This window comes from Pelophylax lessonae (assembly GCF_965119305.1).
Source record: "Pelophylax lessonae genome assembly, chromosome: 13".
NCBI lineage: Eukaryota > Metazoa > Chordata > Amphibia > Anura > Ranidae > Pelophylax > Pelophylax lessonae.
The window spans coordinates 39842114-39914202 of NC_138780.1; the positions used below are offsets into that span (position 1 = coordinate 39842114).

Here is a 72089-nt window from a genome sequence, read left to right on the forward strand (position 1 = left end):
GATGAGAACGGACCGTCTGTCCTTTCTCATCTGATACCACGCAATTCCGATCCGACAGACGGATGAAAAAACAGAATTTTTGTAAAATCTTACCTGTAAAATTCCTTTCTCTGAGTCCTCCGACAGTCGCCGCCGCCTCTAAGTCATCACTATTGGGTATTGACTTCCGCTCCCTGCGGAGCGGAAGTCAATACCCAATAGTGATGACTTAGAGGCGGCGGCGACTGTCGGAGGACGTAAGAGAAATAGGGTTTCCATCCATCCGGATTTTACTGACAGAATCGGAGAGCAACGGGTGTCAGCGGACACATCATCACTGACATCCGCTGCCCCATAGGGATGCATGGAGCATCTGATCAGGTCCTGAGGCTCTGAGGAAGAGGCACGGCCTCGAAACGCATAAGCCCTCCGTCTACAGGAGTCATTGGACTTTTTTGAAGCCGATTCTAGGAACTGATATACTGTCCTACCACGTATGTTTGTGAGTAGCTGATTTTAACCTTTATTATTATTAAAGCCCGCTGAGGATAATGCGCTAGGCTGGTGCGCCCTTTTTTTGTGTTTGTTTTTACCGCCTGAAAAACTGACAGGCGGATTGGATCGGATCGCCCGTGTGAAAGGACCCTTAAGGAGAAATCTAGAAATCACTTAAAGCTGAAGTACAGGCACTAATATTTTAATTATATTCCTCAATAGCCACAAAGGAAACAAATTCACGTTCTGTGCACCAAAGGGCTTTGCAAACCCATGCATCACCCCAAACCCATGTATCACCTTGTAAAATTAGTGGTGACATTATTGCTGTGCTGAACATAGCCTGTGCAGAGAGGGCAGAGCTGTGAGAGGAACCAAACAGGTCCATTAGCTAAAGGCTGCCTGTAGAAAACTACAGGAGGGGCGGATAAAAGACCAGTCACTCTGCACTAGAAGAGAAAGCTGACGTGACTGGTCTGAATACAGGAAGCTCCTGCATAGTGGCAACATTTCTCAATGGATTACTGCACAGATCTGGAAGAAATAGACAAAAGTTATCAAAACTGAAGAATACGCATGCCTCTTATAGATAGAAAATACTTGACTATCCAGGACTTCAGCTTTATTATGGAATGCACCAAAAGGGAAGGACATAACGACCTTCTTAACCCTCTTCCTCATACTGTCAGCTACCTGATGGAAGCTTCACTGTAAAGTTCATTTATTAATAGAGGTGACAGCTAGAAATACAGAATTAAATTCTTTGTGCTACCAGGCGCTCATAACCTACTAGAAAGGTAGGACACCTCAAGAGCCCTCAAAACCCAGAGCCCTGTAGTATATTAACATAGCATATTTGGACTTCCCCAGCCTCTCAACAGAGGGACATCCTGGATCACACTGTGGGGTGTGTTAAGGATGGTCGTTAACACTGATTTTACCAAAACCAGAAGGTAAATACGCCAAAAGGGTATCTGAGGATCTGTGGTCTCGCCAGAATTTCTAGTAGGTCATACTAAATGGCACATGGCACTAATCTAATATACAGATGTTCTGATTTCTACCGCTCTCTTGTACGTTTGGTTTTAATGTACTGACCTATACATTTCTTTAACTCTGTGTCTTAAAGTCAATATAGCTAATTTACAATATATTGCTTTATACCATACAGTCATACGAATGTGCCAATAGATTGTACACGTGTCATTTTCACATTATGGCCTATGTACAGTAAAAGTGCGTTACTGAATCCTATTTTGTAAAGTATAATCACAAAATTTACCATTACATGAGAGTCTGAAATACAACACCACGGGATGCACTTGGCGCAGCTTATGCCCGCATTGAAATAAACCAGATGTAGATCAGAGATGCGGTCATAATATATAAATAAATAGGGGTGTGGAATAAAGCCAGATAGAAAACGGTAGGGGGGGGGGGGGGGGGTGAACAACTATGTACAACGTGGCTTCACCAGTATAGGTTTCAGTTAACAAAATGGAGAAGCTGTGGGGTCAAAGGTTTTGAAAACATCTTTCAAGGGCTTGTCATCTTCAGGCTCAGCCTCAGCCTCAGTGTTAGTATCCGATACCTGGCTGGCAGGTCCCGTTGACTTGGTTTGCCTTGGATCGTTGTACTGGGGCCTGATAAGTCCTGATAAGGCCTGGATTGGCAGGTTATGAACTGCTGGTGCAGCAGCTGACAGTACTGCTGGAGGTTGATCTGCTGTTTCGAGTTTCTCATCAGAGTTCTCAGGCTTGTTCTCGATATCCTCAGGACTCGGAGCATCTTTGTCTAATGCCAGTTCCTCAGTTGAGCTAACAGGTTGCTGCACACTGTCCATTGCTTCAGGCTCAGCAGATGGCCTGTTCGTATTGGCAGGCTTCTTCTGATGGTCTTCGTTGTCTCCTGTCTCAGTGGACAAAGGCTCTGAAGAAGTGGCTGCACTATCACGAGGACTGTACAAACTGATATTCTTCAGTATTGACCCTGGGGATCCCAGTCTACTACTTGATGGGGACAATTTAGGAGTGTATGTTGAAAGGACATCTTGAGCCGGTTTAACCAATGTTGGTGATGACCCCATAGCTGACCTGGCTGCCAAGCGGGGGTCAACTTTTTGAGGCACCAATTCTTTGACCGTCGCAGCAACAGGTTGGGTATCGGAGCTCGGAGACCGGTGAAATCTCGATTGAAGGCTTTTCTGAAGCCGAGGATCACTCGGTTTATTTGCAAGCAAGTCGGCTGACTCTGTAGAGGTACTTCTGGCTGCCATATTGGCTTGTTTTGCTTTTGATTCCAGTCTTGGATCCAACCTTTCCAACCTTGGATCAGGGCCAGAATGGAGAACTTCGCTCAGACTCCTTGACCTGTTAAGTCTCTGATCTGCTATAAGTGGCGGCAATGGCAAATTTATTGAAGATACAGGGTCAGGTTTAGGAGGGGGTACAGGAAGTAAATCTTCAGGTGCCCAGACAATTAGTTTTGCAAAGTGGGGTTTGGCTAGTAGAATGTCCATTTTAATGTGGCTGAACTGTCTCAGCTTACGTCGGGGGTCCCTCAGAGTAACACCTGGTAACATTTCTAATGGAATAACAGCTGCCTTCTCTCTCAGCTCCCTCTCAGCATCTTCATCATCTTCATCCACCACTTTCTGCTGCTGCTTGGCAATAACCCCAGGCTGAACAGGTTGACTGACCGTGGGGGTCTCATTCAGTTTCATTTTTCTTGGGTCACGAGCCACTCTTGGGTCAGCAGACACATTCTCTCCCTGATGGCCAGGACTTTGCCCCTGAGAGGGTCTTACTCGAGGGTCAAAAATCGGCCCTGACACCGCCCTGTCTTTTATCAGCCTTGGGTCATTAATTTGAGGAACCAACTTTTGCTCTGTGGAGTTAGCCCGTGCCAACTTTGCTTGGTTTCTAAGTGTTTTTAGGATTGAACTCACACCACTGCCATCCTCCTCCTCACTGCTGTACCAGTTTGCAAACTCATCTAAAAATAAAAGAAAGAATAAGAGGAAAGTATAATACGATGATCAGGAATGTAGTACTAGAATGTGTGCATCTAATACCTAAAACATTGCTCAAGAATGAAAATCTATTATCTATTTTGTCCCACTGTTAATATTAGAAAAAAAATGAAAACTCTTTTTAAAATGATTGCAAAGAAAAGAATAAAAATCAACAGGTTTATTCTTACTTGCTCTTTGCAATGAAATTGCAAATGGCAGTCCCAGACCTCTTCTCGGGTCCCCCGCTGGCGTTCTGGCTCCCTCCCTCCACCAAGTGCCCCCATAGAAAGCCATTTTGTATGGGGGTACTCGTGCAGGCTCGCTCCCGAGCCTCGCTGAGTGAATCAATTAACACAGACAGCAGGACTCCACCCCGTCCCCTACTCCTTTGTCACTGGCTTTGATTCACAGCAGCGGAAGAAATGGCTCCCACTGCCTCAGCAAAGCTTGAGATACCAGGAAGTGAGGGGGAGATGAGCTGGAGATGTGCGCAGTGCTGGATCGAATGAAGGCTCATTAAAAGGGGGGCGAAGGAATGCATCAAGGTAAAAAAATGTTTAGGCTTTATAACCACTTAAGTAAAAAAAAAAAAAAAAAAATATATATATATATTTCACGGCTATAGCTGCCAACCAGTAGTAAACTAAATACTTTTGACTAACGGAGTGCAATTCAGCAAATCAAGCAGTCTGTTGGTAATCAAGTGAGTTTAAATAAGTTTGTTTTTCTACTTCTACAAAAATGGGTTTTAATGTTAACGTTATTATGTATTGTGCCAATACTATAAACCGTGAATACTGTTAAATTTTGCAAAATCTAGCATGACCCCCTGAACCCAGGAATTATGTATGCTAATGCATACTTTTTTCTACATATAGTGCAATGTGCGCACCTCTCTTTAGGTCACAGAGACATCTGTACTGTACTTTTATTTTTTTTGGAAGAGGGGACATTAAACTGCCAACTTAGGTGGCAACTTTGGATTTTAGAGGACTCTAGGAGCAAGTTTCTGCTCCATCTTTCAAAATCGTTGGTATTTAAAGGTACATCATAATATTTCATGATCACACATTTACTTTAGAGAGAACCTGTAATGTTCTAGGTGCAGGAACACAAAGCAGCTAGTAACCTGTGTACCTAGTGAAAATGTATGGCCCTCTGCCCATCTCTGCCTGGGCAGAGGTGATCAAACACACTCTGCTTACCATAGGCAGCTAACTTCACTAAAACTTGGCTGGTTTCATCACTGAACAGGAAAAAGTTGGCAACTCTTAGCCACAAAGAAATTAAATACTATTACCAGCGCTGCAATCACATAGAAACCTTGTAGGTAGCTACTGTTGTAAAGTGATAATCACTGTCAAGTATTAAACAGTTACTCATTGAGTTGTTGTGGGAATTAGTGCCGGTTCACATTTGTGTGATCACAGAGATCGCATGTAATTATCACCGCGATCGCATGTAATTCGGAGCACACTGCTCCTAAAATTACATGCGATCTCTGTGTGTTGCAAATTCAGCCATACAGTTTGTATGGCTGAATTCGCACCGCAATCACAATGAAACACGCACAGGACCCTTTTTTTGGTCCGCAGCAGAATCGGATCGCATGGTGGTTCACCCTAGTGCGATCCGATTCTGTGTGAACTTTCAGATCGAACTCCAATATGCGATCTGATCTGGGGGTGTTGTTAACTGCTAAATGACACCCCCAGCGTATTGCATATGGCAGTGTGAACTGCCAGGGGTGCAGATGCGATGTGGGAACATGCTGTATATTCGCAGCGTTCCCGCATCGCAGAAATGTGAACCGGCACTTAGGGTTTTCATCTCAGCCTCAAAGTTAGAGAAAGTCAGGTAACAAAATAATACACTATATAATGACAAAAAAGGCTTTCTTGCTAATAAATGTATGTGTGGGCATTGTATTGTCCCTGAGGCAGGGCTTTAAACATTTAAAATGGAGTATAGATTTACTTTAAGGAATGTCTTCTTCTTATGTGACATACTTTAATTGCTGTATGTACATTTCAGGAGATTATGCTGTCTGAGCCTATACAATGAACTGTGTACATACCTTCATCTCTGCTCACAGATCTTTGCGGGGGAGGAGGCTGACTGGTTTCTGCAACATCTAGGTTTTTGCCAATTCTCGAGAACAAAACTTTACACACAGCTGAAAATAAATATGTAACAAACAATTAACAACTTAGTGGGCATTAAAGTATTCAGACAACCATGAAAGATTTCCTGTCAAACCCCTTTAGGATATAAAATGTAAAATAAACTTTCCTAATTAAGCGTTTCCCAAACCAAAGTATAGACTTGTTTCCTATACAACACATGCAAGTTCCAAAAGCCAGTGTTACCTAATAAGATGCAATTAAAAGAAAAAACTCCTTGTTTAATTTTTCAAGTAACACCCAATTTCCTTTAGGTGTCTTTACTTCATTTTCTATACACAAGCAGTGCAAGTATTCAGTCGGAGATAAGGCATACGAGTATATTTTGGCAGAAGCGTGTTTCAGGTTTCATATTAAAGCCAAACTCCAGGATTGCAGCCACTTTGTATAATGTGCTGGATTACTAGAGGTTGAGTCCAAAGAGCAATGCATTCCACCTTATGGATTTATCTATTTAATTCACAATTTGTATTTTCATCGCTTATACTTCTGGCACTCCAATGCTGCACCTGCTGGTCTTATCACTTTTATTGATATCAGACATTGTTTGGCAGTAGCTAAATCCACGAGATGGCATTCATCTTGCTGAACTTAAAAGAGAAAAATGTTTTTTTTTTTTTTTTTTTAAATCATACTTACCTAGGTGAATGCAGAATCGGTCTGATGCTGCATCTACGACCGAGCATTCAAACACAGCCAATCGCTTGCTTCTTAGAGCTCCCTGAGAAGAGAGCTGGTGACTGTCAGTCCCCGTTGTCTGCTCTGCCCACCCCCACACTCACTGGAACGCTAGTCTTTGGAGGGTGCAGGAGTGGCCAGCTTAGGCTCTTAGCAACTCACTGAAAGGCTGAGCAGGGTGCCAATCCTGGTATGTGGGCAAAATCCCAACCATATGTTCAATATATTTCCCGAGCCTGGACTGGCTCTATGACGTCAGCCAACAGCAGACTTCAGCCTGTTTGCTGAAAAGGGGTCAGAGGAGTGCAGAACAACCTGCACCGCCTGTGATCCACAGGAGAAGTACAGCCAAATGAGCTCCAGTCTCCTCCCCCCAACAAAAATACTATAGCTGCTGACTTTTAATATAAAGACACTTACCTGCCCAGGGGTCCAGCGCTGTCCTCACCTGAGCCTATTCTTCTCCGGGCTTCAGGTCCCTAGCACCGATATCTTAGCTAAGAAAATCTTGCAGCTTCACACTAACGTTGTGCAAACCACTTCGCTTTGTGAATGGTCCAGCAGTCTTCTGGGACCCGTAATGTCTCCCAGAAGGCTGTGGTTTGGGGGGGGGGTGAACCTCCACTTGGATCGCCACAGCGATCCAGGCAGAAGTAGAAGCAGATACCTGTCAAAACCAGGTGTTCACTTTTCCCCTCCAAAAAAAAAAAAAAAAAAGAAACGAATTGCAAAATGATAAAGAGGAGGGGGGAGGCAAACAAGCGAACCTTTTGGGTGAAGTTCCGCTTGAACTAATAGTATATCATCACATTTACAAAGTGGCTAAACTCCTATAGTTAAGCTTTAAGAATTGTGGATACATGTAGGCACCCATGTTGCCCCTTCAGTAAAATTTATACATCTGTAATTAGCATTTTAGGGTATTATTAGTTATTATTATTAAAGTTCTACATTTTTTAAACGCTTTATTGGAAGAGTAACATACTTTTATAATTAGAACAGAATAGCATTCTTAGATATACAGCAGACCATATTTCAAAATATTGTAAGTAGGTGGCACTTCTGGTGGAATCTGGAAATTTAGCTCCTGTTCGCGGCCAAACCATAGCTAAAAAGGAAGGGATTCTAGAGCAGAGGATACATTTAAAAATCAAAAATGCTGTTCCACATTTGGCAAAGTAGATCTGAATGTCAAAACAAGTTAGAAGAAACTTTCATATAAGACAAGGAACAACAGATGTAACTTACATTCTGATAGGTTTGTAGACTGCACATGGTGAACAGCCTGCTGGGAGTAGTAGTTATCATAGTATCCAGGAGCATTCTGGGAGTGCTGATAGCTGTTTTGCGGTTGCATGCTGTGTGTTTTCTCTTCTCCAGCTTGGAGAAAAGGGGGTCCAGGAGTACCATTGCCATCCCTCTGGTGGTTTTGGCCGTGGCCTTGTGCTGAAGACTGGTTGAATGGTATGTTCATTCCCTGGTTGCCATACATTGGCATGGACAGTGGTGGGGATATCATAGGTCCTGGTTCTGGGAGGGGCTCTGAGTTGTACATTGATGGGTGGTTTCCAACAAATGGCATGTATGGCTGGTTGTAAAACTTCCCTCTACAGTAAAAAAAAAAAAAAAACATGGCAGAGTTAGTCATGTGACTATAAATGACTAACACTACTATCATGTGACCACTGCAAACATTAGTATTCAGGAAAAATTCCTGTACAACGTGCAAAAAGTTAATGCTTCTTTACCAATGAGTGCTTGATCCTAATTTATGATTAATGCCTTATTGAACCTTCAGTTTAAATTGGCTAAATACATTCAATGTGCATTGATACATAAGGGGTTTAATGTCTTACAGTTCTTTTTTTTTTGCCTGAGAACAAAAGCCTGTCCCCTGCCAGCAGCGCAAAGTAGGACACAAGTCCTCTGTGTGAAAGCAGTGGTCTCTCTGGGAAAGTCTGATGTCCCCTGCTGAATAAGACCTATAGCTCTACAATCCGTAAAGCTCATTTTTCCTAGTGATTCCAGAACTATAGCTATAAGGGGGGGGGTGATTTATGCAAAAGGATTACTGCTTCCCCACATAATAAAGCAAGGGTCCTACTCTACACCAAGCTGGCAGGGGGAAGGCTTTTCTACTCAAGCTATGACTGATTTTTAAACAACACAAACTAGAAGACTTTGTACACCTTTTGATTTGATGCATTTGGAATGCATTTAGTTAGTTTATAGGCTAAGATCACCTTTCAAAAAATAAAAAATAAATAAATTCACACACTGTATCTTTGGAGAGAAAATAAAATGTGCGTTTTATTTTTACAGGAGCCTGCATGACACGGCTGTGAGGGTGAAGCCTTGTACAGCATATGCACCATGTTACCCTCTAAATATTAGTGTAACATGGTGCAAAAGGTGAACCTAGCCCTTAAACTGAAAGTTCAACTGGGCCTTTAGCAACAATATATTAAAATAGACCTTTGCAACCCAACATTTAAATCTGATACATACAATGGTATTAACATTTTTGTACTCCGTACAGCATGCAATGAGGGGCTAAAGAGCACAATTAATTTTCCTTAAAAAACAGACACACGCCACTGTCACTGGGACCCTTATTTATTGCTATAGTGGAGTACTATGGTGACCCTCTGTCTGTCATAAAACCATGCCCCTTATAACAGCAGCATTTTATCCATTCCACAAACTTGCATGCTTCTTTACCTCTGTTTCAGCATCTTTGCCATATATACCAAAACTATTGGGACGCCTGCCTTTACACGCACATGAACTTTAATGGCATCCCAGTCTTAGTCTGTAGCGCTCTGACCTTAACCTGATAGAACACCTTTGGGATGAATTAGAGCGGAAACTGCAAACCAGGCCTGTCCAGCATCAGGGCCTGACCTCACAAATGCGCTTCTGGAAGAACGGTCAAACGTTCCCATAGACACACTCCTAAACCTTGTGGACAGCCTTCCCAAAAGAGTTGAAGCTGTTATAGCTACACATGGAGGGCCAACTCAATATTGAACCCTACTGACTAAGACTGGGATGCCATTAAAGTTCATGTGCGTGTAAAGGCAGGTGTCCCAATACTTTTGGTAATATAGTGTGTATATATATACTGTATATATAAACATTTTGGTAATATAGTGTATATGTAGACTGCTCCTCTCCCTAAATTCAGTCTAAAGCTAGATACACACAATACAGTTTTCTTTAGATTTTTCCTTTAGATTTACCATATAATATGAGGTCAAACCCAAACACTTAATATTTATGCAATCAGGCAGGCCCTTGCACTTCATAGTTGAAGGTAAATCTAAAGGAAATTGAACAAAAGGTGTACAGTGTGAATCCAGCTTTAGACTCATCAAATATTCTATAGATGTAATGACACGGATGAGGAACCAACAAAGAATCAGATTGGCAGCTAAGGGTGGACAAATTAATTTACAGTTTACAAACCATGGTGTCCAACTCTAACGTTAGGTCTACTTTATAGCTGTATTTACATCTTTGCAAGAGTTGTATTGCGTTAAAACATACATTTTACTCTGTTTTTGCAATGTATGTTAATGTGCAATAAGTGTGCTATTCATTCTGAATGGCAACCCAATGCACACATACAATAACAATAAACGCCTCTGAGGATCGCACCCAGGGATCTGCAAAACAAACCCCTTCAGCAGACAATCCCACTATGCTAGCCCAATAGGTCCCCTTCGCTCAACCTTACGGATATCGGACATACCTTCACCCTACAGATCGGGAATATACCTTTTTCTTCCCGCCCCACAGCTCATTCTCTCATATTGACAATTTTTTTTGTTTCCTGGGCGCATTCCCTTTAGTGACTTTCTTGACCACTGACCATTGATTCCTAGTGGAGGAATAATGGAAGGAGGCACGCAAAGCGGGATGCAGTGAGTTTGGAAAGAATTTTTGATGATAAGGATGATGGGCCTGTAAGAACCTGGGAGAAGGGGATCCTTCCCGTTTTTAGCTATGAGTTTGATGGGTGCTTGAGAGCCAGAAGTCCTCGGCCCACATGGATTTTTAGACATGGCATAAGGTATCTGGGATGAACTCCAACATCAGCTTGAAGAATTCTGTGGAGAATCTGTATGGGCCAGGGGCTTTCCCTGTAGAGAGGGATTTAGAGGGGTTTTTAGAGTCTCCAATTGTTCAGGAGATAGAACAGGTAATATGATATCCCTGTGAGTAATTTGTTTGCCGCTTCCATGTCGATAGGATCTTCAGAGTAAAGGGACATGTAATAGTTATTAGGGTGCTGATCTCAGAGGGTACACCTTTACCCTCAGCTTCTTTAGCAAGGTAGTGGTTGCCCTGTGGCCCAGTCTCTGAAGGGAGGGGATCATGCTCTGCTTCAGTATGTCACAGTTTATGTTGGCATTCATGGTTCCCTCAATGAACTGTAGCTCCCCAGTGCCGACACCACTCATGCAGCTCCAGACCATGACACTCCCACCACCATGCTTAAGTGTAGGCAATATTTTATGATCCAGTCCTGTGATCCAGAGAGTGAAGATCTAATCTTACTTTATTTGTAGAAGTAGAACTTCGTGTATTTACACAGCCTCTGGGAATATTCATAACTTTTACTGCACTCGATTCTGAAATTCGTGAGGAATCATTGTGTTTGTATTTGATTTCTGTACGACCTAAGCGTCTTCCAACTAAATATGTAGGAATACCTAATAACTGAAGTTCCTGCTAACAAACGCAATAACGCTTTAACATTTTCAATACCACATCTGAAAAAAAAAAATAATAATAATAATTCTACAGGAGTGCGATTTCATATTATAGGGCCTGCTGTCCTTAGGACTAATGGCTAGCTAGACAGCATACACACCAGAAGCACAAGTTCAGCCTAGTAGTTGATCGAAGCAACTCAGCTGGTGTCATCCCTGGGATCTGAGCCTATGCAGCAAGCCTAAAGCAAAATGGACAACGTACAAACAGCATAGGGTAAGCTGATGATACCAACCCATGTCGTGGCGCCTCTTCTTCTTCCTCCTCCTCAAGCTGTAGCTGTTTTTCCTCTTCTGCATTTAATACCTACAGCCAGAACAAAGATTTGTGTAATACATTTTTTTAGAAAGATGCGGTCATTAGATGGCTCCATATAGTAAACATATCACTACATATCTGAACTGTTTCTATAAAAAAGAATGTATAGCACAAAGGGGTGTCTATTGGGGGCGGCCTGCACTGTCAAAACAAGCTCTCTGTAAATCACTATTATCTGGGAATCATTTATCTCTCACTCAGTATAGTTGTCTTCACTACTGTTTTCCCTTTCATCATTGTAAATACATGATGATTATTTTATATTCTTCTGTTTTCATTTCTGTTTGTAGCAGCAGTTACTTATGTATAAATTCACACCGAATTCTTAAAAATGCCATCAGCCATGATTATTTTATGCTTCATTCTTGCCGTCATTTAAGGCTCCATTTCCACTGTTGCGACTTGCTGTGCGACTTGACACATGTCAAGTCACACAGCAAGTCAAAAGTCATTCATTTCCATTTGGCCCGTTCTCACTGCCACAACTTGAGTTGCGGCGACTTGAAAAGTAGTTTGTGCACTACTTTTGGGCCGACTTCAGTGCGACTTCCTTCTATAACGAGGGACAAGTCTCACTGAAAGCCGCGAACAAGTAACACTATAGAGTCGCGCTAGAAGTAGCACGACTCTGTAGCCGCAGCAGTGGAAACAAAGCCTAAGACACTTTAGCAAATGCATATATGAATATATACATTACACAATGATATGACAACTGAAATGTTTATCTCTGCACTCTACACCATGGCCTGATACATTTCCCTGTGATTGAAACATTAGTGTGCATAGGATGAATAAACAAACTCACTTCAAATGATTCTTTAAAGTGTATGTAAAAACAAACCTTTTTTTTTTTAGAAGGGATAGAACCCATCCAGTTTTATTTCTGTCTGTGTGATGTTCATCCTCATCCTCCTGGAGACCTTTGTCTCCATACAGAATGTGATTGAAAATGTAACATCCCATAAGAACAGGGGATGAGAGAAAATTTTCCACTGTAGACAGATGTCCAACTGACAGCCGTCTAAGAGCTGTCCACTCATTTTGAAGAAATCTTGGCTTACTTCCTTGCCTTGTGTCTGGGAAAGGAAGTGAAGGGCAATCTCTCCAAGGAACACAGACAGCAAGAAAAAGAAGAAAGTTTGACAGGTGTCTTCAGCACTCCCTATTCTCTCCACAATTATCTTTAAGCGGTGGTAAATTACGGGCTTTAACCACTTTACCACCGCCCACAGTAATATTACTGCGGCAGAGTGGCTCGTTATCGTCTGACGACGTAGTACTACGTCGTCAGACACTCCCCCTTCTGGGCGGCGTTTGCGCGCCGCCGGAGGCTCGCTCCCACTGTTTTCAGTCACAGCGGGAGTCGGGCCAGGGGAGGAGCAGCGGCGATCGCCGCCGCTCTTCCCCCGATCATCGGGGATCTAGTGTGGAGATCCGCCCGCCTGTGTAAACACAAGCGGGCGGATCTCCATAGTGACAGGGAGTGACAGATCGGACTGTTCAGCATAGCTGGACATCCGATCTGTCCATGACTCACTCAGTCACCTCCCCCCCCCACACGTCAGTAAGCACCAGGCATACATTAACCCCTCCCTCTCCAATAAAATTAACCCCTTCCCTGCCAGTGTCATTTTTACAGTAACAGTGCATATATATATAGCACTGATTACTGCAGTAATGTCACTGGTACCCCCAAAAGTGTCAAAAATGTCAGTCAAGGGTCCGATCTGTCCGGCGCAATGTCGCAGTCCCGCAAAAAAAAAAATCGCAGATCGCCGCCATTACGCGTTAAAAAAAAAACCACCAAAAATGACAGAAATCTTTCCCTTTGTTAGTAAACGCAATAACTTTTGCGCAAACCAATCAAAATACGCTTATTGTGATTTTTTTTACCAAACATAGGTAGCAGAAAACAAATTGGCCAAAATTTTTTTAAAAAATTGTTTTTTACATTTTTTTGGGGGGGAATTTCATATAAAAAACTGTTAAAAATATTGTTATTTTTTCAAAATAAACGCTCTTTTTTTGTTTATAGCGCAAAAAGTAAAAATCGCACAGGTGATCAAATACCACCAAAAGAAAGCTCTGAAAAAAAAGGACATAAATTTCGTTTGGGTACGGCTTCGCACAACCGCGCAATTGTCAGTTAAAGTCGCACAGCGCCGAATCGCAAAAAGTGGCCTGGACGGAAGACAGCAAAATCCTCCGGTGGTAAAGTGGTTAAAGCAAAAAATAAATCCCCTGCAAGGCAATGGCACAAAAGTTTAAAAGCGGAGTTTACTACCGATTTAACATAAAGTTTTGGCTTTTTATACACTTGAATTTGAGTTGTTGCTCGATACTTCCGCAAAGTAGAAATTAGTTACTTCCTGTTTGATATTTTTGTCAAACAATTCTAGGGGAAGACAATGTCCGCTGACGCCCGCTGCCGTCCGCATCCGATCCTGTCCGTGAAATCCGGACGGATTGGAAACCATATTTTCGGACAGAGCGGACATCCGACTCCCCATAGAGAGCAGCGGGGCTCTGACACCTCCATCTACGCACCCAGAGTGGAGAGGGAACTGTCACCTGCCTGCTCAGTGGATCGATCCTCCGCTGAGCAGCACAGAGTCCACCGATGGAGTGGACCGTGTGAAAGGAGCCTAAAAGTAAACATAGCCTGTGTCATGTAAAAAGTAGCTGGTTCCACCAAAAAAAAAAAAAAAAATCTAAAACAGATGAGGGCCACCAAGAAGGAGGGTGACAGAGCTGCATATAGCCCCCAGTTTGACATGCATGCTCTATAGTAGCACACAATGTGTGGGAGCTTTACAGTTTCTCAGAAATGATTATGTTGCTTACTCACCTTGTTCAGTAACTCTCTGGAGTCATCATTAAGAGGCTCATGGGAAAATTTGCAGTTGTCTCCTTGGTAGCACTTTGCTCCAGTATGGTAAAATTTGCATGGAAATTCATGTACAAGGCAGAAAAGTTAAGTAGAATAAATTTAGGAACAAATTTGTCAACTTACAGTGTAATTTTGCCAGCATACCTATCCTCTCCCAGATCATTTCCAGCCACTGCAGCATACGGATTAAATAGTATTCTCACTCTTATATTGATGAAAATTGTTTATATTAAGATATTGATTACCAAATTTTTTTGGTCATCTTCTACAATAATGACCCTTAAGCTTGGTATACATGGGCCAAAAATTGGAAGAAAACAGTCCATCAGGAATGGGCCATCTTTCAGTACATGTGTACAGCCCTCTGTCCAAAAGAAGACTAGCTTATTTCAAACTGTAAAGCCAGTGCATATCGGTGTGTTCTGGTGGGTGGGTGAAGGGAAGGTAAGGCTGTCCCTGTCACAATAGCACAGCAGGGGAGATCGCTGCACTAACATAGTTTGCTATAGTACAGTAATCTGCCAAGTGTTTTTCATTCAGCCTGCTGGGCTGAACGAAAAAAAAAAAAAAAAAAACCTCATGTGTACCCAACTTTATCCAAACACAACTTGTAATTAGGGTATGTGCACCGGTTAGTAACTCTATGGGAATTACCTGTACCTGATAATATTTCCATACACCTGCCTCTCTTCTCTGTCCCCTTGTGTATCTGGTTCCCATACAGGTGAAGGCATTGCAAAAGCACAAACAAGTACAGGTTAAAGCTTTTTGCCAACCCACCCAAAACACAAAAGCCTTTAAAGAAAAACAAACCATTGGTTACTGTGGCCCAAGAGGCAAGATGAGGTTACCATGTTTCCTACTGGAGCTACTATATAAGCTTGAATTCCCTCCAGAATGCACTCCAGCCATTACAAGGGTGCATTCCTCTCTGCACAAAAATAAGAACAAAAATAAGCAAATAAATAAAATGAAGTTGTGCCTTGAAAGGATATCATGCATATAGATGCAGTTCTCTCCTCTGGTGCAATATCCTTGTATATAAAACTTACAAATTTCTTTCTTCTTTTCTATCTCTGCATCATGATCAAACTTACACTGCTCCCCCTAAAAGAAAAAAAAAAAGCCTAAAAATATGATCAAAGTTAGGCAAACACAGTACGTCACATTTACCTGGCAGTTGTGTGTATTATCTCTTCAGACATGGAAAAAAAAAAAAAAGAAAGCTCATCCTAAAGGCCAGTCTCTGTGCACAATCAGCAGTCAGACCATCTTACATACTCTGCACATGATGAACTGCAAATTTCTAAAATGTTTTAGTCTAACAGTCCAGAAAAAAAAAAATACATGTGACTAAAATAACTGTGAAGTTTTAATAACATGGAAAGATGCGCTAACCATCATGTGCAAAATGCAGTAAGGGCTCTTTCACACGGGCGGTCCAATCAGATCCGCCTGTCAGTTTTTTAGGCGGATCTGATCGGATCCTCCATGTATCCCTATGGGGCAGCGGATGTCAGCGGAGACACCTCCGCTGACACCCGCTGCCATCCGTATCCGATCCTGTCCGTGAAATCCGGACGGATGGAAACCCTATTTTCCATCCGTCCTGGGGATCGGATGAGAGCGGACAGGCGGTCCGCTCTCATCCGATCCCCCATAGAGAGCAGCGGGGGCTGAGACACCTCCCTCTCCGCTCTGCAAGCGGAGACGGAGCTGTCATCCGCCGGCTCAGCGGGGATCGCGGATCGATCCCCGCTGAGCAACACGGATCCGCCTATGGAGGCGGACCGTGTGAAAGAGGCCTAACTCTTTAACAAGCATAATTTTTTTCTGGTCACATTCTGCATGATACATCAGCTGCTGTATTTAGCACATCATCAGTGCAGTTTGCAATATTTAGCGACTACCACTTGTCCAGCATAACGTATATGTTCACCTTTGTAAAAAAAAAAAAAAAAATGTACATCTTTTTGCAGGTTAAAAAAAAAAAAAATTGCATTTATTATTTCTTTTACTAAGAGCCTGCAAAGCACTGCACCAGCGATCAGCAGATTGTGGATGCAATGCAGCGCACACTGTGTAATCCCTCTTATGGGCAGTCAGTTACACACTAACAGGAAGAGACCATTTACTACCTAGAGAGCTCAACAGCGCTATGCTAGTTTATTGAGATCTACAAGCTGACAGCCGCAAAGGGTGTCAGTTCTTGTAGTTCTCACATTAACATGTGAATGAATGATGCAGCTGGGCGGGTGGAGCACCGCACGGCTGTGTTTTGTTTAAATTGTGACCGTGTGTGCGGGGAGAAGATCGGTGCGGGGGGTGCAGAAAATAGTAACGTTACACCCTGAATATGAGTGTAACATGTTATAAAAGGTGAACCTTGCTGCTGATTTATTGTTAAAAAAATTGCACAGAAGTTTATAAGCATTGCTCATAGAACCTGACTGGTTGCCAAGGGTCACATCAATTCCCATTTTCTTTTTAAAAATGATGCCTATTTACCTTAACACATCGCCGTTCCAGGAAATATTTGCAAATCTGTTTTCCATTTCGTTCCACTGTATGCTGATTAATGAACTCTTGACTCATGGTCACCCATTTCTTGGGTTTATGATCCTGCTAGAGAAAGAGTGATATCACAATTTTCAGTTAACTGATAAAGTACCATCAGAATGACGCATAATCAATTTGATTAAAAATCAAAATGCACATAGTCTAATTTCTCACAGAGAGTGTAATATGATTTTATTTATTTTGTGATATACAGTTTATTCAGTGTATAATATATAGAGGAAATATTTAAAGTGGTCCCCCCCCCCTTATAAGTATTATATATACAGTAGGGAGAGAGAAGCATGCACATGTATGGTAGTCCCCCTCATGATACTGTTTCATACCTTGCTTCAGGGAGGCTGTTTTATCTGCTGATGGAAATAATGCTTCCTGAAGTTGAGCTGGCAGATAAAAGCCTATGCAACCTGATAATCAGATACAAGGTGGCCTGTTCCCTCAACATTGCAGCAGGAGTTTGCACTGGCAAGAACTGTACATTGGTCTTGTTAATTGGTTGACCTGTGGTACACTCCCCTCTGCCTTAGCACAACACTAGCAAATGCATTAGTTTTGGTGGTCCAAAAATTAAACCAAAGAGTAAACTCATGCATACCTTGGTCTGTCTCTGCTAAATGGATGCTAGGCCACTGAGCAGCAGAATGCACAGTGGCCAACCTGATTTTAAGAAAAAATTGGATTTTTGACTTACCGTAAAATCCATATCTCTAATGTTCATTGACGGACACAGCTCCTGATTCTTCTTAACCGTTGGGATATACTGCCCCCTACAGGAGTTGGACACTAGGCAGAAAAAAGCTATGCCTATCTACGCCTATAGGCAGTCCCAGGGGGTATACACCCACTCTCAGCTATAGGCACTCAGGTTTGTTACAAGCAGTGTCAGAAGAAAGCCAACTCCAGGGGTGGGTGCTGTGTCCGTCAATGAAAATCCGAGAAATGGATTTTACGGTAAGTTAAAAATACCATTTTCTTTTTGTTCATTGACAAACACAGCTCCTGCTTCTTCTTAACCATTGGGATGTCCCAAAGCAGTGTTAAACATGAGGGGTGGGAAAACATCAGAAAAAAAATCCCCAAGCCAACCAGCTAAAATAGAGCTCAAACCATAAACAAGTGGAGCTCATCTAAAAAACAATACACCCTCAAAGAGGACCAGGTCCTCTAAACAGCAGCCAGCAAAACCTTACAGCCAAAAGAAGCATCCGCAGATGCCAACACAGCCACTTTACAAAAAACTTTCTAAAAGTGTGCACCGATGTCCAGTCGGCCGCCTTGCCAAACCTGCATCACCGACGCTTGAAGACGGAAAGCCCAGGAGACACTAAGCATCCTAGTAGAGTGCACCTAAACAGGGAAAGGAGGAGCCTGCCCCCTGATGCAATAGGTCTGAACCACCGTCTGTCTGATCGATCTGGAAATGGTCGCAGAAGAAGCGGACAACCCTTTGTGAGGTTCGTCCGTGAGCACAAATTGAGAATCTGACTTCCTAAAAGGCCCTGTAGCTGCCAAGTACACTCTAATTGCCCAGACCACATCCGAGATATGCAAGGCAATTTCCTTTAGATGTTTAGGCCTGGGACACAGGGAAGGCAACACAATGTCTTCATTCAAATGTCAGTGAGAGACCACCTTGGGAAGGAATGACGGACAGAGGCAAAGCACCACCTTATCCTTGTGAAGCACCATAAGGGGAAGGACAGGATAACGCCGTCAGTTCTGACAACCTGCATGCAGAGGTGATAGCCACCAAAAAAGGCCACTTTCTGGGGCAACGTAAGCAGGGAAACCTTCCAAATATTTTCAAAGAGAAGCTTCAATAGAGCTGAAAGCAACACAATAAGATTCCAGGGCGGCAACTGAGCCCGCACTGAAGGAACCAAATGTCAGAGACACCAGGGAGTGTGTGGCCAAAGGTCCTTGGAAAAAGACCGCCAAAACCAGATACCTGGCCCTTGATGGCACTCAAGGCCAATTTTTGTTTAACCCCCCTTGAAGGAAGGTTAAGATCTGATCCACTGAGAAGGAGCAAGGATGAATCCCAAGAGACTCACACCACGCAATGTACGTCTTCCACGTACGATGGTAGATCTTCCTAGAGGCAGATTTCCAAGCTTTTAACAGCGTAGGAATCACAGATTCAAACAAAACTCCCCCTTTCAGCAACTGGCGTTCAATAGCCAAGCAATTAAAGAAGGATGGAAGGTTGGTCCTTGGGACAACAGATCCTCCCTGTGAGGAAGTCCCCAAGGAGCATCAGCAACCAGTCGTACCAGATCGGCATACCAAGACTGGCGAGTCCAGTCTGGAGTCACTAAAATGACTGGAATCCCTTCTGCCTGAATCCTGCACAGGTGTCGTGGCAGAAGTTTGAGAGGGCTGGAACGAATCAGTCAGCCCACATTAGAAAGCCAGCTACTTACTGAGCCACCAGGACACTTCTTGTGCCCCCTTTGTGACTGACATAGACCACGGCCGTGGCATTGTCTGAATGAATTCATACCGGATACCCCTGAAGACGATTGTCCAATGAGCCAGACAAAGTCTGATCGCTCTGAGTTTCAGTACACTAATCGGCAATCTGGGCTCTGCCAGAGTCCAGACCCCTAAACATGTCTGTGCTCGGGAGGCCTCCTCATCCAGACAGGCTGGCATCCGTGGAGACAACCGCCCAGAACAGGAGGAGAAGACTTTTCCCTGTCAAAGTGCCAGAGAGCGAAGCCACCTCAAGTGACCGTTGGATCCTTGACCCATTTCAACAGAATCTCTTTAGCAGAGATCTTGTGTGGAACTGTGCAAACAGACCACCTCAAGGGTGGACACCACCAGGCCCAGCACGCGCATGCAAGCCTGGAGGGATGACCATCTGCTGAAACAACAGAAGCTGAATTGCCTCCTGCAATGTCTGGAGTATTTCCAGAGGAAGAAACACTCTGGCTGAGGCTAAGACCAGAGTCAGACCCAGATAGGCCATTTTATGTGGACAGAACCAAAGCAGACTCCCTCAGAGTTCCCAGAGTTTGCAGTAGTCCATCAGAGCAGCCAGAGACTCTGCTCGCAGAAAAAGATCGTCCAGGTACCCCAGTACCATGATCCCCGCTGATTCAAAAAAAGAAAAAATGCCAGCCACGGGGCAAACATTCCTTTGAAGACCCGAGGTGCGGAGGTGAGACCAAAGGTCAGCACTACAAACAGATAATGCGCCTCGTCCACGCAAAATGAAGGAACCAGCACATAGAATGTGTAGGTAGACGTCCTTGATGTCGAAAGAAGCGAGAAGAAATCCCCCTGATGTAGGGACGCCATAACCATGTGAATGGACTTCATGCGGAACTTCTGCACTCGCACAAAGCAGCTTAGCGCCTGGAGGTCCGTAAACCAGCTAAGATGTCCCCAGATACGGGTGAGGGAGCCCCTTCATGCAGAGGCAGCCTTGTCCGCAAAGCTGGAAGAGCCCGCTTGTGGCTTGCCAGACCAGGTCCTCTTGGAACCTCTAGTGTAGGCCCTGACTTTTACTCCCCATCTTGAGATCCCGAGAGAGGAAGAGGCGGCCCGGGTGTCCGACTATCCCAGGAAGGGGCCCACATCCACCCAAAAACCCTCCAGGGGTAGTGGGAGATTAGCTACTTACCACACCAGGAACCAGGTTGACACCGCCCAGGACAGGACACCGCTCGGTGCTGTCGGCCAGAAGGAAACGCTGCGACTGCGACATACAAAGCCAGTTCATATGCGTCCTAAGGAGACATTTAACTCGCAGGCCATCCCCCCTCTAGCGTGGAGCTGCGGTCTGCACACACTCCCTGACCAGAGTGGGGGGACCCTAAGGATCTATATTATCCAGTTCATCACCCAGTCCGGCACTTGATTGTAGTTCTCACAGGAACAAATTAAAAAAAGAGGAAAAATATTCCATTTAAAATGAAAAAATTGCCCGGACCAGAACTAGGTCCTTACTCCTGACTAGGCAGAAAATATAACTGAGTGCCTATAGCTGAGAGTGGGTGTACAACCAGTGGGACTGCCCATAGACGTAGTCAAGCTTTTTCCTTCCTAGTGTCCTACTCCTGTAGGGAGCAGTTAAGAAGAATCAGGAGCTGTGTCTGTCAATGAATGAAAGAGAAACCTGTGTCACCCACTTTAATGATTTAAAATGAATAGGAGCAATGAGACAGATTATACAACAGCCTTATTACAAGGCTACAGACTGATTACCTAAATTACACAATTTTAACTAGAAAATCTGTTTACCATAATGTAAAATAGCCTGCATTTGCTTTTTCTTTGAAGGCTTTTTATCTTACTTATCTACATGGATTTTGCAGAAACAGCATACTAGGCATTATCAAACAAAGCAGGGAATACAGAGATATAGGTACCTTTCAAAAAATAGTTCTCAGCAAGCAACAATATACACAATGTTTCAGTACAAGGTAGAGACATGCTACATCAGCTTTTGATTTATCTGGGCCTTACCTCTTGATAGCCATCTTGATAATAGGGTCCTTTGTGTCCTCCTCGGCCTCTACCTCTATCCTTACGTATCATCATCTTCTTATGAGGACCACCTCCTCGACTATAGTAATAACCTTTTTGTGGCTGCTCCCCTCCTGGGAGGAAACAAAATAATAAACAGCATTTGTAAATATACAATTTTGAACAAATTCTAAAAGCTTTATAAAAATTATATTGATGCGAAAAACATTTAGCATATGAGAAACTAGCTAGACGAGACGTTTAACTCGCCAGCCAGCTCCCGTCCAGTGAGGCCATGTCGCGGCCGACTTAGCGTGGAGCTGAGGTCGGGTCACGCTCGCTGCCTGGATTAGGAGACCATAAGTATCTAGGATATCCTGTCCGACGCCCAGTCCGACAGTTGATAGTAGTTCTTACAGGAACAGAAAATAAAAAAAGGAAAAGCTGGATTTTTGTCTTACTGTAAAATCCATTTCTCTGATGTTCATTGACGGACACAGCTCCATATCTCCTTTGACCCTTGGGTTATGCTGCTCTCTATAAGAGTAGGATATTAGGTGGAAAAAAATGTACTGCGCCTATAGGGCCGTCCTAGGGGTACACTCCCACTTCCTGCTATAGGACTTCAGTTTTCTAACAACCAGTGTCAGAAGAACACATAACCCAACTCAACAGAGGGGCGGGTGCAGTGTCTGTCAATGACCATCAGAGAAAAGGATGTTACGGTAAGACAAAAATCCAGTTTTCTCTTTCGTTCATTGACAGACACAGCTCCATATCTCCTTTGACCCTTAGGACATCTCAAAGCAGTGTCAACATGAGGGGTGGGAAAAAGCACAGCAATAAACATTTCCCAAAAGGGCTAAACGTAGCCAACCAGGTAAACCAGGAGCTCAACCAGGAACAACTGGAGCTCACCTACCGAAGAAAAATACACCCTCAAGAGGCAGGAGCCTCTGCAACAGCAGCCTGCAAAAGTATGCGGCCAAAAGCAGCATCCACAGATCCGAGTATATCCACCTTGTAAAACTTTGTGAGTGTGTGCACAGACGACCAGGTGGCCGCTTTGCAAACCTGGACCACTGACGTTTGATGACGGAAGGCCCAGGAGGCACTAAGCACCCTCGTAGAATGCACCATAACAGGGAAAGGAGGAACCTGACCCTTGATGGAATAGGCCTGTACCACCGTCTGCCTGATCCATCTAGAAATGGTAGCAGCAGATGCGGCCTGCCGCTTAAGAGAGCCATCCATAAGGACAAACAAGGAATCTGATTACCGAAAAAACTCAGTCGCCGCCATATACACCCCGATTGCCCAAAACACATCCAAGGAATGTAATCCAATCTCTTTAGGATGCTTAGGCCACAAAAAAGGCAACACGTCTTCATTCAAGTGGAAACCAGAAACGACCTTAGGAAGGAACTGACAGGGACGTAGCACCACTTTGTCCCTGTAAACTATCAGGTAAGGTGACCGACAGGACAACACAGCCAATTCGGACACCCTGCGTGCAGAAGTAATAGCCACCAAAAAAGCTACCTTCTGTGTCAAAGCAAGCAGAGGAAGTTCACGTATATTTTCAAAAGGCAGTCTTTGAAGAACCGACAGTACCAAATTTAGGTCCCACGGAGGCACCAGGGACCTAACTGGAGGAGCCAGGTGGCGTACCCCCTGAACGAAAGTGTGAACCAAAGAATTTGTGGCCGATGGGCGTTGGAAGAAGAGTGCCAAAGTGGAAATCTGGCCCTTGATGGTGCCCAGGGTCAAACGCTGATCTACACCTCTTTGAAGAAACTCCAGCATACGGGACACCGAAAAGTAATGGGGGGAAACCTCCCGAGACTCACACTAAGTAACGTACGCCCACCAAACTCGAAGATAAATTTTCCTAGAAGTAGATTTTCAAGCGTCTAAGTGTAGGAATCACCGAATCCGACAAACCTCTATCCCTCAGTACCTGGCTTTCAAAAGCCTGGTAGTTAAAGCCACCGACCGTAAAGCAGGATGGAAGATCAGTCCTTGAGACAAAAGATCTTCTCCGAGAGGGAGTCTTCAAGGGGCATCGGCTACCAGTCTTACTAGGCCTGCATACAAAGACCGTCTGGGACCACCAGAATGACTGGAATCCCTTTTGCCTCGATTCTGCGCAGAAGTCTCAGCAGAAGTTGTAATGGAGAAAAGGCATACATTAGACAATACGGACCCCAAGGTGCCACCAGATGATCAGAGGCATCGGTCAGAGGATCCCGAGACCTTGCCACAAACCTCTGAACCTTCCTGTTGAGACGAGAGGCCAAAAGGTCCACATCGGGAGTCCCCCCCGGAGACACAGTTGATGAAACACCTCCAGGTGAAGAGACCATTCGCCCGGATCCAGCGCCTGCCGACTGAGGAAGTCCGCCTGCCAATTTTCCACCCCTGGAATGTGCACAGCAGAAAGAGCTGGAACAAAGCGTTATGCCCACCTTAGAATGCCGGCCACTTTTCTGGACGCCAGGGCACTTTTGGTGCCCCCTTGGTGATTGACATATGCCCCAGCCATGGTGTTGTCTGATTGAATCCTTACCGCCCGCAGGGACAGGCAAAGCTGGATCGCCTGAATCTCCAGGACAGACTTGATTGTATTTCAGAAAACAAAAGAAAAAATTTCCGTTTAAAAAAGAAAAATGCTAGGACCAGAGATCCCAGCAAGGAACTAGGCCTTACTCCTGACTAGGCAGAAAAAAACTGAAGTCAAATAGCAGAAAGTGTATATCCCGTAGGACGGCCCTATGGGTGTAGTCAATTTTTTTCCGCCTAGTGTTCTACTCCTATGGAGAGCAGCATAACCCAAGGGTCAAAGAAGATATGAAGCTGTGTCCGTCAATGAACGTAAGAGAAAATCCCATTTAAAATGGAAAAATGCCAGGACCAGAGACCCCAGCAAGGAACTAGATCCTTACTCCTGACTAAGCAGAAAAAAACTGGGTGCCTATAGCAGGAAGTGGGAGTATATCCCCTGGGACTGCCCCATAGGCGTGGTAAAGTTTTTCCTACCTAGTGTCCTACTCCGGTAGGGGGCAGCATAACCAATGGTCAAGAAGATTCTGGAGCTGTGTCCGTCAATGAACGAAATAAAAAATAAAATTGTGCCAGTCTCCAATTATATATGGACCTAACTGTGTGTATATATACTCTAATTTATCCCAAAGGTGTTCTTTTGGGTTGAGATCCTCCAAGTCTTTATGGTCCTTGCGTCATGTTGGAACAGGAAGGGACCATCCCCAAACTGTTCTCACAAAGTTGGGAGCATGAAATTGTCCAAAATATCTTGGTATGCTGACGCTTTAAGAGTTCCCTTCACTGGAACTAAGGGGCAAAGCCCAACCCCTGAAAAACAACACTGCACCATAATCTCCCTTCACTAAATGATTTGGACCAGTGCACAAAGCAAAGTCCATAAAGACATGAATAAGTGAGTTTGGGGTGGAGGAACTTGACTGACCTGCACAAAGCCCTGACCTTAAACTAATAGAACACCTTTGAGATGAGTATGCGAGCAGACTGCGAGCCAGGCCTTCTCTCTAACATCAGTGACTGACCTCACAAACACTCCCATAGACACACTCCTAAAAACCTTGTGGACAGCCTTCCCAAAAGAGTTGAAGCCGTTATAGCCACAAAGGTTGGGCCAACTCACTATTGGACCCTACAGAATAAGACTGGGATGCCAATAAAGTTCGTGTGTGTGTAAAGGCAGGCGTCCCAATACTTTTGGTGTGTGTGTGTGTGTGTGTGTGTGTGTGTACACTAGGTGGTAGAGCATGTATGACACTGTATAGGGAAAATAAAGTTCATGCATAAAGTCCCAGTAACATCCAAAGATGCCAGTCCAAACAGTGTGAATCCTCAATCGTTCATCACCACAAGGAAGAAGGAACCTTCACCTCACCACTGTGCACACCCCTTTGGTTGGACAGTGGTGAGGTGGAGGTTCCTTCTTCCTTGTGGTGATGAACGATTGAGGATTCACACTGTTTGGACTGGCATCTTTGGATGTTACTGGGACTTTATGCATGAACTTTATTTTCCCTATACAGTGTCATTTATTTATTCATTTGGAGTTTTTTTGAAGTTCATTTATGTGTGGACTAAGTAGCGCTGCTAGTGTGTCATTTTACGTGTAGCTACATGCTCTACCACCTAGTGTATACACCTTGTTTACATATTGTCTATACCTTATAGCAGTAGCTGATGTTAGATTCTTTTCAGACATAGATTAGTCTTTTTTAGCGCCGGGTGAGCAAGTTGTCCCCCGTTGTTCCCTTGTTATCTTGCTCCTATTTGTGTGTATATATATATATATATATATATATACACACACACACACACACACACACACACACACACACACACACACACACACACAAAGTTTATTTATATTAACAGCTGGTCAGACACTTTGGTCAATGAAAAACTGTTTGTGCTGGTGGTATGAACACTAACAAGAATATAACATTCACATTGAGGATCATAAATTTCTACAAGGCACTCTGCGCAAGTTGTTTTTAGAGAATAGTGATATCAAGAAAGGTTGTTTTGTAAATTAGCTGAATTAAAAGATGCTCTACAACTCAGATATCCAACAGCTGTCATCTGCCACTTGACAGGCTGTACTATTCAATAAGAACACAGCATGCAAAGCACACACTACAGTGCAATGTCAGTAAGCAATCAGATGGAGTGGAATGGAAGGGCAGAATCATTCACAGCTGTAAGTGTGCAGCCTCCAAGAATTCTAATGTATCCCAGGCCATAAAAGGCCAATCCTCTTTAGATGAAGAAGACTACCACAGCAAACCAAATAACTCAGATAAAAAGACTAGAATGTGAAGTGAAAGGTAACAGATTTGTCAATGTCAATGAGCTGATAACACAGAGAAGTAACCAGTTCCGGTTTGTGATTTAATTTTGTGTAATATGAAAATGTTTACCTAGTTCTCCCCCTTTCATACCCATCTTTTTATAAGGAGGGGGTTCTCCCATGTTCGAGGTTTCCTTTGCTTGTCTGTAGTGTTTCAGCTGTTCTGCATAGTCATCCTCATCTTCTTCGTTGTAGTTGCCATCACTGTAATTACTGTAGTCATCATAACTGGAAATATTTTTCTTGTGGGATCCCATGTAACTCCCAGGTCCATGGCCGTGCTGTAAGACAGTCGACACTACCTCTGTTAATAAATCTGTGTTTCTTCCAAATAAAGTACCCAACATATTAAGGTTAGAACCCCCGTTAGGTTTTAGATTAAAAAATAAGTTGTTATTGCAGCTTGCCCCTGTGTTGGGTAGGATTTCTCCTTGCTTCCTGTTCTGAAACCCAACAAATAGACATGAAGGAGTATTTTCCAAATGAGGACACAGGCAGCAGTAAAAAGCTGGCAGAGGTTTAAACTCTTCCAAACTCTATATGGACAATAAAGGAAAACCATAATGGCGTCTTGCCAATGTTATTTTAACTGTTAGCATTGACATGATCTTGATTTTTGTTAATAAAAAAAGTTTAGGCGGATGGGGATTACCACTTATTTACCCCCCCATTCACTTCCTCTTTCCTTCTTCCCCTTATTTCCCCTCCCCCCTTTCTTTTCTTTTTTCTACTACTTCTGTTCCCTCCTCCCTTTTCCAGTATCTTAGATGCCCACATTACTCCATTGGGTGCACTCGTTGCACTTATTTTGATTTTTGTTAATAAAGTTTAGGCGGGTGGGGATTACCACTTATTCCCCCCCCCCCCCCATTCACTTCCTCTTTCCTCCCCCCCCTTATTTCATCTCCCACAACCTCCCCCCCACCCTCACCCTTTTTTTCTTTATTCTACTACTTTTCTTCCCTCCACTCTTTTCCCCCTCAATTTCCCAGTAGCTTAGATGCCCACATTACTCCATTGGGTGCACTCCTTGCACTGAGTGCCCCCACCTAAAATGCCCATATTACTCCATTGGGTGCTCTCCTTGCACTGAGTGCCCCCACCTAAATGTCCTCTTTTTTATAGGACCTAGAACCAGAGCCTCTCCCCCCAACAGAGGCACATTTAGAGGCTCCAGCTAGACTAGAAGTCTATATGTGGCTCCCTGCATACGTGCTATATACCAGGATATTATGGTACAAGTTCTGATGGACTTACCCAAAGTACTCGCTCCCTCAGAACTTGCCCGTTCTACATACCTGCTGTGAATATGCTCCCTTTTATCTATATCACACACATTGTCTGAACATGTTCGCAACTATCAATTCTATTGGACATTACTGAAGTTGTAAACAAGCTTAACATTAGTCTTAACGGTAAGAACAACAATGTAAACGTTTCTGGTATTAATATATTGTGCTCTTTGGGGTGTCAAAGTCCAAAACTATTCTGCACAGTCACTTTTAGGCTGCATTCACACTTGAGCATAGCGTTTTACAGCATTTTTTTACCGCAATTTTTACCACGATTTTCAGTAGGTTTTTTTCGGGCGTTTTTGGAGGCAGGCATTGACATCTATCAAAAACGCTGGTAATCAGCCCAAAAAGAAGCTCGTGTACTTTTTTCAGCTACAGGCGTTTTGCAAAACGCTCAGATGTGAACAGGGGCCATTTAAATGAATGGGGTTTTACTTGTTGGGCGTTTTGGAACGTTTTTTAAACAAAAACCTTACCTGCGCATAATGGGAATCATAATCTCTGTACACGGGAGGTTTGTGAGGCCTCTCTGAATGCTCATCTGAATCATAGCTGTCTGAGCTGTTGTCGCTATGCTGTAACATAAAGACATAAAAATCCGTCAAAGACCATGATGACAATAATAATAATGACAATATAAATGAGAAACGGTAAACAACATTTAATCAATACAAACTATTTTGCATCAACTTCAGTACCTCAGCTTAGATGTACCTTCTCATAAAAATTACATATAAAAAAAAAAAATGACCCTATATGAAAAAAAAAATGACCCTATATGAAATCTAAGAAGTAAATAAAAAATGCTTTCAGGTATAAAATGAAGATACCAGCATTCACTTTCCCACCATTGGGTCCCTAATATCAGGTTGTACTGATGAGCAAAGCTCGGCCACTTCATGGTAATGTCAAAGCTTGCCCGCCTTTTCCTGACTTCTGTATCTTCCTGTTGGCTGTTGAGGTAGCCAATGATGGTGATGAGCCAGCAGAAATATGTGGGGGTTGAGGGCTGGAAAACTTTATCACAACCAGGAAGTGTCAGAAATTGTTCTTATTCAGAAGGGTGCTGGCACCCAACCTGTGTGCACATGGTCTGCGTTCAGGTTCATACATCCACTCTGGTACACCTATTCGTGCAGCCACACTTAACCCCTCCCTCTCCAATAAAGTTAACCCCTTCCCTGCCAGTGTCATTTTTACAGTAACAGTGCATATGTATAGCACTGATTACTGCAGTAATGTCACTGGTAACCCCAAAAGTGTCAAAAATGTCAGTCGAGGGTCCGATCTGTCCGCCGCAATGTCGCAGTCCCGCAAAAAAAAAAAAAATCGCAGATCGCCGCCATTACTCGTTAAAAAAAAAAAAAAATCTTTCCCTTAGTTAGTAAATGCAATAACTTTTGCGCAAACCAATCAAAATACGCTTACTGTGATTTTTTTTACCAAACATAGGTAGCAGAAAACAAATTGGCCAAAAATTTAAAAAAATTTTGATTTTTACATTTTTTGGGGGGGAATTTCATATAAAAAAAAAATGTTAAAAATATTGTTGTTTTTTCAAAATAAACGCTCTTTTTTTGTTTATAGCGCAAAAAGTAAAAATTGCACAGGTGATCAAATACCACCAAAAGAAAGCTCTGTTTATGGGAAAAAAAGGACGTCAATTTTGTTTGGGTACGGCGTCGCACGACCGCGCAATTGTCAGTAAAATTCGCACAGCGCCGAATCGCAAAAAGTGGCCTGGACGTAAGACAGCAAAATCCTCCGGTGGTAAAGTGGTTAATTAGTACATAATAAACCCCAGGGCATGGTCACCTTGTGCTTCTCTCTACGCCTGCGTTTCTTCTTCTCTCTCTTGCGTTTTTTTGACTTCTTGTGTGACTTCTCACTAGTGGGCTTCTCCTCTTCTTCCTTGGGTTCTTCCTTTACTTCTTCTGGCTCAGGCTCCTCTTCAAATCCGCCATCCTCTATTTCACCGTCCTCCAACTCTCCCTCCTTTCTGTAGGAAGAAAAATAATTTCACATTAGGAGAAAGCCTATCAAGACATTTTTTTTTTTGTGATGACAAGATTCATTTTTTTTTTTTTTCGTGATGAGATATTTCAAACATCACAAACCCCCAAAATAAGGGATGTATTCCTCATTTTAGGATAGTAAGGCCCTTGCAAATGTTTTGTGCTGGTTTAGTGGAGGGTTTTTTGGTTCCATTTAGGCCATCTGTAAATACAATGCTCAAAAAACCTAAAGGAACACTTTTTAATCAGCGTATAGCATCAAGTCCATTAAACTCCTGGGATATTGATCTGGTCAGTTAAGTAGCAGAGGGGGTTGTTAATCAGTTTCAGCTGTTTTGGTGTTAATGAAATTAACAACAGGGGCACTAGATGGGCAACAATGAGACGACCTCCAAAACATCTCATCTTTTCTGACTTTTTTTCACTAGTTTTGCATTTGGCCAGGGTCAGTGTCACTACCGGTAGCATGAGGCGATACCTGGACCCTATAGAATTTGCACAGGCAGTCTAACTCCTCCAGGATGGCAAATCAATACGTGCCATTGCCTGGTTTGCTGTGTCTCCAAGCACAATTTCAAGAGCATGACACAGGCAGTTACTCTGGGAGAGCTGGACAGGGCCAAAAAAGGGTCAGCAGGACCGGTATCTGCTCCTTGCATGAGCACTGCTAGAGCCCTACAAAATTACCAACAGCAGGCCACTGGTGTGAATGTCTCTGACCAAACAATCAGAAACAGACTTCATGAGGGGATGCCTGAGGGCCCAACGTTCTCTAGTGGGCCCTGTGCTCACTGCCTGGCACCGTGGCGCTCATTTGGCATTTGCCACTGAACACCAGAATTGGCAAGTTAGCCACTGACGCCCTGTGCTTTTCACAGATGATAGCAGGTTCACCCTGAGCACAGTGACATACATGAAAGGGTCTGGAGAAGCCATAGAGAACATAATGCTGCCTGTAACATTGTTCCGCATGACCAGTTTGGTGGTGGGTCAGTGATGGTCCGGGGGGGCATATCCATTGAGGGATGAACAGACCTCTACAGGCTGGTCAATTGCACCCTGACTGCCATTAGGTATCGGGATGAAATCCTTGGACCCATTGTCAGACCCTACGCTGGTGCAGGGGGTCCTGGGTTCCTCCTGGTGCACGACAATGCCTGGCCCCATGTGGTTAGAGTATGCAGACAGTCTGTTCCTGAGGGATGAAGAAATTGATACCATTGAATAGCCCCCACACTCGCCTGACCAAAATCCAATAGAACATATCTGGGACATTATCTTTTGGTCCATCTGACTCCTCCAGGTTGCACCTCAGTCTGTTCAGGAGCTCAGTGATGCCCTAATCCAGATCTGTGAGGAAATACCCCAGGACACCATCTGTCGTCTCAAAAGGAGCATGCCCCAACGTTGTCAGGCATGCATACAAGCAGGTGGGGGCCATACAAACTACTGAGTATCATCATTTTGAGCCGCTGCAATGAAATTTCAACAAAATGGACTAGCCTGCTGCATAATTTTTTCACTTGATTTTTATTTTGGGGGGGGGTCTTTGAATTCAGCCCTCTGTAGGTCGATAATTTAAATTTCCATTAATTTATGTGGCATCCTTTCCTTCCTAACACATTACTTAATCCATATCAGTATAGATATACAGCACAATATTTTCCCCATTGAGATCTAATGTGTTTTCAAAGTGTTCCTTTCATTTGAGCAGTGTATTTTGTCTTGTTATAACCAAAGGCTCCAACTGCTGCCTCTCTGTCCAAGAGAGAGAGAGAGAGAGAGGAGAGAGAGAGGAGACAGAGCCGCTGCATCCAGGCACATCACTGGATCAGGCCCAGGCAAGTATAGGGGGTCGCTTGTTTATAAAAATGTAGCTGTCAGTAAACGAGAAGGAAGAACATAAGAGCCCATTCAGACTGGCGCGATCCGACTTCCAGGGGCGACCTGTGAATCTTCGGCGCGACTTGCACGGACTTCATATAATTGAAGTCAATGCAAGTCGCCTCCAGGTCGCCCCAAAGTAGTACAGGACCTTTTTTCTAAGTCGGAGCGACTTGTGTCGCTCCTATTAGAACGGGTCCTGTGCTAATCAATGGCGAGCGACCGACCGCGACTTGTCAGGTGACTTGGTCGCCTGACAAGTCGCGCTAGTGTGAATGGACCCTAAAACATGACAGGGAAAAGCCACATTGTTCTGTGAAGTGATAGTTTCTGCAAATATAGGAGAATAATGATCTCCAATGAAGGAGACGTGGAAAATCTAGGACCTCTGGGCTATGCAGCCAGAAGAGCTGAAACCAAGAGGTCATAGAAAACCTCCCATCCTGAGCAAGCACTATTTTTACCTTAAACATAAAATGCTGGCGCACAGGTAAAACCAAATAGAAGACTGTATGAAAGAGTACATTCAAATGTAAATAAAGTCGGTAAATAGTCAAATGGGTAGCCTCTGGATAGTCAAATAATCCGCACTAGGGCTAAGCTTCTCCTCTGGAGTGAAGCCAACTCAAGGATCCATATAAGAAAAAAGAAACAGGAGAGAGCCTAGGAGTGCAATATTTAATAAGTATGGGGCAATTAGCACATTAAAAAAGACTTGCATAAAAGTAGAATGAGAAAGGTGAGGCTCATGTGGGGTGAGACTGCTTCAGCGGCGGGGAGAACCAGGCGTCCGAGCTGTGAGATGGAGAGCCTTCCTCCGGTGTGCTGTCTCTGGTAGGAGATGAACGAGTTCCAGATCTCAGCTGTGCGGGCTGCTGGCTGGAACGCAGCGCCGGCTGACCTGTGACGTCACCGCGGAGCAGGGAAACACTTTTTAACGCGTTTCCGAGCATGCGCGAAGCTCACACAGAGCATGCGTGCTCCTTTATCAAGTGTCTTGAACTCATTCATCTCCTACCAGAGACAGCACGCCGGAGGAAGGCTCTCCATCTCACAGCTCGGACGCCTGAAGCAGTCTCACCCCAGATGAGCCTTATCTTTCTCATTCTACTTCTATATGAGTTTTTTAATGTGCTACTTGCTCCATACTTATTAAATATTGCACTCAGATGCGCTCTCCTGTTTCTTTTACTATTTTTTACTTGCACCTTAAGTGTGCAATAAAACAAAACATAAAAGGTTCTGTTCTGAACAGTTCTGGTGTAAATTAAAGATATTAAAAGGGGGCTGTCGCAATACCACCAACCACTATTAACCGGTTGCCGACCGCCGCAAGTACATATACTGCGGCGGTCAGCCCCGGCCAGGCAAAGTGACGTACCGGTACGTCACTAGCCTGTCACTGGCTTGTGAGCCAATAGCGGGCGAGCGCGCGCCTGCCCCGGCTCGTTCCCTAACAAGTCAGTGCGTGTGACCGGCGGACCCGATGTCTGCCGGTCACTCGCGATCGTTCGCCGAGAAGGGAGAAAGGCAGGCGGCTGATGTAAACAAGCCGCCTGTCAGTCTCCACTGTGTAAAAATGGAGATCAGACGGTTCTACTATGTAGGACCGTTGATCTCTGTTTTTACACTAGTAGCCATGTCCAATCACAGTTAGAATCACGCCCCTAGGACACACTTAACCCCTCCCTCTCCAATACAGTTAACCCCTTCCCTGCCAGTGTTATTATTACAGTAACAGTGCATATTTATAGCACTGATTACTGCAGTAATGTCACAGGTAACCCCAAAAGTGTCCAAAATGTCAGTCAAGGGTCTGATCTGTCCGCCGCAATGTCGCAGTCCCGCAAAAAAAAAAAAAAAAAAAAAATCACAGATCGCTGCCATTACTCATTTAAAAAAAAAAAACACCAAAAATGACAAAAATCTTTCCCTTTGTTAGTAAACGTGATAATTTTTGCGCAAACCAATCAAAATACGCTTTTTGCGATTTTTTTTTACCAAACATATGTAGCATAAAACAAATTGGCCGAAAATGTTAAAAAATTTTGATTTTTACATTTTTTGTGGGAATTTCATATAAAAAAATGTGAAAATATTGTTATTTTTGCAAAATTGACGCTTTTTTTTGTTTATAGCGCATGATCAAAAAATTGCACAGGTGATCAAATACCACCAAAAGAAAGCTCTGTTTGTGGGAAAAAAAGGACATGAAATTCGTTTAGGTACAGCGTCGCACGACCGCGCAATTGTCCGTTAAAGTCACGCAGTGCCAAATCGCAAAATACCCCCTGGTCGTTTAGCAGCCAAATCCTCCGGGGCTTAAGTGGTTAAACCGTTACCCTCAACCATTTTCTAACTCTAATCATTAAACCTCAATTTCACCACTATACATAACATACGTAAACCAAATACTTAAAGCGATAGTAAAGTTTGGGGGGAAAAAATAAAAAAATTACCCCTGCAAGGCAATGTTCTAATGTGCTAGTTAGTATACATTGCATACATGGTAAGCTTTAATACAAGTTGTCAGACACAAGTTTACTACTGCTTTAAAGCGGAACTAAACCCTCCAATCCTTTTCAGCCAAGGAAGCTGCCATCTTTGCCTCTGTTTGATCTGCAACTGCCATGTGATCAAGTATGACACCAGTCAATGGATGATTTGGCAGTTCGAGCAGTTCAAGCAAATGTGACAGTTAAAGTGATGGATTAGTTCCACTTTAGGCCTTGTTCACACCAACTGCAGAGACGTCAGTTTTTCTGCTCACGTCTGCAAGGGCTCAAAGAAAGCTACTGTACTCTATGTACCCTGTTCACAACACAACACTGGTATCACATGCAGATTATTTCTGCACAGGAATCTGCAAGGTGTATGCAGTTTTCAGCACGGGAACAAAAATGGGAATTTTGACTTACCGTAAAATCCATTTCTCTGATGTTCATTGACGGACATAGTTCCTGATTCTTAACCATTGGGTTATACTGCCCCCATACAGGAGGTGGACACTGGGCAGGAAAAAGCTTGACTATGCCTATGGGCAGTCCCAGGCACACCTAATCTCAGCTATAGGCACTCAAGTTTTGTTACAAGCAATGTCAGAAGAAAGCCAACTCCACAGAGGGGTGGGTGCTGTGTCCGTCAGTGAACATAGAGAAATGGATTTTACGGTAAGTCAAAAATCCAATTTTCTCTTTCGTTTCATTGACGGACGACACAGCTCCTGATTATTCTTAACCACTGGGACTTTAACCACTTAAGCCCTGGAAAATTTTACCCCCTTCCTGACCAGGCCCTATTTTGCGATTCGGCACTGCATGACTTTAACGGACATGCGACGCTGTACCCAAATGAAATGGACATCCATTTTTTCCCACAAACAGAGCTTTCTTTTGGTGGTATTTGATCACCTGTGCGATTTTTACTTTTTGCGCTATAAACAAAAAAAAGAGTGACAATTTTGAACAAATAACAATATTTTTCAAATTTTTTTGTATGAAATTCCCCCCAAAAAAATGTACAAATCACATTTCTTTAACATTTTAGGCCAATTTGTTTTCTGCTACATATGTTTGGCAAAAAAATCGCAATAAGCGTATTTTGATTGGTTTGCACAAAAGTTATTGCGTTTACTAACTAAGGGAAAGATTTCTGTCATTTTTGGTATTTTTTTGTTTAACGAGTAATGGCGGCGATCTGCGATTTTTTTTTGCGGGACTGCGACATTGCGGCGGACAGATCGGACCCTCTGACACTTTTGTGGGTACCAGTGACATTACTACAGTAATCAGTGCTATACATATGCACTGTTACTGTAAAAATGACACTGGCAGGGAAGGGGTTAACTTTATTGGTGATCAAGGGGTTAAGTGTGTCCCTAGGGGCGTGCTTCTAACTGCAAAGGGGTGTGGCTAGTGGTGTAACAACAGAGACATACGATCCTACATAGCAGGACCGTATGATCTCTGTTCTTACACAGGGGAGAATGACAGGCAGCTTTGTTTACATTAGCCGCCTGCCTTTCTCCATCTCCACGGGGAGATCACGAGTGACCAGTGGACATCGGGTCTGCTAGTCACACGCGCGGACTGCTTAGGGAACTAGCGGGGTGCGCCTCCGGCGGCGCCCGCTCGCCCCCTAGAGGCTCACAGGCTAGTGACGTAGTCCTACGTCACTTTGCCTGTGAGGGGCTGACCGCCGCCGTAAATAGTCTTGCGGCGGTCGGCAAGCGGTTAAACATGAGGGGTGGGCAAACATCAGAAAAAAATTCCCAAGGCTAACCATAGCCAACCAGGTAACATAGAGCTCAACCATAAACAAGTGGAGCTCACCTGAAAAACAATACACCCTCAAAGAGGACCATGTCCTCTAAACAGCAGCAGCCAACCTCCACCCTTCAAGCACCTGGCGTTCAACAGCCAAGCTGTTAAAGCCAGCGACTGTAAAACAGGATGGAAGATTGGTCCAGCTCGGAGGGATGACCGTCTGCTGAACAGCAGAAACTGAATTGCCTCCTGCAATGTCTGGAGTTTTTCCAGAGGAAGAAACACTCTGGCTGAGGCCGAGTCAAGAGTCAGACCCAGATAGGCCATTTTTTGTGAACAGAACCAAAGCAGACTCCTGAATGTTCAGGATCCCACTGAACTCCCTCAGAGTTGGGAGAGCATATCTCCTGTAGTCCATCAGAGCAGTCGGAGACTCCGCTCACAAAAGAAGATCATCCATGTACCCCAGTACCGTGATCCCCCAATGACTCAAAAAGAAAAAAAAAATGCCAGCACCAGGGGCAACACTCCTGTGAAGACCCAAGGTGCGGAGGTGAGACCAAAGGTCAGTACCACAAACTGATAATGCGCCTTGTCCATGCAAAATGGAGGAAGCGTTAGCGACCACATATTAGAATGTGCAGGTAGGCATTCCTGATGTTGATAGATGCGACAAGAAATCCCCCTGATGTAGGGATGCCATTACCATGTGAATGGACTCCATGCAGAACTTCTGTACTCGCACAAAGTAGCTTAGCGCCTCGAGGTCTAGAATTGGATGTACCTTGCCTTCCTTCCTGGGGACTGTAAAGAGGTTTGAGTAAAAAAAACCCTTGAAAATGTTCCTTAGTCGGATCCGAAAAAATCACCCCTTGAAATACCAAGTCTTGCACTGCCCCAAAGAGACCTTGTAAGTGATCTGGGGACAAGTGCAGTTTGGAAGGGAAAAAAACCTTTACAGAGGACAAGACCGAACTCAATCTCGTAGCCTGACCAAATAATTTTGTGGACTCCTTGTCCTGTACCAGGGAGGTCCATGGATCCAAAAAACCAGCAAAGACATCTCCCCACCCCAGATACAGGTGAGGGCGCCCCTTCGTACAGAGGCAGCCTTGTCCGCAGGTCTGGAAGAGCCGGCTCGTGGCTTACCAGACCAGGTCCTCTTGGAATCTCTAGTGGAGGCCCTGACTTTTGATCCTTTCTTGAGATCTTAAGAGATGAAGAGGCCGCTTGGGAGCCGAGGAGAATGGCTTAGATCTACGACGGGGGCTCCTTGCCCTTGGTAGCCCGCTGAAGAAGAGAACTCTTCCCCCCATGAGGCCCCTAACGATGCCATCCAAGGAAGCTCCAAACAGGCAATCCCCTTCAAGAAGGAGATCAGATAAGGCCTTCTTAGAAATCTAGCCCACAGACCAGCATTTCAGCGAGACAATACGCTAAAGGACCACTACAAATACAGACAGCCTAGAAATCAAAGGAGCCGGATCCAAAGAGGCATCACAGACAAACTGTAGCCCCTGGACCAATTGGTCCCCCAGCTCCGCAAAGACAGGGGAAAGCTATTCTCCTTCCAGGTCCCGGCGTAAAAGTTTAGCCCACTTGGTCAGAGTTTGCGACACCAGGGCAATAGTAATTAGCGGCCTAATTGTCGAACCAGCCACAGCGTACATATGGCGGGCCTCAATCACAATGAAGGTAACTCAATTTGACCTGGAAACCAGTGAGTTCACTACAGGCGGGACTGCCCACCTTGTATGCAGGAAATCCTCATAAAAGTTACCGCAAGCAAAAAAATGCCTAGCAACCACTGCGTTTTGGACAACCCCACCGTTTTGTAACAACGTTGTCAAGATAAGCGGAAAGAGGAACACCCTCGCCACTTTGGAGGGCCTGTGGGTGCCAAAGAGAACCAGGGCCTCCGATGCGGCAACAGCTGCAACCTCCTAAAGTTTCACGCACTGACACAAACAGTGCCTATTTAAGTGCAGCTAGAGGAGCAGAGGAATCATCCTCACTATCTGAGCACTCAGGGTGCGGACTCCAAATATGTCAAGTCATAAAATTGTGTGCCTCTGCAAAGTGGCAAAGAGCTGCAAGACTCAAAAAGGGGACACTTTGGAAACCTTAAGGGCCGGTTCACACTATTCCGACTTGTAGCTCCCAATGCTGTGCAATGGAACCGTTCTAATCAGAGCGACTCAAGTCGCTCCGACTTAGAAAAAGGTTCATGCACTACTTTTGGGCGAAGTCAGAGCGACTTGCATTGACTTCTATTATGAGAAGTCGTTTGCAAACCACGATGAAGTCGCGCTGCACCGGCGCTTAAAGTGTAACTCCACCTTTGTTGATGAAAAAAACATTCCCCTCTGGGTGACCCCACCCCTGTATATTGCAGGCATTGTAACAAACTTTGTTGCAGATTCCTTCCTTTTGTTATAATGAAGAAGTCATTGTTTGCTCCTCTGTGATAAGTGGGTCTAATGGGAGTGGTTTCATAATTATCAATCAGCTGTGGCAGCTGCAGAGCACTGAGGAAATCTGCTGGGTCTGCATGCCTTTCCTATGGGAAGTATCTAACCAAAAAAAATTCATTTTTGTTGCGGGGGATGCCAGAAATCTGACTTGTATCTTAGGCAGACTTCTGGGAAAATTGGTGAGCCAATCACACAAGCAGGAAATGTTTCTGGGGTGTGGTCAGTACACATTCTGTGTACAGAACAGCTCCAGGACGCCATATTGCATTGCATTTTCAGAAAATTACAACAGCTGCAGTTTGAAAAGGAAAGGTAATTTTTAATAACATTCAATTAGAATGTGATTTGTGTCGCAATTATATACGCTATATTATTTTTTTTTATTTATTTGCTATTTTTTTCCCCACGAAAGTGGAGTTAACCTTAAAAGCTCATCAATTGGCAGTTAAACATATATAACGGCCCAAGAATTATTCATCTCACTTCCCAAAATAAACTTTCAGTTAGCTAAATACTTTTCAACTGCATCAAACCAAAAGCATTCAATGTCTTACAGTTTATTTTCTTTAGAAATCAGTCACATCCTAGGTAGAAAGGCCTATCCCCGGTTAGCATGTTGCAGAGAAGAAACCTTGCTTTCTGTGTGGAAGCAGTGCTCTGTCTCCTAATGCTTGAAATACCACCTACTGAGTCAGAGCTAGAGTCATCCAATCAGTAAAAATCATTAGCTTGCTGACTGCAGACAGGATTTCTAAACAAAACAAACAGGATATTTATTTGGTAAAGAGCCCATTCACACAGGGGCGACACGACTTGCCGGGGCGACCTGTGTGCACCGCGACCTCGGCGCGACATGCACGGACTTCATATAATTGAAGTCAAAGCAAGTCGCCTCCAGGTCGCCCCAAAGTAGTACAGGACCCTTTTTCTAAGTCGGAGCGACTTGTGTCGCTCCTATTAGAACGGGTCCTGTGCTAATCAATGGCAGGCGACCGACCGCGACTTGTCAGGTGACCAAGTCGCCTGACAAGTCGCGCTTGTGTGAATGGGGTCTTAATGCACATGGAACACATTGAGAAGATTTTACTCTGTTACATGTTACACCTGCTTTTAGGGTGAAACACGTAACATCCTCCCATTCCTGCAGCTCCCCACCCCCCCCCCCCCTCCTTGTGACAGCAGGCCGATGATTGTCTCCCTGCACCCACTGTCACAATTTGAAAAGAGCTTTGCTGTTCAGGGCCCCACCAACACAGCCGTGTCATTCATTCACAGGGTTCTGTGAATGAATAGACTACAAGTATCAACAGCCCTAGCAGCAGACGGCTTGTAGTTCTTAATGAACTGCGAAGGCAATGGTGAACATCCTTGACGTTCAGTGATTCTTTCTTAACTGAAGTAGCTGCTTGGCTCTATCAGAAGTACAGGCAGAGATCCACACTGGCAGTCTGCAGGAGCCTGACTTTGCACATGCAACCTGCTGATCGTGGGTGAAATTCTCTGCATGTTCCTAAGAAAAAAAAAAATTGTAAATGCACATTTTTTTTTTACCTGTATTTATTTTATTTTGTTTTTTAAAGGTGAATTTATCCTTTAAACCTTATGTAAAGATTTTAATTATTGAGCTGGTATCTAGTTTAACCAGTTCTGGACCGGCGGAAAGATTTGCCCCCTTAATGACCAGGCCATTTTTTTGCGATTCGGCTCTGCGTTATTTTCATGGACAATTATGCAGTTGTGTGACGCTGTAACCAAACAAAATTAATGTCCTTTTTTTCCCAACAAATAGAGCTTTCTTTTGGTGGTATTTGATAACCTCTGCGATTTTAATTTTTTTGCGCTGTAAACAAAAAAAAAGCAACAATTCTGCTATATGACATTCCCTAAAAAAAAAAAAATTAAAAATCAATTTTTTTTCATCCTTTTAGGCTAATTTGTATTCTGCTACATATTTTTGGTAAAAAAAGAAAAATCGCAATAAGCGTATTTTGATTGGTTTGCGCAAAATCTATCACATCTACAAAACTAAGGGAAAGATTTATGTCATTTTTATTTATTTTTACTACTAATGGCGGCGATCTGCGATTTTTAGCAGGACTGCGACAATGCGGCGGACAGATCGGACCCCTGACATTTTTTACACTTTTGGGGGGACCAGTGACATTACTACAGTAATCAGTGCTAAAAATATGCGCTGTTACTGTAATAATGACACTGGCAGGGAAGGGGTTAACACTAGGGGCGATCAAAGGGTTAAATGTTGGCCTAGGGGAGTGTTTACTAACAGTGTAGGGAGGGGTTTGTGAAATGACCATAGAGACCTGTGATCCTATATAGAAGGATCACAGCGGCTCTGTGATCATTTCAAAGAGAAGAACGGCCTGCGGTGCTTATAAAATCTGACTGTTCTTCTCTCTCAGCGGGGAACGATCGCGGCCGCCGGCTTTGTGCATCGGCATTCCCGCTTGCCCCCCAGCACCACGCGTGTGACCGACGAAGTACTACATCGTTTCGTGCAGCCGAGCCAGCCTGCCGCAGTAAAACTGTGGCGGGCAGTCGGCAAGTGGTTAAACAAATTATTCTGCGGGGAAAATATGAACTCTTACAGTGGCACTCAAATGTGCTTTTTTACTCAGTAGGGTCCATAAAATCAGATTTACAAGATTCTCAATGCCAGTCAATCACCAAAACCATTTCCTGCTAGGGGTATCACTAGTCAGGTACTAGATACAGGTAGAAATAACAGCAGGCTGCAGATAGGTGCTGGAACCAACAGAGCTGGAGGAAGAACAGACAAATTCTCAGCTAACAAGCACTTAAGCCATTCCTTGGCAACTCTACAGTTGCCCTAAATCTATAACTGATTCACACACCCCTTTCCAAAACATTATCCATCAGCTATTTGTTTATTACCGTACGCGTACAAATACAGTTCAAGGCTTCAGCCACACAATGACTTGCAGGCATTTATAGGATATTTCTAAATGCATGCAATGATTTTAAATGGTCAAAATCCCACTGTGCATGTACCTATGTTAAGGTGCAATCCATTCACATGCATTTAGAAAAAATAGACGTGTGTGTCCAGGGGCATATTATATACTGTGAACACATCTATACACATGTAAAGACATATGCATTTAGGCCTCATTCACATGGGCACTGAGATACAGCCGCTTGTCCTGTACTGATACAGCCGCTTGCCCTCTACTGATACAGCCGCTTGCCCTCTATTGATACAGCCGCTTTCCCTACACTGATACAGCCGCTTGTCCTACACTGATACAGCCGCTTGGCCTATACTGATACAGCCGCTTGTCCTACACTGATACAGCCGCTTGTCCTACACTGATACAGCCGCTTGTCCTACACTGATACAGCCGCTTGTCCTACACTGATACAGCCGCTTGCCCTACACTGATACAGCCGCTTGTCCTACACTGATACAGCCGCTTGTCCTATACTGATACAGCCGCTTGTCCTACACTGATACAGCCACTTGTCCTACACTGATACAGCCGCTTGTCCTACACTGATACAGCCGCTTGTCCTACACTGATACAGCCGCTTGTCCTCTACTGATACAGCCGCTTGTCCTCTACTGATACAGCCGCTTGTCCTCTACTGATATAGCCGCTTGTCCTACACTGATACAGCTGCTTGTCCTACACTGATACAGCCGCTTGTCCTACACTGATACAGCTGCTTGTCCTACACTGATACAGCCGCTTGTCCTACACTGATACAGCCGCTTGTCCTACACTGATACAGCCGCTTGTCCTACACTGATACAGCCGCTTGTCCTACACTGATACAGCCGCTTGTCCTACACTGATACAGCCGCTTGTCCTACACTGATACAGCCGCTTGTCCTACACTGATACAGCCGCTTGTCCTATACTGATACAGCCGATTGTCCTATACTGATACAGCCGCTTGTCCTATACTGATACAGCCGCTTGTCCTACACTGATACAGCCGCTTGTCCTATACTGATACAGCCGATTGTCCTATACTGATACAGCCGCTTGTCCTACACTGATACAGCCGCTTGTCCTACACTGATACAGCCGCTTGTCCTACACGGATACAGCCGCTTGTCCTATACTGATACAGCCGCTTGTCCTATACTGATACAGCCGCTTGTCCTACACCGATACAGCCGCTTGTCCTACACCGATACAGCCGCTTGTCCTACACCGATACAGCCGCTTGTCCTACACCGATACAGCCGCTTGTCCTACACCGATACAGCCGCTTGTCCTACACTGATACAGCCGCTTGTCCTACACTGATACAGCCGCTTGTCCTACACTGATACAGCCGCTTGTCCTACACTGATACAGCCGCTTGTCCTCTACTGATACAGCCGCTTGTCCTCTACTGATACAGCCGCTTGTCCTACACTGATACAGCCGCTTGTCATACACTGATACAGCCGCTTGTCCTATACTGATACAGCCGCTTGTCCTACACTGATACAGCCGCTTGTCCTGTACTGATACAACCGCTTGTCCTACACTGATACAGCCGCTTGTCCTACACTGATACAGCCGCTTGTCCTACACTGATACAGCCGCTTGTCCTCTACTGATACAGCCGCTTGTCCTCTACTGATACAGCCGCTTGTCCTCTACTGATATAGCCGCTTGTCCTACACTGATACAGCTGCTTGTCCTACACTGATACAGCCGCTTGTCCTACACTGATACAGCCGCTTGTCCTACACTGATACAGCCGCTTGTCCTACACTGATACAGCCGCTTGTCCTACACTGATACAGCCGCTTGTCCTACACTGATACAGCCGCTTGTCCTACACTGATACAGCCGCTTGTCCTACACTGATACAGCCGCTTGTCCTACACTGATACAGCCGCTTGTCCTGTACTGATACAGCCGCTTGTCCTATACTGATACAGCCGATTGTCCTATACTGATACAGCCGCTTGTCCTATACTGATACAGCCGCTTGTCCTGTACTGATACAGCCGCTTGTCCTGTACTGATACAGCCGATTGTCCTATACTGATACAGCCGCTTGTCCTATACTGATACAGCCGCTTGTCCTACACTGATACAGCCGCTTGTCCTACACTGATACAGCCGCTTGTCCTACACTGATACAGCCGCTTGTCCTACACGGATACAGCCGCTTGTCCTATACTGATACAGCCGCTTGTCCTATACTGATACAGCCGCTTGTCCTATACTGATACAGCCGCTTGTCCTACACCGATACAGCCGCTTGTCCTACACCGATACAGCCGCTTGTCCTACACCGATACAGCCGCTTGTCCTACACCGATACAGCCGCTTGTCCTACACCGATACAGCCGCTTGTCCTACACTGATACAGCCGCTTGTCCTACACTGATACAGCCGCTTGTCATACACTGATACAGCCGCTTGTCCTATACTGATACAGCCGCTTGTCCTACACTGATACAGCCGCTTGTCCTGTACTGATACAACCGCTTGTCCTACACTGATACAGCCGCTTGTCCTACACTGATACAGCCGCTTGTCCTATAATGATACAGCCGCTTGTCCTATACTGATACAGCCGCTTGTCCTATACTGATACAGCCGCTTGTCCTATACTGATACAGCCGCTTGTCCTACACTGATACAGCCGCTTGTCCTACACTGATACAGCCGCTTGTCCTACACTGATACAGCCGCTTGTCCTGTACTGATACAGCCGCTTGTCCTATACTGATACAGCCGCTTGTCCTATACTGATACAGCCGCTTGTCCTATACTGATACAGCCGCTTGTCCTATACTGATACAGCCGCTTGTCCTACACTGATACAGCCGCTTGTCCTACACTGATACAGCCGCTTGTCCTACACTGATACAGCCGCTTGTCCTGTACTGATACAGCCGCTTGTCCTGTACTGATACAGCCGCTTGTCCTGTACTGATACAGCCGCTTGTCCTATACTGATACAGCCGCTTGTCCTATACTGATACAGCCGCTTGATCTACACTGATACAGCCGCTTGTCCTGTACTGATACAGCCGCTTGTCCTGTACTGATACAGCCGCTTGTCCTGTACTGATACAGCCGCTTGTCCTATACTGATACAGCCGCTTGTCCTATACTGATACAGCCGCTTGTCCTATACTGATACAGCCGCTTGTCCTATACTGATACAGCCGCTTGCCCTGTACTGATACAGCCGCTTGTCCTGTACTGATACAGCCGCTTGTCCTATACTGATACAGCCGCTTGTCCTATACTGATACAGCCGCTTGTCCTGTACCGATACAGCCGCTTGTCCTGTACCGATACAGCCGCTTGTCCTGTACCGATACAGCCGCTTGTCCTACACTGATACAGCCGCTTGTCCTATACTGATACAGCCGCTTGTCCTATACTGATACAGCCGCTTGTCCTATACTGATACAGCCGCTGGTCCTATACTGATACAGCCGCTGGTCCTATACTGATACAGCCGCTTGTCCTATACTGATACAGCCGCTTGTCCTGTACTGAAATCCAAGTTTAACTAAAAGCTTGCTTTCTTCATAGAACAGAGAAAATGGGCTTTCATTGCAAACCAGTTAGACATCAAACATCATTTTTCGGATACACTGCCTTCTAGGAATTGAAAATTCTGGCATCATAATGATTTATCATAATTAGTCAAATCTGCATATTTTATACATCAGAATAAACAGAGTACATATTCTCACACATTTATTTCCCTGCCTATTTAAAACAGGAAAATCAGGTTAATGCAGAGGAGGTTACACACAACACCTTTACACACTTCCAAGCCTAACAAATATTTTATAGGTTCAGTGAACCAGGAGAAAACACCGGCCGACTGAACCTTCCCCTGGCTTCACAGTAGTAAGATCTCTCCATCAGAGATCTTCATTCTAAAGCCGCCATCAAGGAGTCCCATCTCTTCTGCTACATTCAGTCTATTGAAAGGGAAAACTGAAGATGGCATTCATCTCCCACATCCATCACAAAGAGGTCTCATGCTCCGCTTCATGAGTCCCAAGAATTTATAAGAAGCCTTATCTGCATTGCACCTGAGCTATGCCTCCAGAGACGCATCATAAAGTTCCCTTTAGAAAAATACTGGAACATGCCAGCGTATATCTGACAGCTTCCATTAGTCTTTATAAAGAAGCAGTCCTATACACCTAAACCTCATTCAGTGTTAAACCTGCATTTATAGGACATTTTCATATAAAGCAAATAATGCTTTTTCAATGGTGACAATCAAACTCAGTGATTAGGTACGGTTAGTTAACAGAGTTTGGAGAAAATAGAATTCTATCAGGGGAATTCAAAAGAGCGTCTAAGAAACTCTTCAGAATTCCAACGTGCCTCCAGAAATGTTGGCGTGGCCACAGATTCATGAATTTTCGGGCACGTTTCAAATGTGGAGGTGCACTGAGGTTGGAGTGTCTATACAGACTTGCTTCCTCCCTGCCGCTGCACCTGACATCACTGTGGTGGGGAGTTTTGTACCTGGAGGGGATTCACACACCCAGGTACCCCGTCAAGTCCACTCCCCTTGTGACTGACAAGTAGTGGGCAGAACTTTACTTAGAAGACAGCCTGCCATTGGCTACAGAACCCAACTATTGCTGTGGCAGTACCTGGAAAGCTTCTAAAATTAAAGATAAATAGCCTTTTAAGACAAAATGGTAGATTCTGGGCTACAGAGACCATGCCAGCCAAGCTGTGCATTTGAGGCCCCCACCTTCTCCCTCATATTTTTCCTCTCTTCCAAGAACAATGAGAATACAGATAAGAGTGAAGGCCAGGGACATAATTGCTACACATAGATGTGCAGAAGACATCGGTAGGGGGGAGGATATGCATTATATTACCGCCAAGCTAGTTAGGGAAATATGTATCTGTGACGTAACTGCTGTTTCATATATGTGAGGTACACGCTTTTTCACTCACTTAGCAAGCGGGCACGAGCCAGGCTAAGCCAATTTCGCTAGTGAATAAAAAGGTTTGATTCCGAAGCCTGAATCCAATTAATTCATTCTGGGTTTCAATTTATTTGCTGCAACATTGCCTGCTGGTAATTACAAGGCGAGAGTGAACCTGATGAGGAACTAGCGTCTTATTCCTCGTACACACGCAACGATTGTTGGCCGTGAATTTTCGGCCAACGTCTGATCGGCCGATTTTCGGCTTGTTAGTATGATGCTTCCAACAACCGACTGCGACTTTTCGGCCGAACAAAATCTGGTGTGCAGGCTATAAAATTTTTGTTGGCCAACAACAGAACGGCCGATTTTCCATCAGTCAGTACAGATTTCGGCAGACAAAAATCTGATAAGCAAGACTGGGCATGCTCAGAGAAGAAAAAACACACGGAAACTAAACCAGCACATGACATCACAGAAGTAGATTTTTGTTGGCTGAGAAAATTTGTGTGCAGTCTAGGCACATTCCAACCAACAAAACAACACTGGACAAAAGTCGACCGATCGGTCGGCCGATAATCGTTGCGTGTGTACGAGGCATTAGCTTCCCCATCAGGCTCCACCCACTACAGCGTCACTGGTAGCAAGGAGGCTATTGGCTGTGAAGCCGATAGCGTCTTTAAGAACTAGCTACAGGGAGAGGGCAACGGCGGCAAATATTCCACTTTGGTACACTGCCTGCCTCTATACACCAGGGGTCTTGAAACTATGGCCTTCCAGTTCAGGAACTACAATTCCCATCATTCCTAGTCATGTCTGTGAATGTCAGAATTTACAATGCCTCATGGGATGGCCGTAGTTTGAGAATCCCTGCTATACACCAACATACAACAGGCCCCAATTACCTCCAGTTTTTGTTATCTACAACGTGGAGATAATTATTTTATTTGGTGCAACAATACAACTTTGTAAAAGTGAAGCAATTAAGACCCCATTCACACTAGCGCAACTTGTCAGGCAACTTGGTCGCCTGACAAGTAGCGGTGGGTCGCCTGCCATTGATTAGCACAGGACCCGTTCTAATAGGAGCGACACAAGTCGCTCCGACTTAGAAAAAGGGTCCTGTACTATTTTGGGGCGACCTGGAGGCGACTTGCATTGACTTCAATCATATGAAGTCCGTGCATGTCGCGCCAAGGTCGCGTTGCACGCTGTGCACCGGGACTTCACAGGTCGCCCCAGCTCTAAGAACTGCCTGAATCTGCCACAAGGTCATCTGTGACATAAGGGGGCGGGGTCTCCCGATAACATCATCTGGCGGCAACGCCTCTAATGGCTATATAATAAGCTGCAGAGACCGGAGACCGGCATAATCCCCGGAGACGTCACCGGAGGAGGACCGGAGGAAGAAGGAGAGCCGACAGAAAAAGAGCAGAAGACCGGAGAGGAGAAGACAAGACAAGAAGAGTGGACACGGAGAGGAGAAGACCAGAAGAGAGGACAGCAAAAGAGCAGAAGACCGGAGAGGGAGAAGACCAGATGAAGATTTTTAATAAACTTTCTAAAATGTCTCCGGTCGTTATTTACACACACTGCCTTTTATGGGGTGAATGGGTAGGGGTACAGTGTACCCCATACCCATTCACATAGGGAGGGGGTCTGGTATCTGGGGGGGCACCCTTGTTAAAGGGGGCTTCCAGATTCCGATGAGCCCCCTGCCCGCAGACCCCCACAACCACCGGCCAGGGTTGTGGGGATGAGGCCCTTGTCCTCATCATCATGGGGGCAAGGTGCTTTGAGGTGGGGGGTGCAGAGCTCCCTCTGCCCCAAAGCACCAACACCCCCCCATGTTGAGGGCATGTGGCCTGGTATGGTCCAGGGGGGGTGGGGCCGCTCGCTCGTCCCCTCCCCTTTCCTGGCTTGCCGGGCTGCATGCTCGGATAAGGGTCTGGTATGGATTTTGGGGGGACCCCACGCTGTTTTTTCAGCGTGGGGCTACCATCAAATTCCATACCAGACCTGAAGGGCCTGGTTTGGAACCTGGGGGGGGAACCCCACGCCGTTTTTGGCGTGGAGTTCCCCCTCAAGATTCTCACAGCGCAAGTCGGATCACCCTGATCCGACTTGCGGTGCGACTTCCATGCAAATCAATAGGCACCCATAGGGAACCATTGATTTTGAATGGAAGAAAAAAAACGTATAAAGTGGCTTAACGCATGTTAAGCAACGTTATGCAGCCTTTAGCAGCGTCAGACGTTTTTACAGCTTGACGCTGCAGCTCCAGAACGCACAGTTCCTGGGTTTTTTTTTTGGAGCTGTAAAACGCCTATGCCACTTGGAGCTCCTAAAAGCTCTATGTGTGCATGAGGCCATAGAATAACATGGATGGGCGTTCTGCAGCTGCAAAAAAAAAACGTCTGACGCTGCTAACAGCAGCTCCAAAAACGTCCAGTGTGCATGAGGCCTAAGCCCCGGTTAACACTAGGGCGACCTGTGAGGCGACCTGGTCGCCTCACAGGTCGCCTCCCATAGGGAAGCTACGGACCTGTTCTAATAGGTGCGACACAAGTTGCTCCGACCTAGAAAAAGGGTCCGGAGCTTCTTTGGGGCGACCAGGAGGCGACCGCCATAGACTTCAATGTTATGAAGTCTGTGGCGGCCGCTCCGAGGTCACGGCGCGCTGCTCGCACCGCGATCTCGGAGGTCGCCCCTGAAAGTAGCGTCGCGCCAGTGTGAACCGGCGCTTAATCTCCATAACAGGGGCAGAGAGAGCAATAAAAATTGACAGGTATTCTAATCCACTCTATCCAAAACTAAACAAACAAAAAAATAATCATTTTGCCGTTAGGTAAACTTTAAACACAACGTCATTCTGAGCTTCCTTGTATGCAGTAAAATCCACCCCAGTACTGAGCGTATACGACCGCTCCTCCACATAACTGCAGAAGGAAGGCACACGTCACCTCTGCCAAGAGGAAGACACCAAGCTGCATCTATGAAGGCTATGCTAGACCCAGCTTTACACTTTCTAATTAACAAAACAAATGTCTACACTGATATAAAGTATTATTTCTTTTCAGAATATAATAGAAACAAGAATACAGAAAGCGAGGACATCTCAGACGTTTTCATCTCAAGATTTAACACCATGGGAAATGTCATTTACAGTATTTTAGTTGCAGCAAGTTTTTTTTTTCCCAACATCACACCAAATATTACTGTTTGCAATAGCAAAATTGTAAGTGTAGAACTATATCAGCAAAACCATTTCAATTAATTGACGATCTGGGAGGACAAAAATATTGGAGTTGCCATCACTGACTTACTTTAAAGCCTCATGCACACAGGGCGTGTTAACAGCTGTTTTTAGGATCATACTTAGCATCAGACTTTCTTTTGCAGCTTAAAAACACCCCTCCATGTTATTCTATGGCCTCGTGCACACACAGGCTTTTAGGAGCTGCAAATGGAATAGGCATTTTTAAGCCGTAAAAAAAAAAAAACCCCAGGACCAGTGCGTTCTGGAGCAACAGCGTCAAGCTGTGAAAACGACTGACACTGCTAAAGGCCGTATACAGTGTTAGGCCACGTCAGATGACGGAACGCCCATATAAAAGAGGCCTCTAACCCAATCTGACAATTTACCACATTCATTAAACCACAGCCATATCAATTGGATTGCTTTTTCAGCTATATGCTAAAAATATTTACTAATGAAGCAAGTAAAGCTTTCTGTAAATATTGGCACAAACCGGTATACTCCAACATCACACCAATGTTACTGTTTGCACTCTTACATTTATAAAATATTTTTTTTCACAATATACAGTAGAAATTAAAAATACATTTATATGTTATAATGATATTAAGTTATACTATAAAAACAATGTAATATAAATAGAAATAATTTTGAAAAAATACTATGTATTTATAACCTATATTAATCGGTGAAGGACCGCCCGCTGCAGTTATACTGCGGCAGGCAGCCCCTCCTGCGTGAACCGACGTAGGCATACGTCGGCGGCAGGCTCCGAATGCCGCCTGGTACCCGCGACCGTTCCCCGCTGAGAGAAAAGGACGGTCGGCTGTTGTAAACACATCTGACCGTTCTCCTTGGAATGATCAAAGAGCTCCTGTGATCCTTCTATATAGGAACACAGGTCTCTATGGTCATTTCACAAGCCACGCCCCCCACAGTTAGAATCACTCCCCTAGGCTCACATTTAACCCCTTGATCACCCACAGTGTTAACCCCTTCCCTGCCAGTGTCATTATTACAGTAACAGTAGAGCTGCACGATTCTGGCCAAAATGAGAATCACGATTTTTTAGCTTGGAATAAAGATCACGATTCTCTCACGATTCTCTGTGTAAGAAAAAAAAATTGGGATAACTTTACTGTTATGTTTCTTTTTTTTTTATTCATTAAAGTCTATTAATTGCGTTTGAAAGACTGCTGCGCAAATACAGTGCGACATAAAATATTACAACAATCGCCATTTTATTCTGTAGGGTCTCTGCTAAAAAAATATATAAAATGTTTGGCGGTTCTAAGTACTTTTCTAGCAAAAAAAAATGATTTTAACTTGCATGTAACAAGTGTCAGAAAAAGATCCAGTCTTTAAGAGGTTAAACTTCCTTTCTCCCTGGCAGAGGGAAGGAAAAGATACAATGTAATCATTTTTGTTTATAGTTACTGGGAGACTCATGCTGATAGGCTTTTGCCGGGAGGCTTTTTTGTTTTTCCACAGCTGTTCTCTCTGCTATGCAGCTATGCAAAGAATTGAGCATATCTCAGGTTTAGATCATCAGGGGGGGTGAATCGAGATCGCGATTTTCATACGATTAATCGTGCAGCTCTAAGTAACAGTGAATATTTTTAGCACTGATTACTGTAGTAATGTCACTGGTCCCCCCAAAAGTGTCAAATATGTCAGTTAGGGGTCCGATCTGTCCGCCGCAATGTCGCAGTCCTGCAAAAAATCGCAGATCGCCGCCATTATTAGTAAAAAAATAAAAATGATAAATCGTTCCCGTAGTTTGTAGACGCAATAACTTTTGTGCAAACCAATCAAAATACGCTTATTACAGGGTTTTTTTTTTTTACCAAAAATACGTAGCAGAAAACAAATTGGCCTAAAATGTTAAAAAATTTTGATTTTTAAATGTTTTTTTTTGGGAATGTCCTATAGCAGAATGTGAAAAATATTGTTATTTTTTTCAGAATTGTCGCTCTTTTTTTGTTTAAAGAGCAAAAAATAAAAATCGCACAAGTGATCAAATACCACCAAAAGAAAGCTCTGTTTTTGGGAAAAAAGGACATCAATTGCATTTGGGTACAGCGTCGCATGACCGCGCAATTGTTTGTTAAAATAATGCAGTGCCGTATCGCAAAATATGGCCTGGTCATTAAGGGGGCAAATCCTTCCGGTCCAGAAATGGTTAAATTATATTTTAAAATATATAGTATATTGAAAGCCAATTTTTTTTTTTTTTCAGAAGAGTAGGAAAGGGTTAAAATCCTTCAGGCATCTTTTTTGGGGGGAAACTGCACCCCAAATTAAAAGCCAGTTTACACCCAAACTGCACAGGAATGTGGTGCGCATTCCTGTGCAATTCATAGAGGTGCGATATTTAGCACATGTATTTGAATAGGCCCGAAAACGCACAAAAAGTTGTAAATGTGCAACTTTCCAGAAGCGCAGCACATCAGATCACAGGGTACTGCGGTACGATGCAACCTGGTGCAGACAAACGCAGTGTGTTTGCGGTGTTAAGAATATATTGACACCCGCAGCAGATTGCACAGGAAATGCATATTTGTGCACGGTGCAGAAAACACGCATTGGTGCTCTTAACCGCTTCCCCACTGCTCACTGTGCTGCTACTGCGGCACAGTGGCTCGTTATCGTCTGGTGACGTAGGTCTACGTCACCAGACATTCCCCTGTCTCTGCGGCGCGCGCGCGTGCCGCGGGAGGCTCACTCCCGCTGTTTTCAGTCACAGCGGGAGTCGGGCCAGGGGAGGAGCGGCGGCGATCACCGCCACTCTTCCCCGATCATCGGGGAATCTAGTTTGGAGATCCGCCCGCTTGTGTAAACAAAGCAGGCGGATTTCCTAAGTGATAGACAGGGCCAGATTGCAGGCTTCAGCATAGCTGAACCCTCGATCTGTCCCTGTGTCACTCAGTCACCTCCCCCCACACCCGTCAGTAAGCACCAGGCATACATTAACCCCTCCCTCTCCAATAAAATTAACCCCTTCCCTGCCAGTGTCATTTTTACGGTAACAGTGCATATGTATAGCACTGATTACTGTAGTAATGTCACTGGTACCCCCAAAAGTGTCAAAAATGTCAGTCAAGGGTCCGATCTGTCCGCCGCAATCCCGCAAAAAAAAAAATCGCAGATCGCCGCCATTACGCGTTAAAAAAAAAAAAAAAACACCAAAAATGACAGAAATCTTTCCCTTAGATAGTAAACGCAATAACTTTTGCGCAAACCAATCAAAATACGCTTATTGTGATTTTTTTTACCAAACATAGGTAGCAGAAAACAAATTGGCCAAAAATTTTAAAAAAATTTGATTTTTACATTTTTTGGGTGGGAATTTCATATAAAAAAAATGTGAAAAATATTGTTATTTTTTCAAAATAAACGCTCTTTTTTTGTTTATAGCGCAAAAAATAAAAATCGCAGAGGTGATCAAATACCACCAAAAGAAAGCTCTGTTTGTGGGAAAAAAAGGATGTAAATTTCGTTTGGGTATGGCATCGCACAACCGCGCAATTGTCAGTTAAAGTCGCACAGCGCCGAATCGCAAAAAGTGGCCTGGACATAAGATAGCAAAATCCTCCAGTGGTAAAGTGGTTAAACAGTTGTCACCAGAACAAGTCTAACCATTAAAGATTTCTGTTCCTGTTCTAATGATTACTCAAAATGTAGGATTTTCCATCTCTATTAGTACTGGTGGTAATGGTTACCAGTGGAGATGAACTCAGATGTCCTCCAAACTCATCTCAACCCGAACATCAATTACTCCAATCAGCTGCAGGCTGGGCTATTGCCAGGCCCACAGCATATGTAAACAAAGGGGCCGTATGCTGGTGGTGAGGTCACTGCCCTTATATGAACACACGCCACATTAGTCCTGTCATGTAGATGGCTAAAGATTTATGTGATAAAATGATTTTACACCATCATTTGTAATGCTGCAAATGATAGAAATCAATATTCATGCAAATGTTGATTTATCGTGACAAAAAAATAAATACATAATCACCAGGCACAGCATTGGTAAGAGAAACAAGACGATGCTGAGAAGAAAAATGGTATTATATGATTATAGTTGTTGATTCTCAAACTGAAATCGCTACATCCAACCAAGCATGTATATTTATGCGTACTCGCAAATATAACACCAGTGTGTTTTAGGCCCCTTTCACACTTGTGCGACTTCAAGTCGCAAGATTTTACCGCAATTTTGCCGCGACCTTTTACCGCGATTTTGACTGGGCTTATAATGTCTTTTCCTCAAAACGCATGCCAAAAGTAGTGCAGGGACTACTTTAAAGTTGGTGCGGCTTCAAGTCGCACAGATATGAATGGGGCTCATTGGAAATAATGGAGAACGACTTGTCAAGCAATTTTGCAGTCCCAAATCGCATGACAAGTCGCACAAGTGTGAAAGGGGCCTTAAAAAAAAAAAAAAAAGTAGTGCTGGTACTTTTCTACATATTAAATATTTTCTATAAACAGCAATGTAGGTGTCAAAGGATTTATGAAATAAAAATATTTTCACAAATTCTCTAATGTTCTCTAGTAATATTTTAAGTCAAAATAAACATTCAAGTATTGTAATACTGTGTCCCCTAAAAAAGTAAAGGGTTATTACATCATCACTGTTGTCGATTACAGATGGAAATTGTTCATATTTACAGCATTCCACTGAGCATGCACTGTATATTTATATACACAAAAAAAAAAAAATTGATAAAAAAAAAAAAGTATAAAAAAAAAAAAAAAGTATAAAAAAACGCTGCTACCTCTACATAATAAATAACCTAGCACCAGTTTAATTACATTATTTATATATATATATATATATATATATATATATATATATATATATATATATATATATATTTGATATATTAAAAGTAATTCTTCTTCAATTTCTTCAAAAAAAAAAAAAAAATTTGTGACAGTATTTCTCTAAAAATAATGTATAAAATAGCACCGGTACTATCCTATGTAACTCTACAATAGTGTCAGTAACTCTATAAATGGCAAAGCAGATGTCAAATGATTAATTTGGGAAAAAACGTATTTTCGGCCAATATTGTAATGCTCCTAGCAAACTTTTAAGCCCATATAATCATGCAAATAATGCTATATGGTGCCCTAAAAAGTAACATATATTTCATCACCAGGCACTGTGCTGGGAAGAGAAACAAGAAGTAGTGCAAGTACTTTTTTATATAACTTTTTAAGCGCATATACAAAAATAAGATATATAAAAAAAAAAAAGATATATAAAAAAAAAGTATTAAAAATGTGTGCTGGTATATATATATATATATATATATATATATATACACACAATAAAAACAATGTGTGCTGGTATATATATATATACACAATAAAAAAAATGTGTGCTGGTATATATATATATATATATATATATATACACAATAAAAAAAATGTGTGCTGGTATATATATATATATATATATATATACACACAATAAAAAAAATGTGTGCTGGTGTATATATATATATATATATATATATATATATATACATATATATATATACAATAAAAAAAATGTGTGCTGGTATATATATATATATATATATATATATATATACATACAATAAAGAAAATGTGTGCTGGTATATATACAGTACAGACCAAAAGTTTGGACACACCTTCTCATTCAAAGAGTTTTCTCTATTTTCATGACTATGAAAATTGTAGAGTCACACTTCAAGAGGTAGTCACCTGAAATGGTCTTCCAACAGCCTTGAAGGAGTTCCCAGAGATGCTTAGCACTTGTTGGCCATATTGCCTTCACTCTGCGGTCCAGCTCACCCCAAACCATCTCGATTGGGTTCAGGTCCGTGACTGTGGAGGTCATCTGGCGCAGCACCCCATCATTCTCCTTCTTGGTCAAATAGCCCTTACACAGCCTGGAGGTGTGTTTGGGGTCATTGTCCTGTTGAAAAATAAATGATGGTCCAACTAAACGCAAACCGGATGGAATAGCATGCCGCTGCAAGATGCTGTGGTAGCCATGCTGGTTCAGTATGCCTTCAATTTTTAATAAATCCCCAACAGTGTCACCAGCAAAGCACCCCCACACCATCACACCTCCTCCTCCATGCTTCACGGTGGGAACCAGGCATGTAGAGTCCATCCGTTCACCTTTTCTGCGTCGCACAAAGACACGGTGGTTGGAACCAAAGATCTCAAATTTGGACTCATCAGACCAAAGCACAGATTTCCACTGGTCTAATGTCCATTCCTTGTGTTCTTTAGCCCAAACAAGTCTCTTCTGCCACTCGTTTTCCTGTAATTAGCTACTTTTTTCTTGCCATAATACAAATTCTAACAGTCTATTCAGTAGGACTATCAGCTGTGTATCCACCTGACTTCTGCACAACACAACTGGTGGTCCCAACCCCATTTATAAGGCAAGAAATCACACTTATTAAACCTGACAGGGCACACCTCTGAAGTGAAAACCATTTCAGGTGACTACCTCTTGAAGTGTGACTCTACAATTTTTATAGTCATGAAAATAAAGAAAACTCTTTGAATGAGGTGTCCAAACTTTTGGTCTGTACTGTGTGTATAACGATAAAAAAAATGTGTGCTGATATATATATATATAAAAAAACGATAAAAAAGGGTGGCGGTACTTTTCTATACAAATAATTATAAAATAGTGCCGATACATTTCTAAGTATAGATGGCAATTTGGACAGTAACCATTTATGGAACAATATTTTCAGAAAACAAAAATGGTATTACATGATCACTGTTGTAGATTTTCATTCTACCAAGTGTGAATATTTTTATGTAAAAATATGCCATTTAAAAAAAAAATTACAAAATAGTACCAGTACTTCTATATAATTATAAAACAATGGTAGTACTTGTCTATAAAATTATAGAATAGTGCCAGCACCTTTCTATAAGACCCTGTTCACACTGGGGCGACTTGTCAGGCGACCTGGTCGCCTGCCATAGATTAGCACAGGACCCGTTATAATAGGAGCGACACAAGTCGCTCCGACTTAAAAGGGTCCGGAGCTTCTTTGGGGCGACCTGCATTGACTTCAATGATATGAAGTCCGTGCCGGCCGCTCTGAGGTCGCGGTGTGAGCAGCGCACCGCGACTTCACAGGTCGCCCCGGCAAGTCGGGTCGCGCCTATGTGAACCGGCTCTAAAAGGCATAAAAAAATAAAAAATAAAAAAATAAATGACGGAATAAAAATATTTCCAGGGAATTGTGTCACACTCCAAGTGATTTTTCAAACAAATATTGCAATACGATGCAAATGTAACAAAACTTTCACCACCAGGCACAGTGCCAGTAAGAGAAACAAGACAACACCAAGATAGCAAAACAACTGGAATTACACGATCACTATTGTAGATTCTCATACTACCAAGCATTCAAAAATATCTAAAAAAAAAAAAAAAGTAATAAAAAAATTGGTACAGGTATTTTTCTAAATAAATAATTAGAAAACGCTGGTACCTTTATATTGTATTTATAAAATAGTGCCAGTACTTTACTATATTATTTAGTGCTAGTGACAAAAATGCCATCACTAGGGACAGTGCTGTAAAGAGTAATGGGCCATACACACTATAAGATTTTCTGAAGACTTTTTCCTTTAGATTTACCAAAACCATATAATATGAGGTCAAACCTAAACACTTTTAATTTGTATGCAATCTGGCAGGCCCTTGCACTACATAGAAAAGGTAAATCTGAAGGAAAACTAACCACAAAAGTTGGATAGTGTGTATCCAGCTTAAAGATAGATGAGATGACTTAGAGATAAGAAAACACATGGAATTACACCATCAACGTTGTAGATTTTCATCTTACCGAACATGTACATTTATGTGCACATGCAAAAAAAAAAATAAAAAATAGTACCAGTAATTTACTATATGTCTATAGTAAACAATATTAATAAATATAAAATATTTATCAAATATTACCAGCACCTTTTTACATCATAAAACAGTGCCAGCACCTTTCCATAAATGGCAATGTAAATATTAAATGGTTTATGGAATAAGATTAATTTTTAGAGAATCTTGTAATTTTGTTGTAGATTCTCATTCTACTGTGCGTGTATATTTATGTGCACGTGCAAAACTAAATTTAAAAAAATATATTTATATATAGGCGCATGCAAAAATGTTTTTTAAAAAAAATAAATAAAAAGTATTTCAAATAGTTCCAGTTTGTTTCTGTATAATTATAAAATAGTGCCGGTACTTTGGCTATAAATAGCGGCTGGAATTTTTCTATATCACTATAAAACAACGCCAGCACCTCCCTATAAACCGCAATGTGGATATTAAAAGATTTAGGTAATAGGAATATTTTCAGACAATCTTGTAACTATCCCAGTGATAAGAAAATCCAAATAATCATGCAAATATTGCATAACGGTGCCCTAAAAAACGTAACAAAAATTCCACCGCTATTCCCAGCGCTGATCAGAGAAACGGGATGATGCCAAGGTAAGAAAACAAATGGAGTTACACGATTCTCATCCTACTGAGCATGAATATTTTAAAAAATATGTATATATTTTATTTGTTTACAAAAATGTATATATATATATATATATATATATATATATATATATATATATTCGCACATGCAAAAATAAAGTTTTAAAAAAATAAAAGAATTTTCAAAAAGATTTAGGTAATAGGAATATTTTCAGACAATCTTGTAACTATCCCAGTGATGATAAAATCCATATAATCATGCAAATATTGCATAAAGGTGCCCTAAAAACGTAACAAAAATTCCACCGCTATTCCCAGTGCTGATCAGAGAAACGGGATGATGCCAAGGTAAGAAAACAAATGGAGTTACACGATCACTGTTCTAGATTCTCATCCTACTGAGCATGTATATTTTATTTGTTTATATATATATATATATATATATATGGGCACATGCAAAAATAATATATTTTTTTTTAAATTAAAAGAATTTCAAATAATTCCAGTTTGTTTCTGTATAATTATAAAATAGTGCCGGCACTTTTGCTATAAATAGTGGCTGGTATATTTGTCTATCACTATAAAACAACGCCAGCACCTTCCTATAAACGGCAATGTGGATATTAAAAGATTTATGTACTAGGAATATTTTCAGACAATCTTGTAACTATCCCAGTGATATTAAAATCCATACAATCATGCAAATATTGCATAAAAGTGCCCTAAAACCGTAACAAAAATTCCACCGCTATTCCCAGCGCTGATCTGAGAAACGGGATGATGCCGAAATAAGAAATGGAGTTACACGATCACTGTTCTAGATTCCCATCCTACTGAGCACGAATATTTAAAAAACAAAATGTATATATTTTATTTGTTTATATATATATGGGCACATGCAAAAATAATATATATATTTTTTTAAATTCAAAGTATTTCAAATAATTCCAGTTTGTTTCTGTATAATTATAAAATAGTGCCGGTACTTTGGCTATAAATAGCGGCTGGTATATTTCTATAGCACTATAAAACAACGCCAGCACCTCCCTATATATGGCAATGTGGATATTAAATCCACATATGTGGATTTAGGTAATAGGAATATTTTCAGACAATCTTGTAACTATCCCAGTGATGATAAAATCCATATAATCATGCAAATATTGCATAAAGGTGCCCAAAAAAACGTAACAAAAATTCCACCGCTATTCCCAGCACTGATCACAGAAACGGGATGATGCCGAAATAAGAAAACAAATGGAGTTACACGATTCTCTTCCTACTGAGACTGAATATTTTAAAACATGTATATATATATATATATATATATATATATATATATAAATAAAAGGGCACATGCAAAAAATGTTTTAAAAAAAAAATAAAAAGAATTTCAAATAGTTCCAGTTTGTTTCTGTATAATTATAAAAATAGAGATAAGAAAACAAATGGAGTCACACGATCACTGTTCTAGATTATTATCCTACTGAGCATGAATATTTTAAAAAATATGTATATATTTTATTTTGTTTACAAATATATATAGGCACATGCAAAAATATTTAAAAAAATAAAAGTATTTTCAAATAGTTTCAGTTTGTTTCTGTATAATTATAGAACAGTGCCGATACTTTGGCTATAAATAGCGGCTGGAATATTTCTATATCACTATAAAACAACGCCAGCACCTCCCTATAAACAGCAATGTGGATATTAAAAGATTTAGGTAGTAAAAAAAAAATATTATCAGCCAATGGCAGCGATATTCCAGCCCAGATCATGCAAATATTGCGATATTGTGCCGTATAAAAGCATAATGCGATCACCAGGCACAGTGACTAGGCCCCAGTAATACACACAATGCAATGTTCAGCGTATACGATGTATATATAGGAGCTATATACAGAATATATAACATATATACATCCAGCTGGTGATCAGACAGATGAGAAGACAGTGGGATCACAATGGCCCAGGATGAGGCCCTCTCCCCTCCCCCACCCCCCATATACATGATGAGCACAGAATGAGCATCAATTAATCAGAAATCAGAAGAATGAGAAGAGAAGGTAATATTACTCGACCTTTCGTCCCCTGCATGCTGACACTCTGTCATGTGGGTGTCTAGTAGGGCAGAGTTGGGGGGTCTGGAGAAAAGGCTCTCAAAGGCCATGTCTGCACTACACACACTCTCTCAGTTTCTCTATTATTAGACTGTTTAAGCTTATTCTTTTTTTTTTTTTTTTACACCGAAACCAGGAGGGAACCGTGTACAGCAGACATCCCAGCTGCGCGGCCGGAGCCGGGAGAGCAGCGTCTAGCGCCGCCGAGCAAACGAGTGAATACGGTGAACCGGAAGCAGTATGGGAAGTAACCGTAACAACTACTTCCGGGCGACGCGCAGGTAGGCGATGAGCCAATGGCAACGAGGTTTTCCTGATAAGCGCAGGATGGCAAAGAGAAGCACTGTGATTGGCTGCTAGGAGAACCGCGTGACTCAGGAAGGAGCTAATCGCGTTGTCTGTACCGAATATAATTTTAGAGGCTGGCGGGGAGGATGTGACAAGAGCGATGATTGGACGGATTCTTTTAGTTACGCCACGCCTCGCCGCAGAGCACTCTGGGAGTTGAAGTTTTTCAACTCGGTGCTGAGGAAAATAGAATAAAGGCGCGAAGTGTGTAGCTACTGTGCTAAATTCATTCACCACAGGGATGACACTTCTAGTGAACCTGCACTTTGTTTATAGTTTAGCAGAGCAGCAACAAAAGTAACAAAATAAAAGTAAATTCACACAAAAGTAACAAAATAAAAGATAAACCCCAACAAAAGTAACATAATAAAAGCTAAATTTCAACAAAGTAATAAAATAAAAAACAAAAGTAACAAAATAAAAGTCGAACTCCAACAAAGTAACAAAATAAAAGTTAAACAGCAACAAAAATAACAAAGTAATAATTAATGGCCCGTTAACCGCTTCAGCTCCACAGAACTCTTTGTTTACATGTTTAGGCCTCATGCACGCTGGATGTTATAAAATTGTTTTTTAGTGAGTTTTTCAGCTTTTTAGCTTTTTTTGCATTGGCATTTTCTCCGTGTTTATTGGCGTTTTTAACCACTTAAGCCCCGGAAGATTTTACCCCCTTCCTGACCAGGGCCTATTTTGCGATTCGGCACTTCGTAACTTTAACGGACAATTACGCAGTCGTGCGGCGCTGTACCCAAATGAAATTGACGCCCTTTTTTTTCCCACAAACAGAGCTTTCTTTTGGTGGTATTTGATCACCTGTTGCGATTTTTTGGATCATGCGCTATTAACAAAAAAAGAGCGACAATTTTGCAAAAATAACAATATTTTTCACTTTTTTTTATATGAAATTCCCCCAAAAAAATGTAAAAATCTAAATTTTTTAACATTTTCGGCCAATTTGTTTGATGCTACCTATGTTTGGTAAAAAAAAATCGCAATAAGCGTATTTTGATTGGTTTGCGCAAAATTTATTGCGTTTACTAACTAAGGGAAAGATTTTTGTCATTTTTATTGTTTTTTTTTTAACGAGTAATGGCGGCGATCTGCGATTTTTTTTTGCGGGACTGCGACATTGCGGTGGACAGATCGGACCCCTGACTGACATTTTTGACACTTTTGGGGTTACTAGTGACATTTCTACAGTAATCAGTGCTATACATATGCACTGTTACTGTAAAAATGACACTGGCTGGGAAGGGGTTAACTTTATTGGAGAAGGAGGGGTTAAGTGTGTCCCTAGGGGCGTGTTTCTAACTGTGATTGGATGTGGCTTTTCACGTAACAGCACAGATTTACGGTCCTACATAGCAGGACCGTATGATCTGTGCTGTTACACAGGGGAGAATGACAGGGGGCTTTGTTTACATTAGCCGCCTGCCTTTCTCTCGGTTTAACCAACGATCGCGAGTGACCGGCGGACATCGGGTCCTCCGGTCACTCGCGCGGGGGGGGTCCGTCCGTGAGCGAGCGGGGGCGGGAGCGTGCCTCCGGGGGCGCGCGCTCGCTCCCTAGAGCCTCACAGGCTAGCGACGTAGTACTACGTCGCTTTGCCTGTGAGGGGCTAACTGCTGACGTAAATCGTCGTTAGGCAGTCGGCAAGTGGTTAACTAAAAATCACCTCTCTGCTATTTTAGTAACTCCCACTTTCTCAATATTCCCACAATACAATGCGCGACAGAATTGCGTCTGATGGGTGGTCACACCCATACGATAAGATTTAGGTACAAGGGGAAAAAGGGTCCTACAACATTTTGGTACAAATGTGGACCCATTTTTCCCCGCATCAAAATTGCATTGCATGGGTGTGAACACCCATGCGATGCGATTCTGTCAAGCTCACTGCATTTTGCAATCTGTTTCAGGGCGTCGTTCTTGGAATATTAAGCCCCCGTTCACATCGGTCAAATCAGAGCGTTTTGCCGGCAACGTCACCGTCCGAATTGGTGCAACCCTGACTTTGCGGCGCCGCCACCGATTCCCAAAAGTAGTTTCTGCACTACGTTTGGCGACTTCAGGGAGATTTCAATAGACATCTGTGCATGAACCTGTACAGATGTCTGTCAAATCGCCCCCTGAAGTCGCACTGACATGCGTGTTTGAAATTGTGCGCATTCAGCTGAATGATCTCAAACCCCGCTCTCGGTGTGAACCGGTGCCGTTTCCGGCAATAGGATTTGATTTGACTCATGATTCGACATGAAAAATCGCATGCCAAATCGCCACAATGTCAACAGGGCTTCATGTTCCATGAACGATACCCCAAAACAGATTGCAAAATGCAGCGCGCTTGCCAGAATCACATCGCATGGGTGTTCACACCCATGTAACGCGATTAGGTGTGGAGAAAAAAAAGGGTCCTACAACATTTTGGTGCAAATGTGATGCAATTTGAGCCATATAAAATATATGGCTCAAATCGCATCGCACAGACATCACATATGCACAGGAATGCGGTGCGTTTTTGGTGCAAATCACACGCAGTGTGAGCCCAGGCTATGTTCCATCAACGACACCTCGAAACAGAACCCCGGCTTAAAAAAAAAACAATGGAATAAAAAAAAAAACGTCAAAAAACAACAGTTAGCAGCATTTTTTGGCGTTTATTAGCGTTTATTGACATTTTTACAGCTGAAAAATGCCACTCAAAACCCACTAGTTTTTTACAGCCAGAAAATAGCCCCGGACAAAAACTGAAAACAGCCTGTGTGTGCATGGAGACATAGGATAACATGCTGGGGAGTTTACTGGCTGTAGAAAAAAACGTCCGACGCTAAAAACTGCCGCTGTAAAAACGTCCCATGAGGCCTAAGAATTGTCATTTTTGGTTGTGAACATTTATTATTTGTATATTTTCCAGAAAGGATTACACTAAGGGCCTATTCACACCAGAAACTGCACATAGCTGAGCACTTTTGATTGCATGTTTACATGCATTAGAAGCACGCTAGGCATGCACTTGACCAGTGGCGTAGCGTGGGGGATGCAGGGGGGGGCGGGCCGCACCGGGCGCAACATCTGAGGGGGCGCATCCGCAGTGTCACTCTGTCTGACTCTGACATACACAGTTCACACACTGTCTGCGGCTGCCTCCATCTTTAGGCTGGGATATGTCCAGCGCGGCTGCCCTATTGCTGAAAATGGCGGGGCGGGGAGGGGCTAGACTGTGTTTCACCTGCCCATTGGTCAGTGGCGGCTGGTGCGTTGGGGGCGGAGGGGCGCTAACCACCCATCCATGCCCCCGGCCCCCTAATCTACATGCGGGGCACCCGCACGCATGGAGTTCAATGGTCTTTTTTAATCACCTGATTAGAGCCAGAGGCCACCCATTATGAGACCCACTTCCTGATTGGCCGGAAGGCGAATGCATGCCATTGGCCGAGGAGGAGTCGGGAGGACTCGAGGAGATTCGGGGAACTGAGGAGAAGCTGCCGCTGCAGGTAAGTCTCTCTACATTGAAGGGGGCAAGCTGGTCACTGCATTGAAAGGAGGCACGATGATCTCTCTGCATTGAAGGGGGGCACGGCACGCTGGTCACTCTGCATTGAATGGGGGCACGCTGGTCACTCTGCATTGAAAGGGGGCACGCTGGTCTCTCTGCATTGAAAGGAGGCACGCTGGTCTCTCTGCATTGAAAGGAGGCACGCTGGTCTCTCTGCATTGAAGGGGGCACGCTGGTTATTCTGCATTGAAAGGGGGCATGCTGGTTATTCTGCACTGAAGGGGGAACGCTGGTCATTCTGCATTGAAAGGGGGCACGCTGGTCTTGCTGCATTGAAGGGGGCACGCTGGTCTCTATGCATTGAAGGGGGCACGCTGGTCATTCTGCATTGAAAGGGGGCACGCTGGTCATTTTGCATTGAAAGGGGCACGCTGGTCATTCTGCATTAAAAGGGGGCACGCTGGTCATTCTGCATTGAAAGGGGGCACGCTGGTCTCTCTGCATTGAAGGGGGCTCGCTGGTCTCTCTGCATTGAATGGAGGCACGCTGGTCTCTCTGCATTGAATGGAGGCACGCTGGTCTCTTTGAAAGGGGGCATGCTGGTTATTCTGCACTGAAGGGGGAACGCTGGTCATTCTGCATTGAAAGGGGGCACGCTGGTCTTGCTGCATTGAAGGGGGCACGCTGGTCTCTATGCATTGAAGGGGGCACGCTGGTCATTCTGCATTGAAGGGGGCACGCTGGTCATTCTGCATTGAAAGGGGGCACGCTGGTCATTCTGCATTGAAAGGGGGCACGCTGGTCATTCTGCATTGAAAGGGGGCACGCTGGTCATTCTGCATCGAAAAGGGGCACGCTGGTCATTCTGCATTGAAAGGGGGCACGCTGGTCTCTCTGCATTGAAAGGGGGCACGCTGGTCTCTCTGCATTGAAAGGTGGCATGCTGGTCATTCTGCATTGAAAGGGGGCATGCTGGTCACTCTGCATTGAAAGGGGGCACGCTGGTCACTCTGCATTGAAAGGGGGCACGCTGGTCACTCTGCATTGAAAGGGGGCACGCTGGTCTCTGTGCATTGAAAGGGGGCACGCTGGTCACTCTGCATTGAAAGGGGGCACGTTGGCACTCAATAAAGTGTTTGAAAATAAACTTGCATTTAGATGAATTTTACTTTAATTACATCAGTATTTTCTTAACAAACAATACATGTGCTTAGGGGGTAAGGGTTTATTTAACTAATCTAGTGGAAGAGACTCGAGTGCTAAAATCCCGCGGGTTAGGGGGCGCAAATTACTTGCCTTGCCCCGGGTGCTGACAACCCACGCTACGCCTCTGCACTTGACGAGCGCTTGAATGCGTTTTGCATGCATTTTGCATTTAGCACTGCATTTGCAGTGCATTTTTTATACATTTTCTGGGGCTTGGCTCTCAAGGCTTAACCACTTCTGGATCAGAAGGATTTTCCCCCTTAATGGTCAGGCCATATTTTGTGATTCAGCACTGCGTTACTTTAACGGACAATTGCACGGTCGTGCGACACTGTACCTAAATAAAATTGAAGTACTTTTTTTCCCACAAACAGAGCTTTCTTTTGGTGGTATTTGATCACCTGTGCGATTTTTATTTTTTGCGCTTTAAACAAAAAAATGCAACAATTCTGAAAAAAGAAAACAATATTTTTCACTTTCTGCTATATACCATTCCCAAAAAAAATAAATTAAAAATCAATATTTTTTAACATTTTAGGCCAGTTTGTTTTCTGCTACATATTTTTGGTAAAAAAAATCGCAATAGGCGTATTTTGATTGGTTTGCGCAAATGTTATCTCATCTACTAACTACGGGAAAGATTTAAGTCATTTTTGTTTTTTTTTGTTTTTTTACTAGTAATGGTGGTGATCTGTGATTTTTAGCGGGACTGCGACATTGCGGTGGACAGAACGGACCCCTGACTGACATTTTTGACACTTTTGGGGGGACCAGTGACATTACTACAGTAATCAGTGCTAAAAAATATGCACTGTTACTGTAATAATGACACTGGCAGGGAAGGGGTTAACCGTGCAGGTGATCAAGGGGTTAAATGTGAGCCTAGGGGAGTGATTCTAACTGTGGGGGGGGGGGGCGTGGCTTGTGAAATGGTCATAGAGACCTGTGATCCTATATAGAAGGATCACAGGAGCTCTGTGATCATTCCAGGGAGAAGAACGGTCAGCTGTGTTTACAACAGCCGAAGGTTCTTCTCTCTCAGCGGGGAACGATCGCAGGTGTCAAGCGGCAATCGGAGCCGCCTGCCCTGTGCATCGGAGTCCCCGCTGATGAGCGGCGGCGGCGGCTCGCGCTCACTCCATAGCTTCCTCTGCGCGACCGATGTATACCTATGGCGGTTTGCGCAGGAGCAGGAGTGTGGGTGCGGTGCGTTTGAAGCGCATTTGTAGCTCAGTCTCTGAATTTGCACTGCAAAAATATGCAGCATACTCCTACTTTTTTTTAACTGTGCTTAACTGCACTACAACAATGTAAACTTTGCTCATAGGATTGCATTGATTTTGGGCTGTCTATGCAGTTTGAGTGCTGTTCAAACTGTATCATGTACTTAAAGCGGAGTTCCACCCAAAAGTGTAAGCCCCACTTATCTGCTTCCTCAAACCCCCCCCTCTGGTGCCACACTTGGCACCTTTCGTGGGGGAGGGGGGGAACGTGCGACAGGTACCCGTCCCCACTTCCATGAGACTCTGCCACAGCGAGGTCCCTCTGAAGTTGGGCCCCCTCCTTATTCCTCCCCCAGCTCGGACTAGTTAGAAAACGCAGCATGTGCAGTAGGGAACCAGCTGTGAAGCCGAAAATGGCTTCACCACCGGTTCCCCTTACCAAGAATTGCGGTGACAGCACCTGAGACCTGACCTGAAAATCAGCTGGGGTGCCAACAGCGCGGGATCCCTGGACAGGTAAGGGTCCTAATATTAAAAGTCAGCAGCTACAGTATTTTTCGCAGGGGTCAGAACTCCGCTTCATTTTCCTTTCCTAGCATCAATCCATGGTAGCCTACTACCACGTGTATGCTGCCATGTTGGTGCAAGGACAACTGAAAACTGCACAGTTGAGATCGGGGCCTAGTGCCGTCACTGGCCGACATCATCCCCACCACCACTGATCCCATCCACCTTCGCTGCCACTGATCCCATCCACCACCACTGCCACTGATCCCATCCACTGCCACTGATCCCATCCACTGCCACTGATCCCATCCACTGCCACTGATCCCATCCACCACCACCACTGATCCCATCCACCACTACGACCACTGATCCCATCCACCACCGCTGCCACTGATCCCATCCACCATCTCCACTGATCCCATCCACCACCACTGCCACTGATCCCATCCACCACCACCAGTGATCCCATCCACCACCACTGCCACTGATCCCATCCACCACCACCGCTGTCATCCAGGGGCATAACTACAGGGGACACATGTGCAACCTGGCCCCATGCTCCAGGGTCCCATGCGGCCCCCTGTACACCTGGATGGGGGGGGGGGGTGACAGGGGCAGCATATAGAGGAACTGATCACTCTATTTACCTGCTGCACCCGCTAAATGCTTGATTCTCCTCCTCTCCCTCCTGTAGGCATTCAGTGGCCAGGTGGTCAGGCCCAGGGGGCCCAAAGCTGTGTAAGGGGCCTGAACATTTCTGATGGCTGCCCTGACTGTAAATATCTCCTAAACTTGCACCAGTTAGAAAATTTTTACATTGCATGCAGCCAATGACGTCATCAGCGCATGCGCTCTGAAGGAACGGCCGCCAGTGCCATTTCTTCAGAGCCCTGTCCTGCCCATCCGTGGGAGTGATGTCATGCGGCTCCGGCCAGTATCACATTCGGAGTCCGCAGACCCGGAAGGAAGACGGGCGAAGATGGATGCGGCCTCCAGTGGGGACAACGCGGGCTTCGTTTGCAGGTAAGTGTCACATACGTTGCGTTGCATACTAGCACATTATGCATTTACTTTGCGGGTAACCAAAAATATATTTTTTTTACAGGCTTTACCTCCTCTTTAAGAGCTGAGCTCTTTCGGGCTCTGATTTAGGTTCATATTCCACAATCTCCTCTCAGTCACCATCCTAATTTAATTTCTTGTGGTTCTGGGCTACTGGGAAAAGCAGGAGAGCCCGGAAACCACTGAGGGCAGTTGCCAGCAAGAGGGTACATAATGGCGCTTTTCCACTGCATGGAACAGAATGGTTCGGCTTGCTTTTGTGCTTTTCCACTGCTGGTACCGCATGGTATAGTGTCGGAACGGTTCGGTACGGTACGGCGGAGCTTTTTCACTGCATGGAACCGAACGGTACGGTACGGCTCTGAAAAAACAGTACCTACTCGATTGTGGTTCCAACAGGTACCATAACTGGTACCATATCCCACAATCCTTTGCATGCAGTCACTACTAGCCACTGATTGGTCAGAGAATCCCACCCACCCCGTTGTTATCCCACCCACTTAACTTTAGTACTACTTTAGTGGAAAAGAAAACCATACCGTACCGTACCGAACCGTTCCAACCCCGTACCATGCGGTACCAGCAGTGGAAAAGCAAACCGGGCCAAGCAGGGCCAAGCGGGGCCAAGCGGGGCCGAGTAGAGCCGAGCCGGTACTTGCAGTGGAAAAGTGCCATAAGTCTCCTAAAAGTAACTGGGTGGCTCTACAGCCACTGGGATCACTTTTACAGCAAAGCAGGGGGGCAGCTGCACAGAACTGGAACAAGCTTATGGCCGCTGTCCAGACTTCTATTACACACATCCAAATAGCTAAAGGAGGTTCAAAGAGTAAAAAAAACAGCATTATTCAGCCTTAATCCAGAGATTTCCTCCACAGTATGTTTATGTTTTTAGATGTCTACAGTTCGGACAGCATAATTTAACTCACTTCCTCTGAGCCCAAGTCTTCATGGACCTGCCCCAAACTGTTATGGTAGGGTGACCAAGCATGTGTCAATGGCTTTTTTAGGTTACTCATATTTGGGGGAGTATGAGCAATGTGCACCTTCTAAAAAAAAGGAAAGGCCTACTTATTTAAGCAGGGCCCATACCAAAATGCTAAATAAAAAACTGTTGGAAAAATATAAAATGTACTAACCTTTCCTTCAACTTCCGCACCACAGAATGTGACGTCACCAAATTTTTGGAAAGATCCTGGGAAGAATAAGGATCCCAAATCTTGTGAGAAAATTCTCAAGCACAAGTAGGGGCATCTGTCAGGAGCATCTAGCGCTCCTGCTCCTCATTTCAGCATCCTGGATTTGGCTGTGGCATTCTCCTTGTCTGTCTGTCCACCTTCAAGGTCATTAAAATGGCCTTGGAAAAAAAAAAATAGCCAGTCTCTGGGTGGAGACCAAACCTGATTTAAGCCACCCAAGCCTGCAGTCTCATGCTTGTGATAGCGTTTGTAATACCTGATCAGGCTACCTGTTTGTCTGCCCTGCTCTGCTAGATTGGATTACCTCGTTGACGACCTCAGATTGGATATCAACTATTCTCCTTTTGACTTTGGATTTTGACCCTGACTATTGTGAACCTTGGTTATCTACCAATTGCAAGTACCTGTTTGCTTTACTCAGCTTTACTCAGCATGCTCTGGTGTGGTAGCCGGGCACTATAGCATTGTGTATAAGTCCTGGGAGCAACCCAGTACCTGGAAGGCCTGCTTGCCTTATGGGAAAGGGGGCTGATATAGAGGAAGAAAACAGAAGCTTTAGTGTCTGACCACCTGCGTTAACGGTAAGCATCAAAGCATCTTTGCACAAGATTTAGGATCTTTGTTGTTTCTAGGATCTTCCCAGAAGGATTGCGAAGGCACTGGAGGTACATAGTTGTTTGTGTGCAAATAAGGAAATGTAATTGAAGAGCCTAACTTTTAAAAACATTCCCTTGTCCTGAGGTTTATGTGTGTCTGTCAGACTGTCACTTGTGTCACCAGGAGTCAGCAGTATTTAGTACAAGGACTGTGATATATGAGTGCAGTGTATACAGAGAATAAGCATATGCTTTGTTTAACCACTTAAGCCCCAGAAGATTTTACCCCCTTCCTGACCAGGAGTTTTTTTGCGATCTTTTACTGCGCGAATTTAACGGACAATTGCGCGGTCGTGCGACGCTGTACCTAAACTAATTTGACGCCCTTTTTTTTCCGACAAACAGAGCTTTCTTTTGGTGGTATTTGATCACCTGTGCGATTTTTACTTTTTGCGCTATAAACAAAAAAAGAGTGTAAATTCTTTTTTTTTTTTTTTTTCACATTTTTTTATATGAAATTCCCCCCCCCCCCCCCCCAAAAAAAATTTAAAAATCAAAATTTTTTAACATTTTTGGCCAATTTGTTTTCTGCTACATATGTTTGTTAAAAAAAATAGCAAAAAGCGTATTTTGATTGGTTTGCGCAAAAGTTATTGTGTTTACTAACTAAGGGAAAGATTTCTGTCATTTTTGGTGTTTTTTTTTTAACGCGTAATGGCGGCGATCTGCAATTTTTTTTTGCGGTACTGCGACATTGCGGCTGACAGATCGGACCCTTGACTGACATTTTTGACACTTTTGGGGTTACCAGTGACATTACTGCAGTAATCAGTGCTATACATATGCAATGTTATTGCAAAATTACACTGGCAGGGAAGGGGTTAACTTTATTGGGGAAGGAGGGGTTAAGTGTGTCCCTAGGGGCGTGCTTTTTACTGTGATTGGCTGTGGCTTGAGGTGTAGGAACAGTGATCAACGGTCCTACATAGTAGAACCGTATGGTCACTGTTTCTACACAGGGGAGAATGACAGGTGGCTTGTTTACATCAGCCGCCTGACTTTCTCCCTCTGCACCGACGATCGGCGAGTGCGAGTCACACGCACTGACTTCCCTGTGAACGAGCCGCGGCGGGCGCGCGCTCGCCCGCTATTGGCTCACAAGGAAGTGACAGGCAAGTGACGTATATATACGTCACTTTGCCTGGCCGGGGCTGACCGCCGCAGTATATAGTCGTGCGGCGGTCGGCAACCGGTTAATCAATCCCATGTAATCCAATTTCACTTTCATTGGGTGCACTTTACTATACCCACCAAGTTCAGGAATCTATCCTTGGGGGCCCCATGTTCATAATCTTAATGATTAGTCACAGCACAAGCTGATTAGCAGGGTGCATACCCAGTAGTTGCCTGTCCATTGGGGGTGCAGGGGCACCGCCCCCCTATCCATGTGTCTGGGCCCCTAATCTACACACAGGGCGTAGGAGGCATGATTCCAATGTTTTTTTTTTGTTTTTTTTTTGAAGAGCACTGCACCCTGAGCCCACCCAGTTGTGTGACAATAGCGAATGAATATTCGCTATTGCCACACTGATTCTCCTCCTGGCCAATCAGGAAGCGGGTCCTGAGACCCGTTTCCCGATTGGCTGAAAGGAGAAGCCATGCTATTGCCCAAGGAGGAGGAGGAGAAAGGGAGGAGACTGAGGGAGAAGCCCGACCCACAGAGGAGACTGAGGGGGAAGCCGTCGCGTGCTGGGTGATTACGATTGAATGATACGATTGCGTTCTGGGTGATTACGGCTAGAATGTTGATTATGGTACATTGGAAATCAAAGGATCCCCCGACTTTGAAAGAATGGATTACTACAAAGGGGAATGTTTTGAGAATAGAGAAAGTTATTTTTCAACATAGGGGAATCGTGGCCAAGTTTGAAAAACTGGGAGCACCATGGCTGGATACCCCGAGGCTTGCTCTGGTGATGGGCATTGTATTGTGCCCTGCAGAGTAGATCCATATGATTTTTGTCACCGATATTCTCTATGCTCTCGGACGATACTTTTGAGCTGGTGGGTGGAGCTCCGGCGAGGTGAGACATGTGTATACATGTAAAATGGGGATATTGCTGCGCTAATATGTAAGGATAAAATCATACAAAGATAAAAAAAGTCAATAGACTGAGCGATAGCAGCCAACACCTGACCTAGAATTAGAAATGCCAGATCTGGAAAACAATATGCAATGGATATGGTGTAGCGCTAACAATGATAATTAATCCACAGTCCATACACATGTTCAGATGGAATAAGTATATATATTGAACAAAGTCCTTCCAAGAGAGTGCTCCGAAAGAAGAAAAACTGTCCACCACTTCAAACTCTAGGAAAAAGCCCCGTGTGCAGGAACCGCCACCAAGAGTATAAATGGCCCCTT

At 43.8% G+C, this 72089-nt stretch overlaps 1 protein-coding gene across 1 annotated transcript; it reads right to left on the reverse strand.

Annotated features, from left to right (window-relative positions):
* Positions 1 to 1473: 1473 nt before the first annotated feature.
* Positions 1474 to 60267, reverse strand: ZC3H6 (zinc finger CCCH-type containing 6). Its single transcript, XM_082242510.1, has 12 exons — positions 59989 to 60267; positions 29405 to 29588; positions 28066 to 28164; positions 26365 to 26575; positions 21389 to 21522; positions 16844 to 16957; positions 15331 to 15442; positions 14294 to 14403; positions 11363 to 11433; positions 7597 to 7955; positions 5565 to 5663; positions 1474 to 3468 (listed from the first exon to the last, which is right to left on the reverse strand). Exons 1-12 carry the CDS (start codon positions 60075 to 60077, stop codon positions 1964 to 1966), a joined length of 3087 nt encoding a protein of 1028 aa, XP_082098636.1. The 5' UTR covers positions 60078 to 60267; the 3' UTR covers positions 1474 to 1963.
* Between the last annotated feature and the right edge of the window lie 11822 nt (positions 60268 to 72089).

Excerpts from the sequence above, each read along its gene's own strand:
- ZC3H6 (XM_082242510.1), bottom strand. The coding sequence starts at position 60,077 with ATGGCCTTTGAGAGCCTTTTCTCCAGACCCCCCAACTCTGCCCTACTA. Across the intron at positions 21,523-26,364 it reads TATGAAAGGGGGAGAACTAG|GAGGGGAGCAGCCACAAAAA; the intron begins GTAAACATTTTC and ends GTTTCCTCCCAG. Across the intron at positions 14,404-15,330 it reads GAACTGCATCTATATGCATG|ATGAATTTCCATGCAAATTT; the intron begins ATATCCTTTCAA and ends TCTGCCTTGTAC.